This window comes from Leucopleurus acutus (assembly GCF_964270905.1).
Source record: "Leucopleurus acutus genome assembly, chromosome: 5".
NCBI lineage: Eukaryota > Metazoa > Chordata > Mammalia > Artiodactyla > Delphinidae > Leucopleurus > Leucopleurus acutus.
The window spans coordinates 67,486,663-67,558,020 of record NC_139147.1 but is presented as its reverse complement, the minus strand read 5'-3'; the positions used below and the strand labels follow the sequence as shown (position 1 = coordinate 67,558,020).

The 71,358-nt window shown below is 41.3% G+C and overlaps 3 protein-coding genes across 14 annotated transcripts in view; 2 read left to right on the top strand and 1 right to left on the bottom strand.

The window, feature by feature from the left end:
• Positions 1-21,148, top strand: part of GOLGB1 (golgin B1) — an 84,018-nt gene extending 62,870 nt beyond the window's left edge. For 6 of the 12 annotated variants that reach the window (XM_082839698.1, XM_082839705.1, XM_082839704.1 and 3 more), the window contains 8 exons: positions 3,694-3,872; positions 10,199-10,364; positions 10,566-10,703; positions 15,854-16,009; positions 17,128-17,225; positions 17,681-17,815; positions 19,184-19,289; positions 19,548-21,148. In XM_082839698.1, the coding sequence (XP_082695824.1) occupies positions 3,694-3,872; positions 10,199-10,364; positions 10,566-10,703; positions 15,854-16,009; positions 17,128-17,225; positions 17,681-17,815; positions 19,184-19,289; positions 19,548-19,682 (1,113 nt within the window). In that variant the 3' untranslated portion in view covers positions 19,683-21,148. Of the gene's footprint in view, positions 1-3,693; positions 3,873-10,198; positions 10,365-10,565; positions 10,704-15,853; positions 16,010-17,127; positions 17,226-17,680; positions 17,816-19,183; positions 19,290-19,547 lie in introns of those variants that run through there. The other 6 variants (XM_082839707.1, XM_082839706.1, XM_082839703.1 and 3 more) reach the window with 3 other exon arrangements.
• A 3,090-nt stretch (positions 21,149-24,238) lies between these two features.
• HCLS1 (hematopoietic cell-specific Lyn substrate 1) lies at positions 24,239-51,988 on the top strand. The gene is made up of 14 exons (XM_082840294.1): positions 24,239-24,321; positions 26,734-26,817; positions 27,388-27,461; positions 34,332-34,461; positions 36,399-36,509; positions 39,094-39,148; positions 46,069-46,179; positions 46,842-46,897; positions 47,690-47,759; positions 48,363-48,574; positions 48,997-49,101; positions 49,604-49,829; positions 49,967-50,035; positions 50,235-51,988. The coding sequence occupies exons 2-14, from the start codon at positions 26,734-26,736 to the stop codon at positions 50,369-50,371; spliced, it is 1,440 nt and encodes a 479-aa protein (XP_082696420.1). The 5' UTR covers positions 24,239-24,321; the 3' UTR covers positions 50,372-51,988.
• Positions 51,989-55,065: 3,077 nt separating this feature from the next.
• On the bottom strand, positions 55,066-60,580 carry FBXO40 (F-box protein 40; the record flags this gene model as incomplete). The annotated part of the gene is given in 4 exon segments (XM_082840572.1): positions 55,066-55,329; positions 57,739-59,634; positions 60,529-60,556; positions 60,558-60,580. Coding segments are annotated over 4 exon segments (2,163 nt in total), but the record flags the coding sequence as incomplete, so codon positions are not given.
• Between the last annotated feature and the right edge of the window lie 10,778 nt (positions 60,581-71,358).

Below are 71,358 nucleotides of genomic sequence, written 5' to 3'. Positions count from 1 at the left end.
AGCTGTTGACTTTCTTATATGCTAACAGGGTTTAGTTCTCTTTACTCCCTCTTTTTTTTTTTTTTTTTTTTTTTTTTTTTGCGGTGTGCGGGCCTCTCGCTGTTGTGGCCTCTCCCATTGCGGAGCACAGGCTCTGGACGCGCAGGCTCAGCGGCCTTGGCTCACGGGCCTAACCGCTCCGCGGCATGTGGGATCTTCCCGGACCGGGGCATGAACCCGTGTCCCCTGCATCGGCAGGCAGACTCTTAACCACTGCGCCACCAGGCAAGCCCACTCCCTCTGTTTTCACAGTATACACGTACATTTTCAATATACAACCCCTTCCCCATTGTCCTGATGTAATTTAATTTTAATTTTGATTAAATCAATATTCAATGTCTACATTTTTATGACTACAAATGCTATTAGACCTGAGACATGTGTTACTGTTAGTTTCCTCAACACCTTTGTTTTTCCTGGAGTGGATAACTGTGTTTTTGTTGTTGTTGCTTACTTAGTTTTCTTTGTACTTATCAATGTAATTAATGCCAGATTTACTGCCATTTAATCCACATTTTTCAAGATGTTTATTCCTATCTATTTAGTCTTCAGGAAGAAAATTCTCTTGGAATCTCTTTTTTGCTCTTAAATGAATCAGTTGCCCTGTACTCCTAGGACACAGTTTTCATCTTAGAATATCTCCCTCCAGGGCTTCCCTGGTGGCACAGTGGTTGAGAGTCCGCCTGCCGATGCAGGGGACACGGGTTCGTGCCCCGGTCCGGGAAGATCCCACATGCCGCGGAGTGGCTGGGCCTGTGGGCCATGGCCGCTGAGCCTGCGCGTCCGGAGCGGGAGAGGCCACAGCAGTGAGAGGCCCGCGTATGGAAAAAAAAAAAGAATATCTCCCTCCATTTCTCTCCTGTGTTAGAGTTCCTGTTTCTTGTATTCTGTGTTTTCCTCATCTTGGTTTTGTGCCATGATGTTGTTGGAATAAATCATTCAGCAGCTCTCTAAGTAAAGATACAGGGGAGGTAAATTTATTGAAAATGTCTTATCTCTTACACCTGATTGATAGTTTGGCTGAGTATAGAATTCTAGGCTGAAAATAATTTCCCTTCAAAATTGTGAAGACATTGGTCTGTTCCCTTTTAGCTTACATTGTGGTTCAGGAGTCTAAAGATATTCTGATCCTTGATCCTTTGTGAGATAGTTCTGTCTCTGTCTCTCTCCCTCTCTCCGTCATCTCTTATCTCTTTCTCTCTCTCTGGAAATACAGCTGGACCTTGAACAACATGGCTTTAAAATGCATGGGTTCACTTATACGTAGATTTTTTTCAGTAGTAAATACTACAGTACTACAGGATCAGTGGGTGGTTGGCTCTGTGGATGCAGAACAGCGGATATATTCAGTAGAAGAACCGCATATATGAAGGGCCAACAATAGTATACATGGATTTTTGACTTCACAGTGGGTGGGTACCCCCACTCCTTCCTTGTTCAAGGGTCAACTGTAAATGGAATCTTTTAGTCTTGTGTGTTCTGACATTTCATGATAATGTATTTTGGTGTGGGTCTATTTTTATCATTCTGTCTAGTCCTTTGAATCTAAGAAGTCATGCTCATCAATTTTGGGCAATTCTTTTGAATTCTATTTTACCATTTTCCCCCATCCTTTTTCTCTATTGCCTGTTTTTCCCTGGAAATCCTGTTGTTTAGGTGTAGGGCCTTCTGGATTGGCTCTATAATTTTCTTACCTTTTTTATTGTTTTTGCTTTACTTTGGGAAGATTTTCTCACGTTCATCATATGAATCCTATATTGAAGTTTTCATTTTTGCTATCATGTTCCTGATTTATAAAGATTTTTTTTTCTCATGGATATATATTATTAATTTATCTCTCCAAGAAGATTGGGGGTAGTTTTATTCTTTGAAATTTTTTCATAATAAGTTTTTCTTTATAATTTTAAAATTTCTACTATAATGTTTCTAATTTCCAATATTCTCTTAAGTCTTTGAGTACATGACATTCTTTCTTCTGCTGATGTCTTCTGAATTACTTTTCTTCTAGTTTCTTTTTATCCCTGCTTAATGTTAGCTGTTCTTCAGGTGAGGGTTAATCCTTGGTTTATTCTTCATGTTTGTGGGCAGAGTCTAAAATGTTTGTGGGTGGGACTTAACCAGCTGTGAGTTTCAGTGCATGGTGATCTTGCTGAGGTTTTTGAGGATAGTCCCCATGTTGATATTTTTAGTTCCTCTTGGGTTGGTCAGATTTTCTAGAGAAGACTTCTCAATTTCCCTTATCGACGGTAAAGGCCTGTGTGCCAGCACTCTTCAAGCTAAGAAGGGGAAAGGCTTCAAGCATTCAGAAAGCACACATTCACTTGATCACCCTTGTTTTGGAGCAGTACCCTTACCTTCTACTGTACCTAGTGTTCCATAGTCCAGAGACACTCTTTTAACTTTTTCTAGAGAATAAAATTCTAGTTGTCTGTCAGAGTAACAAAAAGTGTGGAACTGGGACGGTATTTAGGGATATAGTTGTTCTCAAGCAGTTTTCATCGAATCCTCCTTATTTCAGCTATCACCTCTTCCTCCCTACCCCCATCACCATCTTTTCCAGAGGTACTTGGTGCTGTTAATTCCTGAGCCTTTTGAAGAGTCTGCAGAGTAAATTCTATTGGTTCTTGGCTTTTCCTACTGCCAGCTTAAGACTTGCCTTTCCCAGATCTGTTAAGTCAGTTACCATTTATGCATCTCCTTTTCAGCTTCTAAAATTAATTTTGTTGCTGCTGACTCCTCTCTTGTTCTTCTTGTTTTTTATGCTTATAAAATGATGCCTTTATTGTAGCTTTAGTGATGTTTCCAGAGAGGGTGAAAGAGATGTGTGTTCAAGGCCTCTCTCTTTGCCCAGATGTCCTGACATTATTTCTTACTACCAAGCTTTTAAAGAATATTGGGGATAAAGAGTTAGAAGATATATCTGGAATGTAGATAGGCAGTTTTGCTAATTAAAGGCAAGTTCATCATCATCATCACCACCACTAACTTTTATGTGTGGAGTGCATTAATTTTCTCGTTGAATTCTCATAATCTTTATGAGGAGTACTGTAATTACATTCATTTTATAGGTGAAGGAAATTAAGGCTTAGAAGGTGTGTGGAACATGCATAGCATCACACACTATGTGGGCAGGACAGCTGACTCCAAATTCTAACTGCTCTTAACACTTGGCCTGGGCATCAATGCCTTCTTTATAATCAACATCAGCTAAGCTAGAACTAAGATTGATATTCATGTAAGAAAGTTTAGAAGCCTAGCCAGGGCATATGGCTAAATAGAAAGCCAATTTATCTTTACACTTCTTGTTCTAGGGAGTTACCACCCACCAAGAAGCTGTTAAGTCCTTTAAGTCTATCCTATCTCCGAGTTGTAGATCTAGTGTCAACTTAGAACCTCAGGGCCAGTGGGCTGGGGTTGAAGTTGCAGTAGTGGTCAGGCCCTATAGCCTTGATGGCCGCTCCATCAGGAGATTCCCACCAGCCTGGCTGCTTGTATTTCACCATTTTAGGAATTCATGCTGCCATTATGTCAGTGGACTGTTAGGTGCTGGTAGTCAGTTGTGCTGTTGACTGACTTAGCAGGGAGGTGCTGCTGACTTACAGCTGAATGAGTGAAATGTGATGAATCACCCTTTTACTTTCCTTTTGGTTAAAGCTGAAGGAATTGAAGAATCTGCAGCAGCAATACTTACAGATTAACCAAGAAATCACTGAGTTACGTCCACTGAAGGCTCAACTTCAGGAGTATCAAGATAAGACAAAAACATTTCAGATTATGCAAGAAGAGCTCAGGCAGGAAAACCTCTCCTGGCAGCATGAGCTGCATCAGCTCAGGTATGGTAATCCCTGCTATTTAACCCTTTTCTTTTAGTTTTTTTTAAATGAAATAATTATAGATTTATGGGAAATTGCAAAAATAGTACAAAGAGCTTTCATGTACCCTTCATCCAGTTTCCCATCACTATAGTACACTTTCAAAACTGGGAAATTGATATTGGTACAATTCAGAGATCTTATGCAGATTTCACACCAATTTGACATTCACTCAAGTATGTATATAGTTCTATGCAACTTTATAATATGTGTGGACTCATGTAACCACCACTACAACAAAGTATACAGCTGCCCTATCATCACAGATGTGTCCTTTGTGCTACTAGTTTATAGTCACACTTTTCCCCTCCCTCCCATCCCCATATCCCTAACTTTTGGCAACCACTAATCTGTTCTCCATTTCTATAATTTTGTCTCATTCTGAGAATTTTTTAAAGTATGCAACCTTTTGAAATTAGCTTTACTCATGCATAATGCCCTTGACATCCATTAACATCATTGTGTGTATCAATACTTCATTCTTTTTATTGATGAGTAGTATTTCATGGTATGAATGTACTGCTTTAACCATTCACTCATTGAAGGACATGTGTTGTTTCTAATTTTTAGCTCTTATAAATAAAGCTGCTATAAACATTTGTGTATTGGCTTTTATGTGGACAATAAGTTTTAATTTCTCTGAGATAATTGCCCAGGAGTGCAAATGCTAGGTCATATAATAAGTGGCGTTTAGTTTTTTAAGAAACTGCAAAACTGTATTCCAGAATGACTGTATCATTTTATACTCCTACCAGCAATATATGAGTGGTCCAGTTTCAATATCAAATGCTACATCCTTATCAGCATTTGATATTGTAACTAAATTTTAGTTTTTTACAGGTATGTAATGCTGTTCCACTGTGGTTTTAATTTGCATAATGGCTACTAATGTTGAACATTTTTTTACATGCTTATCTATAGGTCCTTTTTGATGAAATATTTGATCATGTGTTTTGTCTATTTTCTAAGTGGGTTGTTAATTTTTACTGTTGAGTTTTGAGAGTTCTTTATGTATTCCAGATACGGGTTTTTGTTTTTTTCGTTTGCTTTTTTTCTCTCTCTAGTTGTGGTGTGCAGGCTCCAGGGCATGTGGGCTCTGTAGTTTGCGGCACACGGGCTCTCTAGTTGAGGTGCGCGAGCTCAGTGGTTGTGGTGGGCAGGCTTAGTTGCCCCACGGCATGTGGGATCTTAGTTCCCTGACCAGGGATCAAACCTGCACCTCCTGCTTTGGGAGGTGGATTCGTTACTGCTGGACCACCAGAGAAGTCCCCAGACACAGGTTTTTTTGTCAGATACATGGCTTGCAAATATTTTCTTCCAGTCTGCAGTTTATTTTTTTCATCCTTCCATTGAGAAGGTCTTTTTAATTTTGATGAAATCAATTTATTGATTACTTTTCTCTTTATTCAAATTCAGTCATTTTTATTGTCTGTCTTCAAGTTCACTGATAATTTTTCTTTTTCCTTCATCACTTCCAATCTGCTATTGAGTCCATTGAGTTAGCTTTTTATTTTGGCTATTGTAGTTTTCCATTCTAAAATTTCCATTCAGGTCTTTGTATCTTGCTGAGGCTTTCTCTGTTTTCATTTATTTCCGGTGTGTTAGTAGTTGCTTGTTGAAGCATTTCTATGATGGCCACTTTAAAATACTTCTATAATTCCATATATATAGTTCCAACATCTCTGTTATCTCGGGTGTTATAATCTATTGATTTTCTTTTCTCAATCAAGTTGTGATTTCCCTGGTTTTTAGTATGGTTTTTAGTATGATGAGTGATTTTCAGTTGTAACCTGGACGTTTTGGAGTCCTATAAGTTTTAAGACTCAATCTTACTTAAATCTTTGGTAGGCTTCCACTGACACCATGCCAGCAGGGGAAGGGGAACACTGCCACTTTACTGCTAGAGGAGGGTGAAGTCCAGTGGGCTCCTTACTCAGCCTTCATTGATAACCCCTAGTGGGAGGCAGTGCCCTGATACTGCCAGAGGAAGTCCAGGCTCCCCACTTAGTACTCCACTGAGACTGCAGTTAGCAGGGAGCAGTGCCTCATTACTGTTAGGTGAGAGTAGAAGTCTAAGCTCCACACATGGCTTCCATTGATACCACTCAGGGGTGTGGAGGGCAGCACTTCATTGTCACTGGGCAGTGGTGAAAGTCCAGGCTCCCCACTTAATCTCCACTGACACTGCAGGAGGGTGATTGAGGAGGGGCACCTGTTGCCACTGGTTAGTGCCCACAGTTCAAACTTCCCTCTGGCCTCTTCTGTTACTACCTCTGCAGGAACAGGGGGGAACATTTTAGTCTGTTATGGGTGGAGGTGGATGTCCAGTCTCCACATGTTGTCTCCAATGACACTGTAGCGAGGGTGAGAGTGAGGGTGGTTAGAGAGAGGCACCTCTTTACCAGAGTGATGGACAGTCCAGTGTACACACTTGGCCTCTTCTTCTTCTTCTTCTTCTTCTTTTTAATATTTATTTATTTGGCTGCACTGGCTCTTAGTTGCAGCATGAGGGATCTTTATTGCCGCACGTGGAATCTTTAGTTGCAGCATGCAGGATACTTAGTTGCAGCATGCGGGATCTTTTAGTTGTAGCATGCGAGCTCTTAGTTGCAGCATGTGGGATCTAGTTCCCTGACCAGGGATCGAACCCAGGCCCCCTGCATTGGGAGCGCAGAGTCTTAACCACTGGCCCACCAGGAAAGTCCCCACTTGGTCTCTTCTGACACCACCTAGCATGGAGGGTGAGGTGCACCTAGTTACCTCCAGGCAAGAATGACACTAATCTGTTCACTAGGAGTTTGTTAATGGCGGTAGGGAGATACTGTAGTCTTTCCATGGCGTTCTGCTGCAGTTGGGTGGTTATTGTCATTAATGTTTCTGTCTTGCTAGTCCTCCCCTTCCTGGGCCTTTGGCAAAAGACAGCAAACTTTTCTTGGCACTCATTCGTGTTCTAAGTTGTTGGATCCTCCCTCACCCAGTTTGGGATATGTAGAATTCAAAAAGGAAAACCAGTGAAGTCACCACCATGTCATTCCTTAAGTCCTAGAGTCCTGAGCTTCTCTACCTTCTTCTCCATCTTTTCCAGTCGTCTTATGTTTGGTTTTATATATAATTTCCAAGGTTTTTTAATCTATACTTAGTGGGTGGAATAAGGAAAACTGCATCTACTCCATCTTGTCTGGATCTAGAAATCCAAGCCCTTTTCCTTTAAAGATGACTAACAGTGCTATATGTTCTACTAGAGGGAAAAAAATTATGATAGGAACTCAAATTTTGGATGGTTTTTTAATTCATTGTTTCAGATTTGATCTGAAAAGTAAAGGTAAAGAATAAGTGCTTAACAGTGTATAAAAACAGGTCCTGTTGTTGCAGCCTCATTGTTGGGACTTCATTACTGTTTAGTGTAAGATGGTGGTACATGCCACCTTAGTAAAATCAGACCCAAAGCTTTCAGAGTTTGATACTAAAAGGGGAATCTCCATGTTGGAAAGTGCTGCTGATCAAGCAGCACCTGCTTTGTCTCACCTGCTGCTACAGGACAAACATAGGCAAGTGAATACAGAGAATATGAGGTGGAATCTAGAGTCCCATCCAGGTTACATTATCTACCATGATGACAGATATCAATATAGTAAAATTATTATTGTAACATCCCTAAGAGAGCTCTTAATGTGTAGATAGAAGAGATTTGTTCCTTCACAGATCCTAGATGCCATGCACTTTACTAACGTGATATTTCAAAGTAAACCTTAAGCAAGGTTTATAGAGCAAAATGCTTTTTAGAATTTGGTCATTTAAATTTTATGGAGTGAAATTACGTCCAAAAGATTTTCATATTCAACATCTTTACAGACTTTTTTATAAGTGAAAATATATTAAACTTATTCCATGGAGTTGGCAACTTCCCCAGATAATACAAGAGCACATTTTTTTAATCAAAGGATGATTGCAGAGAAGGTAAAAATACTGAATTTTTGCTCTCTGGGAATACAAATTGCTTCTGTTTCTTCTTTCTGGAATTGAACCCTAGAAGAAAGATGCTCCATTTTAACCTCATCCTTTTTTCCGCCAGGGAATAGCTGCCCTAGCTTATTCTGTTAGAATCTCAATTCACCATCAAGAGATCATCTTCCCTCAGATGCACATTAATGTTGACCACTGAATTTAGGGCCCCCCAAAGGTGATTGGGAGCACATGGGAACATCACCTTGACATCTCCCATATTATCTCCAGATCACCTGGAACTAAAAAAAATATTGTGTCCATTTGCTAGTGTAAACGGAAGAAGGGCTGCAAGGCTCTAAAGGGTTATTTTCTGCAGCCACTTGTTCCTCTTTAAACTTCCTCACAGGGCATTCTGAAAGGATACTTTCCTTATAAAGTTGACCCTTAAGGGAAGAGAAAAAGAGGGAGAAAGAAAATGATTTCTGGCCTATTGATTTTTTTCCTCCCTCATTTTCTCCCTTTCCACCTTTCTCTTAGCCTTTCTCTCTTTACCTTCCACATTTGAGAAGTTTTGAAGAAAAGAAAAATTGTATATCAAGTGGATGTGAGTAAATTATGAGAAGGAAAGAAAGACATTTAACGTCACTTTTAGAAGAAGAAAATGAGGACACAGATTTGATTCACTGACTCTAGGACCAGTTTCTTTAGCCAAATATCTTTAAGATTCCCTGTTTTTGGCTCTTGAAATACTTGGGAGAAATGAGGTTTTCAAACATGAAAAAGCTGGAACATCTCATTCAGACTTCTATGGCACTGGGTTTGGCTTATGAGAAGAGCCTGGATTTATACAGTAACATTTCTCTTCCACTTGTAGCTACTGATTTGCTTATTCTGCTCTGGTTCCTGTGCTCTCTTACTTAAGGGGTAAGTGAGGTATAGCCCGTTTATGGCTGTGTTCTCTTAAGTAATCAGGTTTGTTCCTTAGTGCCTCTTCTCCATTGAGGGTCTCTCCACACCATAACTACTTGTCCATCTTTCTAAACAAAATGGCGGCTTAAAGCTTTATGGAAGAATTGTGATCTTTCTTGTACATTCTCAGTCTTACACTCCTCCTTTCTTATTCTCTCTCATTTTTCACAGACAAATATCAGAGAAAGTGTTTTAGAAAATTTCTGTGCCTTTTCCATATAGTGGCCTTGTAATAAAAATTTATTTTAGTTTCTAAGTTTTAGCTCTGCCTTTTTAAAAAAATCTGACTGTAATCCAAGTCACCTCTTGACATAGCAGGATTATTTCATAATTGGTGTATGTCCTTTAGAAAAGAAAGGACCATTTTACCTTACTTCTAGAGAGAAACAAAAAAGTCAGATGCAATTCAAATAAAATCTTATATTTTTAGGAAAAATTAGAGACATGGGTACTATTCAAAGTAAACAGATGCTGCAGAAATTTGATTACAATCCTAATGGTTTTTTTCAATCATAGTGTAGAAAGAAGTAGAACTAAAGAATATGGCAGAGAGGCAGTTTTTGATAGAACTATGAAAATTAGCTGGGGTCAAATAGAAGCTTCCCTCTTGGTCAAATTCAGGGGATAAATAAATATCAGCAGTTTATATTTGTTGAGTGATTGTGATATGCCAGGCTCTGTGTTTGGTACATGACATAAAGTATCTCATTTAATCCTCACAATAATCCTAAGGAATAGATCATTTATTTCCATTTTACCAGTGAGGCTCAGAGAGATTGTTACTTTTACCCAGAGTCTCATGCCTAGTGTATGATAGAGCCAGCATTTGAACCCAGATCCTTCAGACTCTACAGTTGCATTCTCATAACCCTGATAGTATACTGCATCATGGCATCGCCTTTCTGAAGAATTACAGTGGTTTCCCATTGCTTAGAGTAAGTTTTATTTAGCATGGTGTTCAATGCCCCACAGGGTCTGACTTCTTTCCTCTCCACCCTCATTTCCTGCCCTATCCACTCTACACACTACTACAACAATTCCAAAACTCACTATATATATTCATTCTTGTGCCTTTTGTTCTGTTTGCTCCCTGAACCTGGAATGCTTTTCCCTTTATGGAAACCTGCCTGACTCATTGTTCAGGATTCAGACCAAATGCCTGCTTTTCTTCCCCAATCCTGCCAGTTGCAATTCTTTTTTAAGTTCTACTCCATCATCTTGCTGCATAGTTCTGTTTATAACATAAATTTCTCTCTGGTTATGTATTTTCTTTACTACGTCTCTACAGCCCATAATACTGTTTTAAATATGCAATTATTAATCTTTGTCTCACAAGTATATTTTTGCCTGTGACTATTTCATGTGTTTTCTAGGATGGAGAAGAGTTCCTGGGAAATTCATGAGAGGAGGATGAAGGAGCAGTACCTTATGGCTATTGCAGATAAAGATCAGCAGCTCAGCCATCTGCAGAATCTTATGAGGGAACTGAGATCTTCTTCCTCCCCGACTGAGACCCACAAAATGCAGTATCAAAGACAGGTGAGTGATTTCAGCGCTGATTGCTACTCAGAGGTAACCACTACCCAGGAAACATCAGCTTCCTGCAAGCTAAGTGCCCATCTGCCACTATTAGGCAAACCATCTGATGACTTCCTATGAGGTGGGCAGGGTTTCTGGAAGGAAGGATTTAAGCATGAACAATGTTAAGAGAGAATTTCATCAGTGTTTGTATCCTGGCAGGCATCCCCAGAGACACCAGCTTCCCTAGATGGATCACAAAACCTAGTTTATGAGACAGAACGTCTTAGGACTCAGCTCAATGACAGCTTAAAGGAAATTCACCAAAAGGAGTTAAGAATTCAGCAACTGAACAGCAAGGTAGGTGTTTCCTGCTAGGGTGGAGTTCAATTTCTTGTTTCCATGACTAGAATCAAGAAGGTAAGTAGAATCTGGTTAAGCCTGGCTCTAGCTGTATTAGGGGACAGAAGCTTTACCTTTCTCAGAGCCTGGGTTGCTTACCCCAAAGCACTGCACACAGGGCCATTTCCTTTTCCTCACCCTTGGAGAGTCCTTGGGAGCGATTTGGAGAAACCCATTCAGTAAGAATAAAAAAGCCAACTCCTTAAGGGAGCCTTCCTCCCCAACATCATCTCCCCATCTGTATCACTTGTTAGTAATATTGAGTTAACTCCCCACAAATCCTCCAGCAAGTTTCTCTGTATTTCCCAATAGTGTGTAACAGGGAAGTCTCAGGAAAGAGGATTTTCATGTGTGATTAGATAACAGGGACAGAGGTGAGAGATCTGCTCTTCATTTCATTCCATTTGTAAGCTCCCTCATTGTGTATTTAATGTTCCGGAATTAAAGAAGCCAGCTTGCTTTTTCCCAAACCCCAGCCTTGCCACTCTAGACACTCTAGGGAAGCATGCTGAAGTAGAGGACCTCTTTCTATAGGGAAGAGCTGCTTTGCCATATGGTTCCTAGAGCAAAAGCCAAGGTAAGATAAAAAAAGATTATTCTTGGTGCCTTCACATCTCTGTCTTCTCCCCTCATCCATTCTCTGGCTTCGCTTCTTCCTTCATCTGCTTCCCTTCCACCACCCTCTTATGAATTATTATACTCCTGTTGCTCTCTGACTAGTCAAAGTATTCTCTAGTGGCACCTCCTCTAGTTCTGCCTTCTTCAGAGGAAGCCAGCTAGGTAGTGTATGTTAGCACTGGAAGGGATTTAAGTAATCATTGAGACTCTGGAATCCAAAAATTAGCTTTGAGGAGGGCTATAAATATCCAAAAAATATATGCACAATGGTGTGTGTGTGTGTGTGTGTGTGTGTAAATTTCTCATCACAAGAACTCAGGCATTCACCAAGGGATCTGTGATCCAAAAATGGTAAAGATCAGTAGGCTGTATCACAGATGAGGAAACTAAGGCCCAGAGGTATTAAGTAATTTGCCTGATGTGTTAGGAGGAGGTCAGTCTGAGGTAAATATGATAATGTACATGGAAAAGCACAGTGCCTGGTTTATGTAGAAGGTACTTACTAAATGTTGTTAAATTCAACCAATTGACACTGAAGTATCAGAGACTAATAACACTATTAATTTTGGCAGAGAAATTTGCATTTTTTTAAGTAGGTTTGTTGATCAAAATGAATTGGTAAAATTGCAGACCCTTTTTGGGGAGGTTGTCTGGGAGTTTTTAGGGGAGCAGTGGGGAGACTCCAGAGCAGATCCTACCCAGTTCCTCTTCTAGCCTAGTCAGTTGTTTCCAGAAAGTTCTGCCCTTCATAGCTCTGTAACACCTCCTCTTTCTAGAAACTATTCAATAGACCCCATCTCAACCTTTGTTATATTTGCCCTCCTGAACATTAGACTGTGAATCACTCTGGGCATTTGTCTTTTCCGGACAGTACTTTAAACTGCAATTCAGGGCTATTAGTAGATGATGAGGTCATTTTCGTGGACAGCAACTGAAACATTTTTCATGTAAATGTTTTACTGAAGTAAAACACCGAAAAGCACACAAATCACAAGTGCATCATGGTATATTTTCTGAAAGTGAAGACACCTGTATAAGCAGCACCCAGATCAAAAATCAGAACATACCAGAACCCCAGGAGTCCCTTGTGTCTTCTATTCACTACCACCACCTTAGAACTATGTATAAATGGATCATATCTTCTCTTTTGTTTGCTTCATTTATTTTGTGAGATTCATCCATGTTGTTATGTGTACTGTGATTTTTCTGTTCTCATGCTGTGTAGTATTTATTACATTGTAGGCATATAACAATTTCTCTATTCTGCTGTTAAAGAACTTTTGGGGTTTTCAGTTTTGAGCTATTACAAATAGTGCATATAGTTTTTTTTTATAAAACAAGTAAAAGAGATTGAAACTATGTATTATGTAATATATAATAAAGAATATAATTTGTTTTGAGAAACTTTAGTTTCAGTTACTTATATTTAAATACTGTGTTCTGGGTCATTATCAAAGTTATGTTTTCTTTAACAGCTTTATTGAGATATACTTCACATACCACTTAAAGTATGAGAAACACTGCATTAGATCACTTTCATTCTGGGTGAGAAAGAGTTCTTCCTTTAGAAATCAGCTGTAAGGAGGCATCTCCATCCCTAGGATTGGTTGTTCACTTATTCATCATTCATCAAAAACAAATAACTGTTATCTGCCTTCTATGAGCCTGGCCATACATTAGGTATTGAGGATACACAGTGACCCCTCATGGAGCTAATTGGTGATATTAAAGCCTCACTCTAAATGGGTCCCAGCTAGCTAGGAGGACTGCTTCTTAGGTCCTAGCATGGGATGGTAGTAGATGGGCTGTCAGCATAGAATGTCTCCTCTCCAAGCCACTGCCCTAATTCTTCCCATGGATGCTCAGATTTTATATGTATCTCTGCCAGCATTGTTGGATATTTGTATGTAATGCAAACTTAAAACATGAAACTTAAAACTTAAAAACATGAGGGGAATGATTATTGGTATCCTGTAGTCTCTATTCCCTACTATTCTGTTTTTACAAGTATAGATATGGTGAAATACAGTAGCTTATGAGTTAGAGCAGAGGTCAGCAAACTTTTTCTTAAAGACTCAGTAAATATTTTGGGTTTGTAGGCCATACCATTTCTGTTACAACTACTCAGCTCTGCAGTTGTAGCACGGAAGCAACCACAGATGACACGTAAACAAATGGGGTGGTTATGTTCCAATAAAACCTTATTTACAAAGAAAAGGCAGGGACTTCCCTGGTGGTGCAGTGGTTAAGAATCCGCCTGCCATTTTAGGGGACACGGGTTCGATCCCTGGTCTGGGAAGATCCCGCATGCCGCAGTGCAACTAAGCCCATGCACCACAACTACTGAGCCTGTGCTCTAGAGCCTGGGAGCCACAACTACTGAGCCCAAATGCCATGACTACTGAAGCCTCCATGCCCTAGAGCCCTCACGCCTCAACTACTAAGCCCACGGTCCACAACTATAGAAGCCTGTGCACCTAGAGCCCGTGCTCCTCAACAAGAGAAGCCACCACAATGAGAAGCCCTTGCAGTGCAACGAAGAGTAGCTCCTACTCATCATAACTAGTGAAAGCCCATGCGCAGCAATGAAGACCCAACACAGCCAAAAAAAAAAAAAAAAAAAGCAGTAGGCCCTGGCTCATAGTTTGCCAACCCCTAAACTACAGGGATCTACGTCTGTCCTAGACAGAACAGTGCAGACATTACAAAAGGTGGTTTGTATGAGGGTGGCTTAAAAGCAGTTAGACTTCTTAAGTTATGGGAATTTTTGCTTCCAGTGAGTTTTACTGGTCTACCCTTTCTCCTCTAGATCTTCCAAGAAAAATGTGTTGGATTTTTTCAACACTGAGTGATTGGGGGGGGGGGGGTTGTTTTTTCATTTATTTGTTTGGTTTTTCTTGGTATGGTTTGGGCTGCTTACTGTGGCCAGGAAAGTTTACTTTCTTCTATATTAGGAGAGGACCATATTACTCCCTGTCTCAGAACCCAGTAGTTGTCATTGTACCCAGCTACCTTTGTTTTCCAATTAGTATTGCTTCTTAAACATTTATATTCTTTCCTTTACTAACTGTTCCCACCCCTGAAAAACCCTACAACCTACTTAAGTTCCCTTGCTGAATTCTCAGATGGGACACCATCAGAAAGCAGATAGCGCTCCAGACTTGGAATCAAGAACCATACTTGAGTCCTGGCCTGCCATCTTTTAGCCACATAACATTGGACAAGTCACCACTCATCTCTTTTTTGTCATTTGTAAGTGAAGATAGTAGTTCTTCCTCTAACTCTCTCAAATAAGATAATACTTTTGAAAGTGCTTTGTAAACTGAAAATTGCTCTTTAGAGGTAAGGTTATTTGTTGTGTTTTTCATTCTGGCTATGCAAATATTTTTGTTATACCACATGGATTTCTTGTTCTAATTTTCCATATGCATTAAATGTCCTTCCCAGTCAGAGTATCTCTAAAAAACTGTTTGTCCTTTCTCCTGTAAATGTTGATTCAACTTTTTTACACAAATATTAACCCAGAATACTTACAAAAGAGACTACTTGAGAAAAGACTGAATGTGCAGCCAGGTACACCAATTTCCTTTCACATAATGTACGTTATCCAACAAAAAGGTGCTTCAGAGAGACATCTCTGTGGTTGTTAATGTATCTGGATGTTAATCATAACTAAAGCTTAAAATTTGACAGCCTGCAAGTGAGGAATTAGAATTATAGTTCCAGGAAAACCGAATTCAAGTCATTGGGTGGAAGCTACAATGGGTAAATTTTTTATTCAATATGAAAAAGAAAAATATCTGTTTTTGACGTAAAAAATGGCTTGGGCTGCTGGACACATTCAAGGGAAGACAGAATTACTACCTGTTACTCATGCAGTAGAGGAGAGCCCTGACTTGAGTGACTGAAATGCTTCCCCCTGTGAGAGCTGATGCTCCCAATATAGTTTCTTACATACATAGGCATAGTAGGATTTTTTCTGTTTCTCCCTCTTACCACCTGTTATCATTTTTACTTTCTCGGTAGCTTGTAACTGTCTACAGCATTGAAGAATCTGCCCAGGAATATTATTGTATGAATTTTTAGGTGATAGCTCTGTCTCCAGCCATATTGAGCTCTGAGGATTATAGTCATTTATTAGTAATCTCAACTTGGACCCAAGCTATTGCCTTTCTCCTTTTACAGGCCTTGGTTAGCCTATCCTGTTAGACTGCTTTTGGGTTTCTGCCTCCTAGTTATTCAGTTAATGTACTAGGCACCATAAGTAAAGTTTTTACCACTCTTCCAAAATTGTTTTCCTTTCTCAGTTGAAAAATTCTGAGTTTTCTCATGTTGGAGGAACACAGTGCTATTTTTGCTATTATTGAAAGAAAGGTCTTGCATAAAAAAATTTGATCCTTAAGACTCAGGACAGTTTGCCTACACACTGCTCGTAGTGAAACTAGTGAAACAGTCCTATGGGCTGGTGCTCATCCTCTCTCCTATTTCAGTTCTCTCAACTGCTGGAAGAGAAAAATACTCTTTCCATTCAGCTCTGTGACACCAGTCAGAGTCTCCGTGAGAACCAGCAGCACTACAGCGACCTTTTCAATCATTGTGCGGTTCTGGAGAAGCAGGTTCAAGAGCTGCAAGCGGTGAGTGAGAAGGTGAGAGGCTGGGAAGAGTGTTGGGAAATTGAGTGCAGATGATAAAGCGTAAAGCACAGCATCGAAGAGGTTGATGTCTTCAGGCTGAGGATTCATTAGGTGTGATAGAGACAGTGAGAGGAGAGGAGAGGAGGAATAAGGTCCAGGAAAAACTAAAGAGTGAACGGTAGGGGCTTCCCTGGTGGCACAGTGGTTAAGAATGCGCCTGCCAATGCAGAGGACACGGGTTCGAGCCCTGGTCCGGGAAGATCCCACATACTGCGGAACACCTAAGCCCATGCACCACAGCTACTGAGCCTGTGCTCTGGAGCCCGCAAGCCCCAACCACTGAAGCCTGCGCGCCTAGACCCCGTGCTCCGCAACAAGGGCAGCCACCACAATGAGAAGCCCGTGCACTGGAACGAAGAGTAGCCCCTGCTCGCCACAACTGGAGAAAGCCCGCGTGCAGCAACAAAGACCCAACGCAGCCAAAAATAAATAAATAAATAAATAAATAAATAAATAAATTAGTTTTTAAAAAGAGTGAATGGATTAGAAGGAAAAAGATGAGAGAGGTGGTGAGAGAGAAATCAAAAAGTGAGTGGGAAACAGTGATGACTGAGGCTTTTGGAAGGCTTTTTGCTTTAAGTAATAAGACAGCTGTAGGAACATTTGGACCTGAGAAACAAAACAGGCAGAGCTGTTGACAGCAGTGGAGAGGAGAGGTTGTTGAAGTTGGAGGAGACTGAGAGTTAGGGTGGAGGTGAATAGGACATGGAAGGAAGAGGAGGGGTTGGGGAGGAGTTGTTGAATAAGGGAAGGAGCAGAGTAGCTTCTGGAATGTACATGAACCTCCACTAGAAGAAAGCAGATTTCAGTGGTAAGCCTTTAAACTTTTAAGAGGAGAGATTCAAGAATGAGAATCTGAAGGAAAATCTAATAAAGAGTTTTATGTAGGAGATTAATCTATTAGAACAAAAGATTCTCACTTCTAAATCTGTACCTAAAGAGAGTGATAACAGAGGTATTCCTCTCCACATTTCTCTTTCTCTCCAATGCCTAAGTGAGTTCTCAGTTTGCCTAAGCACAGTTTCTTAACTGCTTTCATCACTGAATTACTAAACTTATTCTTCTTCTAGGGACCACTGAATATAGATGTTGCTCCAGGAGCTCCCCAGGAAAAGAATGGAGCTCACAGGAAGGGTGATCCTGAAGAACTGAGGGAGCCACAGCTAAGGTTGGGGAGGAGTTCTCAACCCCGGAGCGTGTGCTATGTCTGCAGAAATTGGGTGGTCATCGAGTTAGAACAGGAGTCCATTGTATGGATTTACTATGCCTTCTTATCTTACTGGCCTCACAGAACTAATGTGAGGATTAAAAGTGACAATTCTAATAACAAATTGTGTGTGAATAGTTTATACAGCAACCCCCCTGCCCCACACACACCTTACTAATGTTATGGTGTTCAAATGAAAGCTATTCAGTCAGTCCCTAAAATCTCTTAAAGCATTTCCTACAGCTTTAAGAGATTTTCCTACATCTCTTGACAGGTATGCTTTTAAAATATTCTTTGTGTTTGTACAGTTTTCTATAAATTTTCATGCTTTATAACCTTATGAAGACTTCGGATCCCTTGTGTCAGCAACTATGTCCTGCATCTAGTGATGCTGTTGTTCTCCTTTTGTCCTGAAGCTTTTCTGAAGCCCAGCAGCAGCTGTGCAACACTAAACAGGAGATGAATGAATTGAGGAAGCTGCTGGAAGAAGAACGTGACCAAAAAGTGGCTGCTGAGGCTGCCCTCTCCTTGGCCGAAGAGCAGATCAGGCGGTAAAGGGCTGAGGGACACAGCCTCTGTTCACTTCTGACCCTTTCTGATCATACTCATGTGCATTTCAGTGGCCAGACTTGGGAATAATTAGGATCTAATTCTCATCCTGAGGTGGGTGCTGTAGTGAGGGTAGGATCAAGACAAGCCACATTAATCCAAGCTCAGCCCCTCCGCAATTCCCTCTTTGGCCCTGATGCAGAATGGAAATTGAGGCAGCTAATCAAGCGCTGCCTCCCAGGCCTGGCGCTGCCGTTGTCGTGTTAGCACCTCATACGCACTCTGCAGTGCTTGTGGAACTCAGCAGACTTGCCATTTAAAAGCAGCTCACCAATACTTATAAACATCTCCTCCTTCCTCAGCCTAGCCTGCAGAAGGTGACAGACTGACCTACACGGTACCAGACCATTCTGTCTGCATCAAGGCTGCCCCTGAAAAGCTTATCTTATGGAGGAACAGACACAGAAGGGGTCCTGTGCAGCCAGCCTGGCTCTCATGAGGAGAACAGGCAGGATGGAGCTAGGCTGGGCATGTTCAGTTTCTCTTTCCAGGCTCACAAATCAGATTAAAGTGTTCCTTCTCTCCTGGAGAAAAGTGTGGGCCCTGCCAAGAAAGTCCAGGAGTTTTAGGCTAATGGTCATACCTTCACATGGAGGAAACATCAGGAGTAGAGTTCCATCCTCCCCACCACGATTAAAAAGTGCATCCCCCTAGGCAAATGCTTGATCAAGTGTGCGCTATGTTTACTCACAGCCCCTTGATACATTTCTCATTTTTGTGAGAAACCATTGAGTGGATAAAGGCAGCTTCTTCACTAAATGGAGAAGTTCCAGTATTAAATAAATAAGCAAATCAGCAAAAAATGAAGCAGAAAGCAGTAGAGGCTGCCAGTTCAGTTTAATTGTAAGAATCCCACAAAAATCTTTCTTGGATGCTTTTGCCTATTAGCTTTTAATAAATGGAAAAAAAATTAATGAGCTTCTCGGAGTCAGGTATGGTGTAGCAGAGGTTTAGAGACACACCTGGGTTTTGAATTCTAGCTCTGCATCTCACTAGCTGTGCCACCGTGGAAAAGTACTTTTACCTCCTTAAGCCTTACTTTGAAGATAATAGCACCAACCTCAAACCTGAGGATTAGATGTATGTAAAGCACGTGATCCAGCATCTGATCCACAGTAGGCAGTCAATTCCTGGTAATTATTACCATCTCTACTGCTGCTGAAAGAAATCTGTCTGCCCTTACACTCCTTGCATGGGGGTGGGGCCGTGGGAGCAGCCCTTGCTGCAAGTCCCTTACCCTGCATCACATGACAAGAAGGCCATCAGCCTCTCATGCCGTGGACCAATGCCTCTTTTTTTTCTCAACACAGGTTGGAGCATGGCGAATGGGACTCTGCCCGGTCTCCTATCATTGGCTCCTGTGGCTCCCAGGAGCAGGCACTGTTAATAGATCTTACAAGCAACAGTTGTCGAAGGGTAAGAAGGGGGAAGGATAAAGAGAGGGTACTGTACTCTCAGACAGGGCTGGCTGTGTTGAGGGCAAGGGGTCAGGAGGAGGAATGTGGGCCTGAGACTGGAAGGGTATGGAAGGTTGGAAGAAACTAGTGGAAGCTGCCAAGTCGTTGGCCCCGAGGGGCTTTCTCTCAGGTTACCTCTTTTCTACAGTGGGTGGAGAAGGGAAAGGGACAGATCTCTATAGGGCAAAACTCTCTGACTTTCAAATTTTCCTTTCAGACCCGGAGTGGTGCTGGATGGAAGCGGGTCCTGCGTTCGCTCTGTCATTCCCGGACACGGGTGCCACTGCTGGCAGCCATCTACTTTCTGATGGTTCATGTCCTACTTGTTCTATGTTTCACAGGCCATCTATAAACCTAGTTCTCACCTTTTGGATCACTCCCCTCAGAACTTGGAATTCCCTCACCTCTAGCATCAAAACCATCAATTCCAATGGAACAATCTTCCCACTTACAGGTCCTCTCTCCAACTCTCCACAGAAAGTGCCTGCAAAAAGAGGTGGATATGAGCACAGGTTAGAGCTTCAGGGACCAGTGAGTCTGCTTTCTTCTACTGTCCAGGACCTGACTCTTCTGCAAAATCTGAGGAGGCCCCACAGTTGGTTATTGAGCCCAATATTTGTTCAGATTTTGCAGGGCCCTGATCTTTTATGGTCCTATGAAAGATGCTGAGGAATGTCTTTCAGCCAGGAGGACGGTTCCAATAAACCTAATAATCAGAAGTCCAATATCATTTTGATTGATACTTTCTTTGTCTCATGTACCTTATATTTTGTCCTGCTTCAGAGGGAAGGTGAACCTGCCATAAACAATGGCAGGGGGAATGTTCTGGGGAACATTATCTCATAGGATATCTAATTAGGTCTCTGGCAAAATAGAGCCAGAATAGAAGAACTCCCCAGGGGTTTTAGCTGTTGGATCACAGGGGAGGACGGCATCACTTTCCCTGGCTGTTCAGGCATAATTGGAGTGAGAGTCATGGTCCTGGACTATAAGGTGAGGATCCCACTGCTTATCCCTTCATCACAAGTGTACTAAGGTATTAAGTGGCCTGTGCCTTTCCTTTCACTGAAAGGCAAGAGGAACTGGCTATGGACGGTAGGATTCAATTCTTGTCATCTGTGTGTTATCTGAATAAGCCTCGAATGTGGACCCTAAGACAGTACACTAGGAACCAGTCCTAGGTGAGGCACTGACTCCCAGCCAGGGAGGTCTGACTGCTGTGACAACCACTCCTAGCCGCTTGAAGTACGAAGCTGCTTTGCTGTTGGTGACAGTTATTCCAGTTTCTCATTGCGTCGTCCTCTGCCTTCTGCGGTAACAGAGAGCTAAAGAAAATGGAGGGAGATTATAGAGAAGACAAAATATTTAAATCCAAGCCTGAGAATGACAGCCGGGTTTGAATTCCGTTTGTGCCTATTCCCCAGCTCTCCTTTCTCCAACCCTTACCCGTTGGTTATTTTCTCATGTTGCACATGTTCCCTGCCTGCTCTCACCACCCAGAGAGGAGAGAAAACTGGTGGACGGACTGATCCGCTCTAATCCTTTGTTCTGTGGTGGCCAAATCATGGTCACAGCAACCCAGGAACTTTCCTGAACAACTGTAAAATAATAAAATTATTTTCAGAATGAAATACTGTGGTGGCGTGTAAATGCATGCATACACAGGTGCTTACATATATGTGTGTGCATGCTGAGGAGAGGAAGGTACATAGAGGAAGTAGGGATGGAGTAGCCAGGAATTACCATAGGAGTAGAAAGCTCTGCATATCCAGGCTTCATTCTCACTGGCCAGCGTCCAGCTGCTTGCGTCCTTCTAGCCTTAGCTACTAGACCCCAGGGTGGTGAAGCAGAGTGAGGAAATTCCATCCTAATACTGAAACAAACAAGCTGGGCCTTAGGGCATGAGATTCATGCAGGTTTTTGCCTGGGCCTGGGAGAACTGTCTGGTGCATATTGAAAACATTTTGTCCCTAGGGATCCCTCTGGGTAGAAGTGCGGGAAGGGAAGTCTCATAGGGGAAAAGCAGGATGGGCATTATGATGTGTTTACATCAAGTCACTGCTTGAGAAATGCTAGCTCACTTTCTCAAGGTACAATAAGTAAATTGAACCACGTCTATCTGGCTTTAAGGCCCATGCTTGCTATTGTCTCACTGCCTCTCATCAAGAGTGAACTTGGGGGACTTCCCTGGCAGTCCAACTGTTAAGACTTGTGCTCCCAATGCAGGGGGCACGGGTTCGATCCCTGGTCAGGGAACTAAGATCCCACATGCCACACAGTGCGGCCAAAAAAAAACACAAAAGAGTGAACTTGGGACATTTGCTAAGGAGAGGTGCACTTGATTGTTTGTTTGTTTGTTTTTGCGGTACGCGGGCCTCTCACTGTTGTGGGCCCTCCCGTTGCGGAGCACAGGCTCCAGACGCGCAGGCTCAGCGGCCATGGCTCACGGACCCAGCCGCTCCGCGGCATGTGGGATCTTCCCGGACCGGGGCACGAACTTGTGTCCCCTGCATTGGCAGGTGGACTCTCAACCACTACGCCACCAGGGAAGCCCTTGATTGTTTTTTAATTTAATTTTATTGAAGTGTAGTTGATTTACAATGTTGTGTTAATTTCTACTGTACAGCTAAGTGATTCAGTTATACATATTTTTCATATTCTTTTCCATTGTGGTTTATCACGGGATATTGAATATAGTTCTCTGCTATACAGTAGGAACTTTTTGTTTATCCATTCTTTATATAATAGTTTGTATCTTCTAATCCCAAGCTACCATCCCTCTCCCCCCCCCCACCCCCTTGGCAGCCACAAGTCTGGCCTTTATGTCTGTGAGTCTGTCTCTGTTTCGTAGATAAGTTCATTTGTGTCATATTTTAGATTCCACATATAAGTGATATCATATGGTATTTGGCTTTCTCTTTCTCACTTACTTCACTTAGTATGATAATCTCTATGTCCATCCATGTTGCTGCAAATGGCATTACTTCATTCTTTTTTATGGCTGAGTAGTATTCGATTGTATGTATGTATCACGTCTTGTTATCCAAGATGGGCTTTCTTGTCATCTATGATTAAATTCTATGATTTCTCTAAACATCTGTATCTGGATGGTGTGTCACAATATCTGGTCTGATCATTTCTATTTTTGACCCAAAATTAGGACTCAAAATGTTCTAAAAGATTTTTTTTCCTTCTACAAATTTACTCTTCCTTAAAATAATTTTGGTGCTGCCATAATAAATAGGTTATGAAGTAGGAGAAATAATCAGTTGATCTCCATGCTAGGTGTAGAATCCTTAGATTTGGAAGTGACTAAAGTCTTACGTTCCTAATGCAGAAATCCCCTCCTCTGTATCTTGGACAAATTTCATCCATTATCTGTTTGAATCCATTGGGGAGCCCACAACTGAGCAAATCAGGTCAGGACTCCATGTCAATCAAGATTAGGAGAGGCTTGGTCAGATACAGTAACAAACACCCCCAAATTCTCAGTAGCTAAAACAGTAATTAGTTTTTAGGATTATTTTTTAGTCAAAGACTCCAAGTCCCTCACACAATGGATGGAGCTCTACTTGTATTGTCATTCTTAGTTGGGGACCCTCTCACTCAGGGACCTAGCCTGCCAGAGGAGCCACTCTGGAGAGTTGCAGGTTGCCTTGTGTCTACTGTGAAAAAAATGCACAACCTAAAAGTTGAGAATTATGTTTTATTTGGCAGACAAAACTGAGGACTTAAACCCAGGATGCAGCCTCTCAGATGCTCTGAGGGACTGCTCTGAAGAGGTAAGGGAGGAGCCAGGATATATAGGAGTTTTTGCAAAGACCAGATAGTCGGAACTTCAAAAGATTATTGTTAATGAAAGAAAAACAGATATCTCAAGTTAATTTTCTGTGTATGGGAGGAGGTAAGAGTCTGGGCTCATTGATATGCACCTTAGCTATCTAGGGCCAGTGTCCTGTTCTTTCCCATCCTTAGTCCCCTCAGGCATCACCCGTGGCTTTATAGCTGCAGCATCCTTTATTTACTGATAATGATAGGCAACATTTTTTTCATTCACACTTGGTAAGCAGTGGACACAGGAGCATAGCAAAGCTTGAGCTGGTCTTGAAGTCTCACTTCAAGTCTCACTTGATGTTTCACTTCTTACATTTCACTGGTCAAAACAAAGTCACCTGAGCAAGTCTGACTTCAAGAGGGAAGGGAGGGGCAGCAAATCTTACAGAACAGTAATACAGAATACCACAAAGACCTTCCATCATCTGGTACCACTTAGCTTTTTCAGACTTCTTCCTACTACCTGGGACCAAATCTTTCTGAATTAGCTCACACTCCTCACTGCCCCCTAAACAATCTCTGAACTTTCCTCCCTCCATGTCTTGCCTTTCCCCTATGAGTTATGCCCTTCCATCATTTGATTGATCAATGTTTATTTGAACATCTACTGTATGCAAACCCCAGTTTTTAGTACTGTGCGTAATGTGGAAGTGACTTTCTTTTTAAATCTTATCTTTCAAAACCACATAAAAATCATTTTTTCCATTAAACCTTTCTTGATTCCTTCAGCCCATGCCAAATTCTCTAAATTTCTTCAATATAAACAGATACAATTGCCCACCTATTTGGGACACAAATAGTGTTGTACAGCATTCTTCTATGTGCTTTCTAGTTGAACGTTTTGCTCCCCTGACCAGATTATAGACTCTGAGAGTAAGAGCAGCACTTTTTTATGACCTCTGGAACCCTCAAAGCCTTGCAAAAGAGTAAGCACAGAGCATTTAATCCTTATTTATTTCAATGCCTCAGCAGAAGGAACTGACTCAAACTTCAGGAAGTAGCTGTGAAGACAGGGTAGCAGGAAATGACAGAAAACCTGAATACGGAACTGAAGCAGCAGCTCAGAGTTTCTTGCTCTGAAGTGGCAGCAGCTAGAGAGGAGCTGAGTGTCTACTTGAGGAGCCGAGAGCCTAGAGCAAACGCTTGCGCGGTTAAAGGTGGGTACTCCGGGCAGTGGGAAAGTTGGGGAGCATAGGACAAGAGTTGAAGTGAGAGGACTCTGGCTGACTTTTCGTCCTTGCTGAGCTGTGAAGTCCCTGCTAGTAAGCTGCTAACCTTTCATGGCCAGAAGGCCGGCCTGGGTGTGAGGTCTTGTGGATAACAAGCATCTGGGGATGGAAGCAGAAGGGAGACGCTGGAGCCCAGGGAATGCGATCCAGCAGCCATCCAGGACCCCTGGTTTCTGCCGACAATCTACAATCCTCTCTAAGGCCCGATGGTCCTAGGCACTGAGCTGGGAGGAGGACCACTGGAGATGAGCCAGTCTCTGCCCCTGGAGAGCTTATGGTCTAGCAGAGAGACAAAACCCACAGGAGACATTGCAACAGATCAGGAAGTAGTGGTAGCTAATGTACACCAGTGCTGAGAACCAGGTGCCAGATGAAGGTGTGGCGGTTCGATTAGGGCTAGTTTCTCTGATTGTAGGGTCACAGGATCCCAGAATGTCAGAAATGGAGGGGACTTGATGAATTAGCGAGGTTAACCTCTCCATTTATTTTCCCTTGGGAAAAACAGTATCAGAGAAGTTCAGTGATTTACCAAATTATTTAAGTTAATATTTGTAAATTGCCTAACCTGGTACCTGGCAAATAAGTACATACCCTCTCTACTTTGACTCCCTAACCCATATTCCCACAGAGCTGGATGATCTGACTCTCTGTCTGTGTACTTTACTCAGGCAGCCTTAAGAAGAGGCCCTCGATTGTGCCTGATATCCTGGCCACCAGGCCTCACCGACTTATTCTCTGGTCTCCCACCTCTAGATAGTACCTCTTGGCTTCCCTATTTCCGGCCAGTAGCTCAAGCATACTAAATTGTCTCTGTGTCAGAAACCCCTCCCTCTGTTTGAAAAAATACATGAGGATGGCAGGCTTATGGGAGAGTCAAGCTGAGACCTGGGAGGAACAGCAAGAAAGAGGACAGGACTATCGGTCCTCACTGCTTCCTTATTGCTCATGAATATTTCAGAAACTTCTCTTTTCCAGTTTTCTGTGTGAACTTTTGTTGCAGAGCAGCCCAGGAGCCAGGACCATAGGTCTTATCAACGTGCCCCCCATCATGCATTACTGTTGCCCCACAGGGGAAGGCAGAGCTGCTCTTGGCAGTGACTCATCCCACAGTCCAGCTGACTCGGTCCATACTTCCCCAGTGTCCTCTTTGCATCTTGTTAACCAATCTACCCCCAGATTTCCCTTGGACTGGTTTCCAAGGGGTTTTTCAAAGAGCTGGAGAAGGATGGAGTTTTCAAGTGGAAAGGAGAATTGGAGAGTCTGAGCACCTCTGGAGAGACTGGAGGGTCTTAGGAGTGGTTTTAAGATGGGCTTGTTTAAAAGACAGTAAACAGTGTGGGGAAGGAGTCTGAGCAGGGAAGGGTGGGCAGGGAGTTGCCAGCCAGCAAGTGGTACCAGGGTCAAGAAGTCTCAGCACCAGAACAGATGGGCATTGTCTGTTGTTTCCTCTCCACACCAAGATCCAGGATCCCACAGGTGCAGAGCACCTGTGCAGCTCCTCATGCAGGACTGGCAGGGCCAGCAGAAACACTGGGGATGCCCTAGTGGAATAACAATTTGGCACCCCCTCAAAGCGGTGTTCTCTAAATATTTCTTTAACATTTATTTAGTTAATAAAAGTCAAATAATTCTTAATGTTCAAAACAAGGGGCTTATTACACGCTCTTTTTTGAACCAGTTATCTACTTTCAAAGTATAATTAAACTGTTTTTAAAAATTGAACAATAAATGAATTATTCTCAGCAAATAATGCTTCCCCATGCATTGTTCAGTTGAGGAATTTCAGCTGAGTGCCCCTACTGACACACAGCTGTGCAGTGGCCAGTATTAGAGTGGAGGTTGGAAAAATTCTCAACAGCATTTAGCAGGTTGTAGAGGAGTGTAGATGTTCACATTATCAAGAGCTGGACAAATATATATCTCAAGAACTATGAAAGAAGTTATATGTAGATACGTGAGTGAAATGTTGCTGTAATTCCAGGGATGTTCTAGCAATCCTCATTGATTACCTCTTCAAGCCACTTGCTGGCTGGCCTCTTGACACAAGTGAAGGATCTCAGCCATTTTGACACATTTAGTATTACCTACATTCATGATGACTTCTGTCCAGACTAATGAGCCCAGGCCACATTAGTTTGTCTTAAATAAATCCACATCCCCCTTCCTCTAACTGAGAAAAAGTGCTTTCCTAAAACTTCCATCTGCTTTGCCTCAGATTCTATTTTCTTCTAAGAAAAAAATAGCATGAAACTTTGGCTGCTATATCATTGACTTCAGCGTTCTTGTTTTCCCTCTTCTTGATTTTTTCACCTAATCATTCCCATTTTCTGTCACCCTCAGATGTGGAAGTCTGTAGTAGGTCATGATGTATCTGTTTCCGTGGACACCCAGGGTGATGATTGGGACACAGACCCTGACTTTGTGGTGAGTGTGGAAATAGCTTTCCTTGGACAATGAAGGGCAGTGGGCAGGCGTGTGGGCCACTCTGTAACCCTTGAGGGGGCTTAGAAAAAGTCTGGGGCTAGGATAGCCCTCATGGTGGGACTGCCTGGCAGGACAGTTTGCTGTCATGAGTGGGGCCTGCATGATAGCCTGTGCTGAGGATGGAAGGAGACAGGTGTGGAGGAGTTTGACATTGTGATTGACAGGCTATGGCAGGCTATGCTGAGGGAACAGGTTAACTGGGTGTCCTTTGGCCTGTGAGCCAGGATTTGAGCTGAACATGTATAATTTGGGGGAATTCGGAAGTTGTAGGAGACCTAAAGAAGAAAGTTTGAGGGATGCAGAATAGAGAGGGAGGTTTCAGAGCTCACCCGCTTAATTTTAACATGGGGGCCTGGGTGGGATAAGCACAGAGAGGAGTCTGAGTAAAGTCCCTGAGTGCCGGAAGCAGCTAATGCAGGGGACGTGGGGGTTATGTGTGTCAGCTGTGTGGCCTCTCTCAGCCTGGCACATTTCTTGCCATCACTTATTGCTGAGTGTTGTCTTTTGTAGAATGACATCTCTGAGAAGGAACAACGGTGGGGAGCCAAGACCATTGAGGGGTCTGGACGCACAGAGCACATCAAGTAGGTACCAAAAGGACTGGGAGGAGGGAAAGAGGTATGGGAAGAACCCAAGGAAACCTTGGAGACTCAGGAGAAGGCGAGGGGGGAAGGAAAGAGGGAAATTCCTGTCTGTGTGTCTTTGCTTTTCCTTCAGTCTGTCCCCATGTGTCCCTTTGGGTGTCATTGTGTATTTGTTTCATGTCTCTCCTCTTATCCCCCCAACCCTATTATCTGTCTTTTATTTCTAACCACTCTGATATTTCCCCAACTGTGCCTATTATTATAACTGTTTCTCTTCCGTCAGTAAGGCATGAGGAATTCAGAGAGGGAAGTGCTGAGCTTGTATCATTTACTATCTATCTATTCACATAAATGTAAATGTGTGTCTGGACTGTAGGGTGACTTCTGATGGGCCAAGGGGGATTCAGTAAAATGTCAAGGTAAAGAACTCAGAATAAATGCTGTAAAACAAGGACAATATCAGGTCCCATACCTGGTCTAATTGCCTTTTAAAATAAAAATTTGTGTTTGGCTACTTAATAGAAGTAGGAAGCCATGAATGGTAATATGAAGAAATATGACACTTGGAAAACCTGTTGATGTATAGGGATCTTAAAGATTATAACCCAATATTTTACCAGAAAAAAAAAAGCAAAACAAACAATAAACTCTGATACCATAACAGAGAAGGAAGTTACTCACAGACAAATCCAGGGGTTTCTGTGGGATATGTTGTGTATTAGGATTGAGAGATTCTCTCTTCTTTAATAATCCATGGATTATTCGGGATCATCTAACCAGGGCTGTTTGCTTTGGATAGTGTCAGAATGTCCAATAGACGCAATAAATAGTATAACAGGAGCAAAATTTAAAAGTAAATAAATAGGCAAAATTAATCTTTTTTAAGCTCCATTTTAACTCCCCTCCCCCACAAACAGCAGTGTTTTTACCTCATTTTCTTCTAGATTTTAAAAAGTGTCAGTGGATTATCACATTGCACAAGAAACACACTATGAAAACCTGGCACATGTTTATACAATTTGATAATGTTCAGTACTCCACAGTGTTGTTTAAGCAGACATAAATGATTTATTTCAAGTAACTGTAATGAATATCATATTTAAAGAAAGTAGGCAATTCTGGAAGCAGTTGGAAAGCAAAAACATGGAATTGGGTCATGCAGGAAGCTTCTTTGATGCTCCTCTGTAGGCTAATCAATCCTACCCAAAGTAAGACGTCTTTCCTTTTCTGAGAAAAGGCCGCTCAGTCCTAGTATCCTGAAAACTGTTAAGATAAGCATACAAACTCTCCTTGTACCTTTCCCCTCCCAGTGCCTGTCTTATGCAGAGTAGGAGTAGAACATTTTAAAGAAGACTCCTAAATCCCTGCCATGATCTTATGGAAAGAGCTGGAGTTTGGATATCAGATAGATTCAGATTCAATTCACAGCTTTACCATTAATAGCAATGTGAGTTAGACATATAGCCTCTCTGAAACTCAGCTTATTTATTTATCAAATGAGGATAATAATAGCTACCTGGCAGGTGTATGGTTAGAATTCAATGAACTAGCATATAGCAAAATCTAGTGCAGTACTTAGCACCACTTAGCAGCTCAATAATGTTATTTCTTTTTCCTGTTAATATAGATTAGTTGAATCAGATTTTCTTCCTAAAAACCTAAAAGTAAACATGTAAACAGATGGCGATCTTCATTCTTCCTAAGTGGCGTTTACCTGGACTGTTGTGTTACACAGTCCAGTATATATATTACTCTGACTGGTGACCCCTAGAGTTGTAAAATGTGGTGACCCTGGGTGTTTCCTTATTAGCCTAACTGAATCTATATCTGATAGAATAAGTGGTGGAGACATTTACACAAAAACCCACTCCTCTCCCGTTTACCCAGGCTACTGAGGTATAAAAGCTCAGTCTCTGCTAGTAACTAACCAGGTGATCCTGGACAGGTCACTTCCCTCTCTGATTCCCAGTCTTGCCATTGGGATCAAAAAGACCTCTACAGGACCTTCCAATAGTAAGCCTCCAATACTCTGGGATTCTTTCTGGCTAGTGTGGGCTAGGACAACCTTTAAGGTCAGATGGGAATCACTAAAGTCCTTGGAAAGGAGGGGAAGTTGAACAGGAGAACAGTAGCTGCAGAGCTCAGATGACTTAAAGCAGGAAAAGGAAGTGATTGTGGTTCTCATTAATCTCACTACCATCCTCTACACCATGATCTTTCTTTTTTAAGTCTGCCTAAAATATATTTAGTCTGGGGAATGCTTTGGTAATTTGGTGAATAGTTCAAATGATCCTATCCATCCTTCATCTATTGTGTAGAGAAGTCCTGGGCCAGGCAGCTCCAAGCAGCCTAGTGCTTCCAGGAGCTGCCAGGTTTTCAAGGGCTCTTGCATTTTCTCCATCTTCTTCTCCCCACTTTTGCTCACTTGTGCCCATGTGCCTCTTTTTTTTTTTTTTTTTTTTCGGTACGCGGGCCTCTTACTGTTGTGGTCTCTCCCGTTGCGGAGCACAGGCTCCAGACGTGCAGGCTCAGCGGCCATGGCTCACGGGCCTAGCCGCTCCGCAGTATGTGGGATCTTCCCGGACCGGGGCACGAACCCGTGTCCCCTGCACCACCAGAGAAGCCCCCATGTGCCTCTTTACAGTCGATATACCCCTCCCCACCCCTGGCTGGATGTAAACACTGATCTGCTTCTTGTCACTACAGATTAGTTTTGCCTATCCTAGAATTTCATGTACGTGGAATAATATAGAAGGTATTCTTTTGTGTCTGTCTTCTTTCACTAAGCATAATATTTTTGAGATCTATTCATGGTCTTGTGTATATCAGTCTTTTGTTCCTTTTTAATGTCAAGTAATTTTGCATTGTACAGATATACCAGAGTTTGGTTTATTAGCCTGTTGATGGACATTTGGGTTGTTGACAATTTGGGACTATTACAAATAAAGCTGTCATGAACATTTTGATCCAAGTCTTTTTGTTAACATATATTTTTACTTCTCTTGGGAAACACCTAAATGTAGTAGAATTCCTGAATCATATAAAAAGTGTGTTTTAACTTTTTAAGAGACCAGTAAACTGTTTTCTGAAAGAAACGTTTTTTCACTCCTACAAATAATGTATGGTTTTCAATTGCTCCACATCTTTGTCTATACTTGTTATTGTTAATATTTTTAATTTTAACTATTTTTGTAAGTGTGTGGGGATTTCAATTTGTATTTTTCTGCTGACTAATTTTATTGAGCATCTTTTCTTGTGCCATTCATATATCTTCATTTATCTTCATTTTGAAGTGTCTATTCAAATCTCTTCCTCACTTTTAAAGTGGGATCTTTGTATTCTTATTGAGTTTTAAGAGTTCTTTATATATTCTGGATAAAAGTCTTTTGTGACATATGTGTTTTACAAATATTTTCTTCCAGACTGTAACTTGCCTTTTCATTTTATTAATGGCTTCTATTGAAGACCAGAAGATATTAATTCTGATGACGTCTAATTTATCAAAATTTTTTATGGTTAGTGCTTTATGTGTCTAAGAAATTTTTGCCTACCTCAAACTGTGAAGATTTTTCCTATGTTTTGTTCTAAAAGATTTATAGTTTTAGCTTTTACATTTAAGTCTATGATCTATTTCAAATTTGCTTTTGTGTACAGTGTGTTGTAAAGATTGAGGTTCATTTTATTTCCATAAGGATATCTCATTATTCCAACATCGTTAAAAGACTAATCTTTCCCCACTGACTTACCTGGCATCTTTGACCATATACATGAGGGTCTATTTCTAGACTATTTTATTGATTTATATGTCTGCTCTGACCCACACTGTACTGCACTGGTTGTTGTAGCTTTATTGTACTGCACTTTTTATTGCAGTCATGAAATCAGGTAGTCCTTCTCCCTTGCTCTCCTTTGAAAAAAAAAAAAAACACTTTTTACCATCCTAGAACTTTACATTTCCACATACATTTTATTTTATTTTATTTTTAACATCTTTATTGGAGTATAATTGCTTTACAATGGTGCGTTAGTTTCTGTTTTATAACAAAGTGAATCAGTTATACATATACATATGTTCCCATATCTCTTCCCTCTTGCGTCTCCCTCCCTCCCACCCTCCCTATCCCACCCCTCCAGGCGATCACAAAGCACCGAGCTGATCTCTCTGTGCTATGCAGCTGCTTCCCACTAGCTATCTACCTTACGTTTGGTAGTGTATCTATGTCCATGCTTCTCTCTCGCTTTGTTACAGTTTACCCTTCCCCCTCCCCATATCTTCAAGTCCATTCTCTAGTAGGTCTGTGTCTTTATTCCTATCTTACCCCTAGGTTCTTCATAACATTTTTTTTTCTTAAATTCCATATATATGTGTTAGCATACGGTATTTGTCTTTCTCTTTCCGACTTACTTCACTCTGTATGACATACATTTTAGAATTAGCTAGTCAATTCCTGCAAAAATGCCTGTTGATGTTTTGAATGGGATTGCACTGAATCTATAGATCATTTTAGAGAGAACTCATATCTTAATAGTCTTGAGTTTTCCAACCCATGAACATGGGATATGTCTCCATTTATTTAGGTCTTCTTTAATTTTTTCAGAAATGTCTGTGACTAGTATGTAGAAATAAAATTGCTTTTAATAGTGATCTTGTCTCCTGGGATCTTGCTAAATGTACCTAATAGTTCTAGTAGCACATTTATGTAGATTCTTTAGGATTTTCTATAACTATGATCATACTGTTTGTGAATAAAATCTTACAGTCTATCACTCACTTTTGTGTTTTTACTTTTGTAATAAAAACAAAAAAAGCTGTTCCTTCTCTTAGCTCATCTTTGAGGTCCTGGGTGTCACTTGGTTTCTATAAACTGTATTGCTTCATCAATTCCAAGGTATTTTAAACCTTAAAATAGACATCTGAGAGTTAATGTGTTAAAAGTTTCTTAGGTATGCCAATTAGGACATTGAATTACAATTTTTTTTTCCTTTCTGTATTTCCACCTGATCACTATTTTCATACATTAATTATCTTTGTATTGCCAGAGCCTAATGGTGCCTCACACTCAAAAAAGTTTAATATTTATTTAATAAAGGAATAATATAACTAACACATTTATAGTGCCTTAGCTATATTCTGATGAATTTGGTAAGAAGTTGGTCTTTGTTGGCCCCAACATTTTCATTCAGATTATATTATCTATTGTCATGATTCTCTGACTAACCTCATTGTCATTTATTAGGTGGATATTCCAGACTCTCATTTTCTAATCCCTTTTAAAAACTTGTTTCAACTATAATACAGTTATGATCCATGTAACAGTAATTGGATTTATTAAAACTTTGCTAATTTTTCCCATTTGAAAGTAATGTTTAGTCCCATTTTCTTCATTCTTCATCTGAACACTTTGGTTGGGAAATATTGGTCATTTACCTGTTCTTGGAACCAATAACTTTTCTGACACTGACAGTTCTAAAGTGTTGATGCTGTTGAAATAGCAACACAGGATCTCTGCCTTCACTGCTGCCAGAGGGTTTAGAGCAGGCACAGGAACAGAGGGTTCTTCCAGCTGTTAGCTTAATTTCATCTGGCTCAAAGCCAGTTTTCTAAAATTAACTTTGACTAAAGCTGAGAAGGCTTTTTAAAAAGACCTCTGTTGGGCTTATACTACAAGACCACAAGATGGATCTATTCTTCCACGAAAGAGGAGACTTTCTGATGTGAGATGGCCATTCTACCTGTAAGCAATATATCCGGTTTTTCTGAGCTAGCGAAGTCCCAGGAACATCACTATATCTCAGTTTCTTAAACGTCCATTTCTTGCTGCAGGAAGTCAAATTTTTTATTTAGGGTTCTCTTGACAAATATTTCTAAGAATCCCCAGTGGTCCTTATATGTGTCCAAGTATCAGTCCTGATTGTCACTTATTGGTGCTGGTGTTGGTGCTGGTGCTGAGCTGTCACTTCTTATCCTCAGCCCAAACAAATACAGAGAGGTATTCTCTACCCACATGGTAGAGATGAAAGTGAAGTAAGAAAGAGAATGCCTCCTTTTGGTGTTATGTTCTCTTAAGGACAGAAGTGTCCCAAATCAAGGTTATTTGAGCCTTAAAGTTTTGCAACAATTAGTGATGAGAGTGAAGTTTATTAGTGAGCCTTTTTTAGTTTTTAGTTCTCTCAGGAATTAGCAGATATATGGGCAGTGTGAAGGGCATTCATTTTTGACAAGAAGAGACACAGAATACTTAATGTATAGATAAATTTCCCAATGCTGCATTTTTCGTAATCATCGTTTTTAATGACTTCCTCATGTGCCATTGAAAAGTAATATTGCAGTTTACTTAACTATTCCCCATTTTTTCCATATAAATTGTCTCTTGGTTCTTGCTATTAAATACAATGTTTCAGTGAATATCATTAGACATTAAGCTCTGCCATATTTAAAACTATTTCCTTGGGGTAGACTTCTAGGACTAGAATGTGTGGGTAAAGGGTGCATGAATATCTTTGTGCTTCTTGAGGTAGAGTACCGAACTGTTAAACAACAAATCCATTCAGAGAGGAAAATAACTTTTCGGTTGCTAGACTATAGGTAACACTGTCCTCTAATATTTAGGAACATGAGACTAAATATCAGAAGGTTATTTAGTGAGCAAAATAACAGACTAGAGGAAATACTATTGGCTTATGGAGAGTTTATATCAGGCTGTATATGCAGACCACACTAACCTCCTACTCCCAGACCCAGCACAGGTACACTTTGGGGGCTATTGCTAAAAATGAACAGAACACACCACAAGATTTCAATTTTTCTGTGAAGGAGGGTTTGTTGACATCTCTGTGCTAGACGAGTCTCTGTGATGTGGTTACTTCCAGCATTCACCAGCTGAGGAACAAAGTGTCAGAGGAGCATGATGTTCTCAAGAAGAAGGAGATGGAATCAGGGCCCAAAGCATCCCACGGCTACGGAGGTCGGTTTGGGGTGGAAAGAGACCGAATGGACAAGGTGAGTTGAAAGGGGGATATTTGCTTTAAAAAAATAAATAAGTGAATTGATTCGTTTGTTGGTTTTATGGTTTAAAACTTATTCAAAAGTAAAATATTCATTTGGGTTTTAAAAGAGAATGTCCACATATTATTTGTGTCATTTTTCCCCTGATTTCAACACATAAAATATAGATGACGGAAAATGGGAGCCAAGAATTTAGAAGGGCTGGCCTAGTGTATGTAGACCCAGCCACACTGTAACTCCTAGACTAAGGAGACACACATAGAGAAGGGGAAAATATGTTTTAAAATCACTTACTGCTTTTAAATGGATGTGTCTCTTACTGGCTTCTTTACTGTATATTTAGTGTTCTTTTTGTACATATTTTATACATCACTTAATATGATTTGCACATAGATGTGAAAAATATTTATGTGAATTTATCTATTAGATGTCCTCAAATATATTATTATTTTTCCTTTATCCATTAGATACTATGAAAGTATGATAAAAAGAAAGCCTGTATGTTGAATTGTATTTTTCCATTGACTTTACTACTTCAAAGATAAAGATATAGGACTTCCCTAGTGGTGCAGTGGTTAAGAATCCGCCTGCCAATGCAGGGGACACAGGTTCGATCCTGGTCGGGGAAGATCCCACATGCTGCGGAGCAACTAAGCCCATGGGCCACAACTACTGAGCCTGCGCTCTTGAGCCCAAGAGCCACAACTACTGAAGCCCGCGCACCTAGAGCCCATGCTCTGCAACAAGAGAAGCCACTGCAATGAGAAGCCGGCACACCACAACAAAGAGTAGCCCCCGTTTGACGCAACTAGAGAAAGCCCGAATGCAGCAACGAAGACCCAATGCAGCCAAAAATAAATAAATTTTTTAAAAAGATAGAGATATATTCCTATAAGAAAAAAGAATTAATCTCCAAGGAGAAAAAGCAATTTAATGAAAGCTGTTATTTCACCCTTCTGTCATTGTATAAAGTGCAAAGTAGGCATTGTATTCTCCCACAGAATCTCTAGGAAAGAGTAAAATAGATAAGCAGTCATTCATTCCTGAATTCAGCAAACAAAGTTGACCTACACAGACCCAAAAACACTGCAAAATGAGCTCCCAGGAGCTCATATAGGGCAGTGTTTCACATCCATCTCTGTATTAATATTTATCCCAGCATGGAATCGGAAATTCAGGAGGAAGAAGAAACTTTCTAATTTCTTCTTAGTTGAGACTCTGCAAGGTATCACTATTTGGTTTGAAGTGTTATTCAATTCCAAGATTATTAAAGCATCCATATCCAAATATTAAAAGAGACATACCTTTCAAAACCAAGTAGAAAATGGTAGATGGAGAAAAAAGTGGAGGGGAATAAAAAACAGTTAAATTATATGCCATCTTGGACTACTCACGGTGTTGTCTACCAGCCCCCTTTGGTATAAAGAGTCAATCACTGTTAATATTAGGGCCCAGGCTGCACTTCTGAACTTTGATGGTTGTGTAGGAACAAAGATCCAGAACAAAAGCTCCTGGCTGTGTTAAATATTCAATCCGGCTATGGCATCTAGTCAGTCCCCTTAGGTGTCTCCCCAGTAACTACCCTCATTTCTATTTTGATGCACAAAGCCCGTGTTTCACCCTCTTTTTAAGCAGTGGTTTAAATACTTCCCTGTCTATGTAGTCTCTATCCTTCTGGTTCCCAACCCATCCTATGGGAGTTTCCTAAATGATGGGTTCCTAGTGGTATTAAAGAAGAGTCAGGATGTGCAAGGTTCCAGAAAAAGTCATCTTGCTCTCCCATCACACGTTCCTTGGCACTCCGTCAGGGATTATCTGTGTGACCTAGAGTGGAATTTCTTGTATTCTTACATCCCATCCTATCTCTGATCATTTTATTTTTTCATGGTCATTTTTATCTTCTCACTCATTCCGATCTTGATTTTTCTCAGAGTGCTGTGGGCCATGAGTATGTTGCTGAGGTGGAGAAGCACTCTTCCCAGACTGATGCTGCCAGAGGCTTTGGGGGCAAATACGGAGTGGAGAAGGACAGGGCAGACAAGGTAAGTGACAACTCTCTCCCTGTGCCACCCAACTCAGATCATGTGGGACTGACCAACAATCACCTTGAATGTAGGTCTGTGCTTCTCCTGTGGAAAGATGGGGCAGTGGCCTCACGGAGGGTCCATCATGAGGATGGCTCCCACATCTCCCTCAGCAAGTTCTTTGGTGCCGCTGTTGGAGGCCACATGCTGACCTGAAAGGTGTTAATTTAAAAGAGACAAAGACTCCCAAACTCTGAATAAGGAATCCCTAAGCCATTGTTTTATTGTTTTCCCCCTGCATTTTATTTTATTTATTTGTTTATTTTTTAAACATCTTTATTGGGGTATAATTGCTTTACAGTGGTGTGTTAGTTTCTGCTGTATAACAAAGTGAATCAGCTATACCATATATCCCCATATCCCCTCCCTCTTGCGTCTCCTTCCCACGCTCCCTATCCCACCCCTCTAGGTGGTCACAAAGCACCGAGCTGATCTCCCTGTGCTATGTTAAGCCATTGGTTTTATCATACCTGTACGCATGAAGGGAGAAGAGGAAATTCCAAAGCTCCTCCTTTGGTCTAATATGAAAGCCTTATAAATATTTATGCCTTTCAGGAAAACAGACATATCAGCTGAAATATTATTACAATAGTAGCAAATAATCAAGTAAAACAACTAATTAAGGTTACAATGTTTTTAGAAGGTGAAGGTTACTTTTCACAGGACTTAGTACTAACTCCTTGAAGTCCAGGTGTTTTAAAGACTCCTTTGTACAAAAAGTAGTGATAGTTTTAAAGAGAGAAAGAGAAAAAGGACAGCATGATTACAGACGATAGAGTGGTCCGGAGAATACGATTGATAACTCATTCATGTTCTCATTTTCACACCTTAGTAGATCAGATTCTTTGAGCTCATTCTTTATGGGGCAGAGTAGTGTCTCTGCCCTGCAGCAGCACACAGAGGGGACATTTCCTTCACAGCTAGCTGAGATTTTGTTTGTTTGTTTGTTTGTTTAACCTGCAGCTGTTAATAAGTAGGCCTGCATCCTTAAAGCTAAGTGTTAGAGTGTTATTTGAATTGTAGGGGTAAAAAAACCCAGAAAAGTTCAAAGCATACTGTAAGGTAAAGTAAAAGCACAGAGGATAATTTTTAAAAGCAGTAATGGAATATGGAGCACGTAATGGTCTCTAATCAGGGTGCAGTTTCTCTTCCTTCTTGGCTCCCCTACTGCCTTTGCCTAATCTTTCACTGTTCTTTTTTTCAATTCCTGCCTCACCAGCCACAAACCGAATCACCTTAACAATCAGTGTGTCTTGTAAATCAAGAAACAATACATACTAATAACTTTTTAAAAATAAATTTATTTATTTTAATTATTTATTGTTGGCTGCATTGGGTCTTCATTGCTGCCCACGGGCTTTCTCTAGTTGTGGCGAGCGGGGCCTACTCTTTGTTGTGGTGCGTGGGCTTCTCATGCAGTGGCTTCTCTTGTTGCAGAGCATGGGCTCTAGGCGCGTGGTCTTCAGTAGCTGTGGCACGAGGGCTCAGTAGTTGTGGTTCTTGGGCCCTAGAGCACAGGCTCAGTAGTTGTGTCCCACGGGCTTAGTTGCTCCGCAGCATGTGGGATCTTCCCGGACCAGGGCTCAAACCTGTGTCCCCCGCATTGGCAGGTGGATTCTTAACCACTGCACCACCAGGGAAGTCCCATACTAATAACTTTTAAAATGCAAAATCTAGACTTGCTTAGGGACCTATTACTGAGCCATATGGGGACATAGCTAGGTTAGATATTTACCAATATATCCTGTCCCAAAGCAGCTAGGATCCAGATTCTCCTGGTTGCCTCTCATCCCACCAAAATCTACATCCCTGCGTTTCCACTGTTGTGTAAGGAAAGAGAAGAGGCACAGTATAATCAGTCAGTATAGGATGATATCTCTTACATGTGCACAGTGGTGCTTTATAGTTTAAAGGGCAGTTTTCTAGCTATTATCTCATTTTAGTTTCATGAGACTTAGGAAGAAAAACACTAATTTACTGAGTGCCCACACTTTATGTATCTTGCCCCATTTAGTCCTCACAATATCCCAAATAAGTTGGAATCATTTTACAGTTGAGGTTAATAAGGCAGGTATACCTATTTTCATTTCATATTTAAAGGGCCCAAGGGGGACTTCCCTGGCAGTCCAATGGTTAAGACTCTGCACTTCCACTGCAGGGGGGCATGGGTTCCATCCCTGGTCAGGAAACTAAGATCCCACATGCCTCCGTATGGCCAAAAGAAAAACAAAACTAAAAAAAGAGGCCGAGGCTTAGTAATATTAAAGGACATACCTAAAGTTACACAACTACAAATAGGAAAGGTGGGGTTGGGGTTTGGATCTAGAACTATCTGTGTCCAGGGCCCATGGTCATTGGTTTGTAGCACACTGCCTTTATACCAGCCTGTCAGGGTACTGTCTGTTTCTACATTGAACCCCCATACTCAGCTCTGAGCCCCTATAACTAACCCCTGGGCTGAGCTATAGGTGTAAGGGTAAGTGAGAGTGGGAGGAAATGTTCATCTCTGACTCTAATCAATTCTCTCTCCTTTTCTCTGTAGTCAGCTGTTGGCTTTGATTACAAAGGAGAAGTGGAAAAACATGCATCTCAGAAAGGCAAGGACCCTGCATTTCAGCCTTAGCAACCTGACTACCCAGACTTCAACTACCAACAGCCATCGTCAACTCCCTTTAGTTCCATGGCCCAGTTCCCTGCTATTTTATTTTATTTTTAAATCCAAACATGTACTTGCTTCTTTTTTTCTCCTATATCGCTTTCTATGAGCTTGGTCAAGTTTTCTTTAGTCCCATTTCCCCTCTAATGGATCAAAAATAGGATATTATACTCCTTTATTTTAGGAAGTTATTCCTAAGTTTTAATGTGCATCTGCGGCTTAAGTTTTAAATTAATCACTATTTCTTCCTGAGTAACACAGGAAATGAAGAATAATTTAATTACATTTCTTCTACATTCTACAGTCTTTGTACCAACTGAACAATTGTTTAGTATATCGATTACATGTGTTTGTTTTTAAACCCCACAAAAATTAATCATTATTATTACTAGGTGAAGGCTTATTTAAATTGACCAACATATTTACCAGTTTACTAGCTCATCATTGTTTATAATATTTCATTGTTTCCTCCTTACTTCTTCTATTCCTTCTTGCTAGAGTATATCCTTTGATAATTCTTTCAGTGCGAGTCTATGAGAGAACTCCCAGGCTTTGTCTGAAAAAAAAATTTATTTTGCTCCATTCTTCATTGTTATTTTCCCTTCATCGTGGTGAAGATACTATTCCATCATCTATGGCATTTCTCTTGGGTTAGTCTGATCATCATTCCTTTGTACGTAACATGTCTTGTCTCTCTGTTTTTGTTTTGTCTCATGAAAATTTTTCTTTTTGTTTCTGATGTTCTGAAATATCATCAGGCTATATCTAGGTGTTGATCTATTTTTATTATTCTACATGAGACTTATTGCTCCTCTTCAACCTGAGAATTAACTTTCAACATGAAAAGTTCTCGGGCATTTTCTCTTTAGATAGTGTCTCTCCTCTCTTCTCTTTTATTCTTTCTTCTGGAACTCAGATGTATATTAGAACTTTTAATTCTCCATCTCTCTCTCTCTTTTAAAAAAGACTTTATGTTTTCAGAACTTTTTAGATTTAGGACAAAATTGAGAGGAAGTTACAGTCCTGCACCCATACATGCATAGCCTCCCCCATTATCAACATCACTGACCAGAATGGTGTGTGTGTGTGTATTTTTTTTTTCTTTCTTTTTTTTTTCTTACCAAGGATGATTCTACACTAACACATCAAAGTCAGCCAAAGTCCATAGTTTACTTTAGGGTTCGCTCTTGGTGTTGTGCTTTCTATGGGTTTGGACAAAAGTATACTGACATATATCCATCATTATACTGTCATACAAAGTACTTTCAGTGTCCTAAAAATCCTCTGTGCTCTGCCTATTCATCTCCCTCATCCCTCAGCAACCACTGATTTTTTTTTTTGTCTCTATAGTTTTGCCTTTTACAGAATATTTTATGGTTGGAATCATATACCATGTAGCCTTTCCAGATTGGCTTCTTTCATTTAGTAATATGCATTTAAGTTTCCTCCATGTCTTTTCGTAGCTTGATAACTCATTTTTTTTTTGCTGAATATTATTCCTTTGTCTTGATGTACCCCAGTTTATTTATCCGCTCACCTACTGAAGAACATAGTGGTTGCTTCCAAGTTTGGGCGATTATGAATAAAGCTGCTATAAACATCTGTGTGCAGGTTTTTGTGTGGACCTACATTTTCAGCTCCTTTGGGTAAATACTAAGGAGTGCAATTGCTGGATCCTATGGTAAGAGTATGTTAAGTTTTGTAAGAAACTGCCAAACTGTCACTCAAAGTGGCTGCACCATTTTGCATTCCCACCAACAATGTATGACAGTTCCTGTTGCTCCACATCCTCACCAGCATTCGGTGTTGTGAGTAGTCTGGATTTTGGCCATTCTAATTGGTGTGTAGTGTTATATTATTGTTTTAATTTGCATTTCCCTGATGATATATGATGTAGAGCATCTTTTCATATGCTTATTTGCTATCTGTATATCTTCTTTGGCAAGGCATCTATTAATATATTTGACCTATTTAAAAAGTTGGGTTGCTTGTTTTGTTATTGTTGTTATTGTTTTAAGAATTCTTTGTATATTTAGGGTAACAGTCCTTTATGACATGTGTCTTTTGCAAAGATTTTCTCCCAGTGTAAGGCTTGTCTTCTCATTTGCTTAACATTGTCTTTCACAGAGCAAAAGTTTTTAAAATTTTAGTGAAATCCAGCTTATCAATTATTTCTGTCATGTGTTGTGTCTTTGGTGTTGTATCTAAAAAGGCATCACCATACCTAAGGTCATCTAGGTTTTCTCCTATATTATCTTCTAGGAGTTTTATAGTTTTGCATTTTACATTTAGGTCTATGATCCATTTTGATTTAATTTTTGTGAAAAGAGAATTTTTGTAATGCATGTGTCTAGATTCATTGTTTTTTTAATCTGTGGATGTCCACTTGTTCCAGCACCATTTGTTGAAAAGACTATCTTGTCTTCATCGTGTTACCTTTGCTCCTTTGGCAAGCATCAGTTAACTATAATTATGGAGGTCTATTTCTGGGCTCTCTGTTCTGTTCCACTGATTTATTTGTCTATTTTTTCACCTCTACCACACTGTCTTCATTACTTTAGCTTCATAGTGAGTCTTAAAGTCTGGTAGTGTCAGTCTTCTAACTTTGTTCTCCTTCAATATTGTGTTGGCTATTCTGGGTCTTTTGCTTCTTCATATAAACTTTAGAAACTGTTGATCCAAAAAATAACTTGCTGGGGTTTTGATTGGGGTTGCACTGAGTTTATGGACCAAGTTGGGAAGAACTGACATCTTGACAACATTGAGACTTCCTATCTATGAACATGGAATATCTCTCCATTTACTTAGTTTTCTTTGATTTTGTTCATCAGAATTTCATAGTTTTCCTCATATAGATCTTATACATATTTTAAGTTTATACCTAAGCATTTCTTTGTTGGGGTAGTAATGTAAATGATACTGTATTTTTAATTTCAAAATCCACTTATTTGTTGCTTGTATATAGGAAAGCAATTGACTGTTGTATATTAACCTTGTATCCTGCAACCTTGCCATAATTGCTTATTAGTTTCAAGAATTTGTCAATTCTTTTGGATTTTCTACATAGACAGTCATGTCATCTGTGAACAAAGACAGTTGTGTATCTTCTTTTCTAGTCTACATACTTCTTTTCTTGCATTATTGCATTAGCAAAGACTTCAAGTACAATGTTGAAAAGGAGTGATGAGACAGGCCATAGTTGCCTTGTACCTGATCTTAGTGGGAAGGCTTTAAGTTTATCACCATTAAGTATGATACTAGCTGTAGAGTTTTTGTGGATAGTCTTTATCAAGTTGAGAAATTTCCCCTCTATTTCTAGTTTACTGAGAATTTTTATTGTGAGTTGTGTTGGATTTTGTCAAATGCTTTTTCTGCATCTATTGATATGATCATGTGATTTTTCTTTTTTTCTCGTTGATGTGATGGATTATCCTAATTTATTTTCAAATGTTGAACCATCATTGCATACTTAGGATGAATCCCACTTGGTCATGGTAGATAATTATTTTTATACATTGTTGGATTTGATTTGTTAATATGTTGTTGAGGATTTTTGAATCTGTGTTCATGAGAAATACTGGTCTCTAGTTTTCTTTTATTGTAATGTCTTTGTCTGGTCTGAGTATTAGAGTAATGCTGACCTTATAGAACAGTTGTGAAGTATTCCCTGTGCTTTTATCATCTGAAAGAGTGTGCAGAGGACTGGTATAATTTCTTCCTTAAATATTTGGTGGAATTCACCAGTGAACACATGTGGGCCTGGTGCTTCCTGTTTCGGAAGATTATTAATTATTGATTCAATTTCTTTAGTAGATATAGGCCTTTCAGGTCATCTGTTTCTTTTTGTGTAAGTTTTGGCAGTTATGTCTTTTCAAGGAACTGGTCCATTTCATCTTGGTCATCAAATTTATGGGAATAAAGTTGTTCATAGTATTATTTTATTACCTTTTAATTTCCTTGGAATCTGTTGTAATGTAGCCTCTTTCATTTCTGATATTATAGTAATTTATGTTCTCTCTTTTTTTCTTTGTTAGTCTGACTAGAGGCTTATCTATTTTATTGATCTTTTCAAAGAACCAGCTTTAGGTTTCCTTGATTTTCTCTATAGGCTTCTTGTTTTTAATTCCATTGATTTTTTTGCTCCAATTCTTATTTATTTTTTCTGCTTACTTTGTATTTAATTTGTTCTTCTTTTTCCAGTTTCCTAAGGTGGACACTTAAATTGTTGATTTTAGGTCTTTTTTCTTTTCTAATATATGCATTGCTTTTCCTTATGCACTGCTTTCACTGCATCCAAAAATTTTGATAAGTTGTGTTCTTGATGTCTCTTAATTTCTCTTGTCTATCTCCATCTCTTCATCTCCCTGTGTTGTATTCTGGGTAATTCCCTTGAATCTTTGTTAAGTTCTGTAACTCTCCCTTCAGCTGTATTTAATTATCATTTAAGTTGTCCACTAAATTTTTAACTTTATTTCATGTATTTTCATTTGTGCAAGTTCCCTTTGATTCTATAGAAAATCTGCTGATTCCTTTTCCATAATGCCCTATTGCTTTCCTTATGTTTTTCACCCTTCTGTAACTCTTTAATTATTTTCAAAGTATTCATTTTATAATTTCTTTCACATTGTTATATTATTTGCAGTTCTTGAGGGTGCTAATTCTTCTGTTCAGTTAATCTGTTTTCCCTCATGGTTATTTATTTTTTTGATGGTTTGTAATTTTTGTTTGCAAATTTATTTCAGTGGGGGGAAAGGGATATTTGTTTTATGAGAGTTTTATGTGCCCTGGGTTGAGAAGTTTCCCATCAGAGAAACTATGCCTTTATTTCTGTCTGAGTTCTAGGGGTTTTAATAGTAATAGACCATGTTTTCTTTATGATTTTTGTTTTCTATTATGAATTCAATTTCTTAAATAGATACAGGTCTATTCAGTCTTTCTTAAGTTATGGTATAGTGTGCTTTTCAAGGAATGTTTCCATTTTTATCTATATTTTCAAATATATTGGCATAACTTCATTTATAGTATTCCCTTATTTTCTTTTTAACCTCTGTAAGATCTATAGTGATATGTTCACTTTTACTTCTGATATTGTTAATTTGTGTTTTTTCTCTTTTTAATTATTTTTGCTAGAGATTCATCAGTATTATTTTTTATTAATTTCAAAGAAGTATCTTTTGGCTTTGCTCATTTTCTCTATTATTTACTTGTTTTTAAAATTTTATTGAATTCTGCTCTTATCTTCATTATTTTTCCTTTCATTTTAATGTGGGTTTAGTTTGTTCTTTCTGTAGCTTCTTAAGGTAAAAACTTAGATAATTGATTTTAAACCTTTGTTTACTGTATGGGCTTTTAAAACTATATATTTCCCTCTAAACACTGTTTTTGCTACATTCCACAGTCATGCATATTTTAATTTTCATTCAGTTCAAAACATTTTCTAATTTTCCCTTTCATTTCTTCTCTGACCCATGAGTTATTTAGAAGTGTGTTGCTTATTTTCTAGGTAGTGGGGAAATTTTCTAATTTTATTGTTATTAACTTCTAATTTAATTCTATTGTGATCAGAGGATATGTTATCTCATGTTCCAATCTTTTGAAATGTATTGAAACTTTTTATAAGGACAAGCATGTGGTCTATCTTGGTGAATGTTATATGTGCATGGAAAAAAATGTGTATTATGCAGTTTGGGGGTGCAATATTCTGTAAATGTCACTTAGGTCTTGATAATGTTATTTGGGCCTTCTATAATTTTAGATTCTTTTTGTCGAAATTTTCTACTAATAATGAGAAAAGAGTGTTAAAATTTTCAACTATGATCATAGATTTGTCTATTTTGCTTTCTGCTTTGCTTCATGAGTTTTGATTCTGATAATAGGTTTATACCAGCATATATATTCCTGATGAATGACAAGTTGCACTCTTATCATTGAGTTATGTCTCTCTTACCTTTTATAATGCATTTTGTCTTGGGGTCCATTTTGTCTCATATTCATGCCATCCTTCTGATGCTTACTGTTTCTGCAGTATATATTTTCCTACATTAGTATTCAATTAATTTCTCAGCTTAGAATTTCTGTATGATATAAGTAGCATGAAACTGGATATTTGTATCCCACACCTTCAGGTGTAGGCTGGGAGTTTCCAAGTCTCATAGGTAAAACTTCCTTCTCTAAATGCTAAAAAGAACCCTACAGTTCCTCTCACTATTTCCCTGGACAGGTAAGTAGGCTTTTTCTAGAATTCTTTTATAGGAGTGGGCAGAACCTGCTCTCCAGCCACCTGTTCTTATAGGAAGTAGAACCCCAGACCCTAGATCCTAATCCCTAGGCACTAAATTTGGGACTTAAAACAGGTTGGGTTTTCTATATCAGCTCATAATTACCATCATGTCAGCTGTTTTGATTCACCTGTTTGTTTCTGGAGCCGGGAATTTTTTTCTTCTTTTCTTTTGAGATTCACTATTTAAAAAAGAAAAAAAAGAGAGATTGCTCTATTTTTCTGACGTTGCTAAGTGTTTATATAAGATTAGGGAAAGGCATATATTTCATATGCATCTCTCTTTTTTTCTGGAAGTCTCTCCTCTATACTCTCTATACTTTCTCCTTCCTTGAAGAAGGGAGAAAATTCAAATGATCTTCTCATCTTGAAATGGAAGTAAGGGAGGAGAGGAAAAGAGTGAACATTGTTTAAAGCTTATAGAAGTTGCTTAGAATAACATTTCTCTTTCATTTCCCAGTATTCAAGCCCCGCTCTCTTCCTGAGCCCCTATCACCCTGCACCCATCCCTCCTGACTCTTCTCTTCCACAGCACTTCCCCGTGGGCTGAGAGTGAACTCTCATGACTGCTCCTTCCACCATAGATTACTCTCATGGCTTCGGTGGCCGTTATGGGATAGAGGAGGACAAACGGGACAAGGCAGCTCTGGGATATGACTACAAGGGAGAGACAGAGAAACACGAATCCCAAAGAGGTAAGTTGGGATTGGAGAGGAGGGAGGTCACAGGGTACATGGAGCCCTCCTTCTGTCCCTGAAGGCTGACATGGAGGACCCAGAATATGAGGGGCAGGTATGCAGGAAGTGGTGGGATGAAGAGTAAGTGTACGTATATAGGGGTAGCTGGGAGGAGACCAACAGGGGTGGAGGGGAAAACAGCAAGCTAAGGAGCAGGACAGAGGAGGATGACCAAAGAAAAGGGATCACTGAGAAAGGGATGAAGATAGACAGGCCGGGTGATGACAAGAGGGTGATTTGGCTGTGAGTCTTAGAGGCCCCTCTGCTTCACAGAGAGAAAGCCTTCTTCCCTGGGGCACATAGGGGATGGCTGGGGGGCGCTCTTCAATTTTTCCTGTTTCTTCCCGTATATTTTCCCCTTTTCTGTCACTTCTTTCTTTTTGTTTCTCTCTTCCCATCTCTCATCCCTCCATTCTCTCTCAAGTGTTTTTCTCCCCATCCTTTTTCATCTTTTCCCACCCATGCCTCTCTATCATCTGATTTTCACACTTTCTCATTGATCTTTCTCTTTTCCTCATTCCTGTCTTCTGGTCTTCCTTCTCACTGCTCCCACTCCCTCTTCCCATACATTTCTAGCATTTTAACTCCTCTTATGACTCTCAGACCTTTCCATCCTGCAGATTATGCCAAGGGCTTTGGTGGTCAGTATGGCATCCAAAAGGACCGAGTGGATAAGGTAAAGCACCAGAACACTAGTGTCTTGAGAATGGTTCCCTGAAGTACATGGAGAAGAGTGAGAGGCAAAGCTGGAAAAAGGATGGGCAAAGCTAGGTGCCCTGCACTGTCCTCCTGGTGTCCTGCTCTCCCCATTGACTGCCCTCAGCATCTAAAGGGCATGTCTTCTGAAGCCTGAGATTTTTTTTTTAATATTTATTTATTTTGGCTGTGCCGGGTCTTAGTTGTGGCACGCGGACTCTTAGTTGCGGCATGCGTGCAGGATCTAGTTCCCCAACCAGGGATCGAACCTTGGCCCGCTGCACTGGGAGCATGGAGTCTGACCCAATGGACCACCAGGGAAGTCCCAGAAGCCTGAGCTTTAACTAAGGAGAGTGGAGGGAGGCAGAGAGACAGAGAAACAGAAAAACTCCAGGAAAAGATATTCGAAATTTCATTGATTGCTTGGCATTGATTAACTCAATCAATAATTTCTTCCCACTCCATTCAGTCGTCCCCTACACCTCTTCATGTACTGGCCTGAGACCCTCCTGCATTCCAGGCAACTGGACTTAGAGATGTGAGATTCCAGGAACACTGAGCTTTTTAAAAGGAGAGCTAATCCCACCAGTCTAGAACTCCTTTACCCCTCTCTCTGCCACAAAACAACACTATTTGAATACCCTGTCTAACTATAAGCATCAAAAGGTTAGGGAGACCTCCTATAGTGACCCAATCATGACTACTGCCTTCTGGATTATTACCACTCCCTTCCCTGTCCCCACCACTACCTATAGTGTTCTCTTACCTGCAGAGCGCTGTTGGTTTCAATGAAATGGAGGCCCCAACCACAGCTTATAAGAAGACAACACCCATAGAGGCTGGTAAGTTTTAATTCCCTTTCTCTGTGCTCTTCAACCTCTTCTCCCTTCTCATTCTTTTTTCTTCTTAGACTACCTATTCCAAGCCTTTACCTACCTAGATTAGCTGAGGTAGACTTGACCCCTACCCTCATATTCCCAGATTCGCTCTCCTAGAAAAAATTAGGTTAAGTGGATATCTGAGTGACACTGGTGAAGAAACTGTATGCAGAGAACAGAGGGAGGAAGGGAGGGAGCCATTTGGGAAGAACACATAAGGAAAGGAGCTTTGGATGGGGGATAGAGGGTAGATGGTGGCCAGAGGGCATACAGCTTTAAGAAATGTGGGCAGAGAAGATGCAGGTTAGGAGAACAAGCCTTATGATTTAAAAAGGGCAAGAGTCTGAGATCACATGGCCTGGCTGTATGGAAATCTAGGCATCAGGGTTACCTTATCCTCCTATAACCCCCTTGTTCCTTCATTGATACCTCTTTGCCTCCCTTTCCATGAGTCCCCTCTCTACCTGCTCTTCTTTGGATATTTAACTGGTTCCTCTTCTTCATTCCAGTGCCACTCCCCTACCTCCAACCCAAGACAACCCTAATTTTTCTTGCCTGTGTCTGCAGCTTCCAGTGGCGCCCGTGGGCTGAAGGCAAAATTTGAATCCATGGCTGAGGAAAAGAGGAAGCAGGAGGAAGAGGAGAAGGCACAACAGAAAGCCAGGCAGCAACAGGAGAGAAAGGCCTTGGTAAAGATGAGCCATGAGGCTCAGCCACCAGTGGCCACTATGGAAGAGCCGGTGGTGTCAGCCCCATTGCCCAAGAAAATCTCCTCAGAGGTAAGTGTTTGGCCCTTCGGGATCCACATCAAGGATTCCTTGCCCAGACAAGAGCCTAAGGGGTCTGTATTCTTAGTGGAAAATAAAGCACAGGCCTCCCCTGTGTTAGGCAAAGTCTACAGTTGCTATCCCTGTCTTCAGGAAGATTTCAATCTGATTGTGTAATTAAGCTTCATATATACATATGAGAATGTTAGCTGAAAAAAACCAAGATTTACATAGTACAACAGAAGATAGGTCACCAGCCAGTGCAGTCAATTACTGCTGCAACAACAAGAGGAAGGAGCTGTCATTTCAGGTTGGAGCCCATCTTGAGGAATGGATGATTTGAACTGCCAGAGGTAGGAAGGGGTATTCCAGGTCAGTACAAGAGAAAAGATGGAAGTTTCTTGCTCACTGGAAAGTTGCTTCATCCTCCACAGGCCTGGCCTCCAGCAGGGAGCTGTCTGTCATCAGAGCGTGGGCCTGTGAGAACCAGTAGGGAACAACCAGTGCCTACCCAGCCCCCAAGGCAGAATCCCCCAGAGGTAAGCAGAGCCCCAAAGATTCTCTGCTCCTTCCCCATCTCCTCATGTCCTAGTAGGTGGACTGTACAGGGTGATCAACAATCCTGGTTTGTCTGGGACTATCCTGGTCTTAGCACTGAAAGTCCTATATTCTGGGAAATCACCCAGTCCTGGGAAGACTAGGATATTTAGTCATCCTAGCTGTCATCTTTCACCTTTTTTTTTTTTTTGCTTTTGCTTTTGCTTCAATGTTTTCTTGGTCTTCCAAGGATTCTGACTTGCTTTCTGCTTCCCTTCTATCATCTTTTGGTAGGTGCTTTGAGTGGATGGGTGTGGGAGGTTGATGAATGAAGAGGGATGAAAGGTTGTGTTCCCTAGGAGAGGTTGTTAGAAGGATGCAAGGATGGAGGGTAGAATGGAAGCATGGGGATGGGTGGGGTCTTAGCAGTCCTCCATTGGGAGATTTTGGAGAGGCAGCTCCTGGTGAACAGATGTCACCCTGCTTCACACTGTCTCTTCTCAGGACAACGAGGAGCCCCCAGCTCTGCCCCCCAGGACTCCAGAAGGCTTCCAGATGGAGGAAGAGCCAGTGTATGAAGAAGCACCTGAGCCTGAGCCCGAGCCTGAACCAGAGAATGACTATGAGGATGTTGGGGAAATGGACAGACATGAGCCAGATGAGGAACCAAAGGGCGACTATGAAGATGTGCTCGAGCCTGAGGATCCCTCTTTTCCCTCCACTCTGGCTGGTGAGTGGTGGGGCAGCTCCTGGATTTGGTCAGCTGTAGGGGAGAGGAAGAGGGAGAATTCCCCCATTACACAGAAGGACCTGTCTGTTTTCCTTTTCCATGTTGATGAGACCATATTCATATTTCTCATTATGCAGGATCATCAGGCTGCCCGGCTGGGGCTGGGGCTGGGATCTCAGCTGTAGCCCTGTATGATTACCAAGGAGGTAGGTTGGGAGTGGCCTGAGGGGTCTGGTGCCTGGAGGCCCTTGATACATGAGAACGGGGATGGATTCTGGGGGTCAGGATAGGGCCCAGACTTGGTATCAAGAACAGGCCTATTTCCCTTCCTGAGGTTTAAAGGGGACACAGGGGTGGAGGGATTCCTGCCTGACCACCCTAATATCCTGTCAATTTTCTCCCCAGAGGGAAGTGATGAGATTTCCTTTGATCCAGATGACATCATCACTGACATTGAGATGGTGGATGAGGGCTGGTGGCGGGGACGTTGCCACGGCCACTTTGGACTCTTCCCTGCAAATTATGTCACGCTCCTCCAGTAACTGTGGCTGTGTGTCTTCTGCACTGTGACTTCCCTTGTCCCAAGTGGCTCTGCCTCCACCCGCTTTCCATTTCTGCTGCAAGTGCCTGACAGGATGTCATGAGTTGCCTGAAGCTCTAGACAGACTGTCTCTCCCTCTCCATTAAGGTTTGGGGCAGAGACAGCATGAGGAAGGAGGTCTCCTTCCCCTCGGTGTCCTGTCTATCCTGGATACCCTAGATGATCTCAGGGATGTTTATCTTGTGTCCTGCCTCCTTCCCCATGAATCCCCCCTCTAACACCCACCCCCACCCCCACTCTACCTTCCTTTGTTTGTGAACTCTGAGCTTCCTGGTTTGCTTACCTGGGAAGGTATGTTTATATTTCCTGGTTGTGCTGTTTGCTCACTTTCCTTCTCTGCAGAAATATCTCTGAATCTTTTCTCTGCTCAGTCCTAAAGTGGAAATAAAGTGGGACCACAGCTCACCTCTATTCTGAGGTAAATAGTACTTTTTATGCAGCCCTCAATGGTCCTGACTCTCATGGCTCCAATTCTCCTCCCATCTTTTAGGGGTATCCAGAAAACTCCCTCCTCCACTGCCCATCACTCTGCACCCTGGATGTCAAGGGCCGTGCCCTTTCCTTAGACTCTACTGATACCCAGGCCAAAACAAGATGGGCCTGGGGAATGGCAGTAAGGTAGTGGAACAGGGGCCAGGAAGGGTCCATGATAAGACAGTTCAACTTCTGCTGGCTTCAGCAGTTGTGAGAGGCCAGCCACTTTCTGCCTGGGAGTAATGACTACACTCTTTTCATGCATAATGATTCTTGAGGCAAAAGCACAAATTAGGGGAAAGAAAGGAGGAAAGATTTAGCTAAGAGAAAAAGACTAAAACTAAAGAAACAATGAGGTGTTAAGAGGATTTAGAGTGAGAGTGGCCTCTGCTAGAGAAAGTCTAGGCTTCCTTGTAGCTGGATGAATGATGGTCATGTAAGAAGGTAGATTGAGGAAGCTCATAAAGTTTCTGTGTGGTCCAGAGCTGAGGCTGCTGATAGGAGAAGAAGTGAGGACCTTTGGACGGCCAGTGATAGGCAAAAAGCAAATCACCAAGCAAAGTATGGGGATGAGGGAGAATGAAAGGCCAGGACACGGTGAGTTTATTCTAACCCCCAGGCCATTGGGCTCGGCAAGGTCCAGAATAGGAGATCCTAGGCAAAACCAAAATCAAATCGAAATGAAAGTCAGGGATTTGGTATAGGGGATCTTTGATTGGTGGAAAATAGAAGTCTGTGCTATAACCAGTATCTGAAGTTGGATTCAGCTTTCAAAGATGGAGAAGACAGTGGGATCAAGGAAGAGCTAGGATTGGTGTCTGAGACCCATAGTTGCTGCAGGACTTTATAAAAGTCCTTAAAAGTTCAGTGGTGAGCTTGTCCATTTGCTTAGAGCACTGCATCCCTCAGGCTCATCCCTTGGCTTTTCTTCAAGACACACACTCCTTTGTTTCCACAGCGACTTCTATGCCAGTGAATCACGCATCTGTCTCTACACCTCACTTATAAGATTCACCCAGTTAGACTTTCAGAGTGAAAAGCAGCTTTTATTTCTGCCTGTAGAGACATTGGGGTTTCCAGTGTATAGAGGTAAGTCACACTAGATATACACAATCTCATTCTTCACTTCAGTTTGATCTGCCATCACACATAGATCAGACTTTTGCAGTGGTTTTATTCTTACATCCAAATTCCACCTTGCTTTTCACTTTTCCCTTCATTATAAGACAGAAACTTCTTTTCCAGATCCTTATATTGTTAAGGCAATAAAGTCCTTTCTGCCTCAGTTCTATAGACCTCGCCCTCCACAGTTGGCTGATCTCTACTTGGACTGACTTTCTTGGTGGTGATTCTCTTCAAGGGCTCTGCTCACAGACACCTGCCTGTCCAGGCTCCTATTCTTGGGTCCACAGTCCCCTTTCACTCTCCTTAGCTGCTTCTTAATCTGAAGCCGTGTCTAGCTGTCTTGCCTCTCTCAGGTGATGCTTGCTGCTCACGCTGCTCACTACAGCTTCATCCCACTAATCAAATCATCTGTCTAATCCACCATCTCTCTAAAAGGCTTCCCTTTTTCTCCAGTTGCCCTCTCACCATAAGATGTGCTTGATTGTGTAGGCCAGTGGATACCTGCAATACTCTGGTTTCCTGCAACATATACAATTAGATACCTTGTAAAATGTGTTTGATGATGTTGATCAGCTCAGTATTGTGCTGAAGGCAGCAGCTGGGAAAGTAAAGCGTGCCTGGAAGGGTGGGGCCCACAGAGCAGTGCAGTTAGTCTCCTGAATGCCCTCCTGCACCCTGGGCTGCCCAGAATGTCAAGGAAGAGCCCTCTGCTCTCTTCCTTTCTCTATACTTCTCTTGCAGCTCATGTTAGCCCCGGATTTTCACCTCCCTTAGTCTACAGCTCCCCTTGCTTTCTTTTTCTAATAAAATAAGAAACTCAAAATGGATTTTCAGAACTTTCTTCCTCCATATAGGAAGGACTAGATTCAAAACACATGGAACTGAACCCTGGATCAGTTCCTTTTCTCCCACTTCACTGCTTAGCTGTCGCAGTTATTCATCTTCACTGAATAAAATCTTAGCTCACATTCTAGTTATATTTTTTAGAAAATGGCGCCTTATATACAAATGTGAAATATAAACCAAACAATAAGGATTAGGAAAAATAGAGTTACGTTACTCAATAGTACCAAGTGGCACATTATAATGGAAGATGAGCGTACTTCTACTCTGGGATTTGCTTTAATGCCTTCTTGACTCTTCTCAGGGGTGTCATCTACTTCATCTATACCAGCTCTGAACCATGTTCAGAGGGGAACCCAGGCAATAACAAACATTCATATTGACTAGACTCTTTTTTGTTGTGGTTGGTTAAATTCTTTGTTCTCTGCTCCCCCACAATGCCCATCCTCCTTTTCCCTTCTTTCTCACTTGCTGAGGACTGCTAGAAAAATGGCATCAATTAAAGAGAGAGTGTTAGGGTTAGGGCTAGGGCTAGGGTGAGGGTTAGGGTTAGGGTTAAGATAAATAGCTCAGCCTTCCTGGCTTCAGCTATACCTAGAGAGCTGATAGGATATACTTTTTGCACTGTGACCCAGGGACGTGAAGCCACACCAAACAAACCATCTCCATTTGGTTCCCAACTTAAAATCATCATGTGTCTAAAACCTATTTGGTAAAGAAAGAAGAGCTGCATGAAATCATGACCATTGTAGATAACTATGTGAGATAAGAATTTGCTGTACTAAAAAGATTATCCTAATTTACTGCCATTGGCATGTCATTCTTTAGGGCAGTTGTTCTCAACCAGGAGCGATCTTGCTCCCAGAGGATTTTTAGCAATGTCTGGAGACATTTTTGGTTGTTATAGCTGTAGGGGTGCTACTGGTATCTATTGGATAGAGGTCAAGGGTGTTGCTAAACATCCTATAACACATAGGGCAGTCCCTTATGACAAAGAATTATCCAGTCTAAAATGTCAGTAGTTCCATGAAACCCTGCTTTAAGGGATGCCAGCTTCTATTGTGTAGTTTTATCTTACTTTTGTTCTCATAAGTTTTAACTATTTGTTACCAAAACCCAGAAGTGTCACGCACTTTTGACAGAATGCAGTCATGACCAGCAATAGGTAGGAGCAATTATAGGGAATCACTATGTTCAGATGTCTTCCTTCTCAAGAATCCCGATGGAGTACTCAAGTGATGTCTAGGACCTGGCGACTGGTACCACAGGAGCTGCAGTGGGCCTTGTCTGGACTTTTCCAAATGCGAGGTCTCCTTGGGCTACCCTGTGCATTCTGACATGACACTGAAGTTGGTGTTAGTGTCTCGTGATCATTTCACTTAGCTCAGGGTGGTGCTGGCCCGTGCCTGTGCTCTCCCTAATCCAGACGGAGAACATAATTTTCAGAGGAAAAGAACCTTGACTCTCAAGTCACTATTAAAATGTTTGAAAGTAGGCTCTGGCTTTTGGTCCTAATTTTCTCCATAAATATAATATCTCCTCTGGATTCTTCTTCATTTTTCAAGGCTGTCGTTCTATATGTTGCCAGGATTCTATACAACAATCTCATTCTAGGACCTCATTTCTACTTCTCATCCTTTGGCCTTTGGTGTCCTCGAGGCTGTTGTGCTTAGCCTAGGTCTCTATTCTTTCGGGCTGTTTGGACTGTCTGGGCTTAGAGGCAGTGGGGCAACTAAAAAAAGCCCTGGACTTGGCTGTCAGGACAACCCCAGCTCCAGAAATTTCAAACTGTGCCCTTCACCCTGGGTGCCCTGGGAGGCATGTCAGTCCCCATCCCTACATTGCCTGCTCCATATCATTACAAGTGCGTATAAACTGAAAAGCTCTCCACAAAAGCACAGGCCTGTGCTGGTTATGGAATTTCACGGCTCTCTCATCTCATCTTCCAAATGGCCTCAAGTCACCTATTTAAAATACTTCACAGACTGATTTATTTTAGAAAAAGAGTGTGGGGGGAGGGAGGAAATAAGTTATCAGTATGGCACTATAGCAGTTATACAAGCCATGGCTTAGGAAATTCTTCGGCCTTGTGCAGCTGCTCAGGTTTTGAAGGACATTTGCATGTTCCAAAACACCGAGATAAGCACATTTGCAGTTTACAGAAGGAAGTCCTCAAAACCAAACTCTGTCGAACTTTCAGTAACCCTGAGTGGGAATCCAAGAAGGGTGGCTTCTGAGCCTTTAGTAGGTGTGTCTTCCTCTTGGTCTGGCATTAAAGGTTGTGACTAAAGTCTCTGAGGCCTGCTTACGGGGCTGACACATGCTGGTCAAAAGAATCGGGTCAGTCTTGTGTTCTACAACGTTGAAAGGACAGGACTTCAGGTGCTCAGACATGGAGGCAACTTCATTAAACTCCCAGCCCTTGATTTTGGAGAAGAGGCTGCTGAATTGCCAGATCTATGAGGAAAGAGAGAAGTTCCAAAGTAAACACTGGGGTGTTACCCTCAGGCCAGCTTTGTTTGAACAGTGTGGGGAAATGCCTTTCTGTTCTTAGATTCCTGAGAGTATTTAGTGGCTGCAGCATACATTTGTTAGTCCTTTCTCCAGCATCCAATTCCTAGATCCCCCTTCCAACTGATAATCATCCCAGCCAGCCATGTGTTGTGTGGAAATGACTAACACCAATCTGCTTATTGACATATACCCTTCCCCCATCCCCCACCTCCCCAGGAACAGTGGTTAGTTCTAGAATAGACATATGGTTCAAATCAGGACAACCAGTGCCAATGAGACTCTACTCCAGAACTTTTGTTTGTGATACCAAGAAGCAGATTCTCTTTTCCCCTCTGTGCTTGAACTTGGAAGCTACTGTCTTAGGAGCTTCTGGCAGCCAGCAGGGACCACGAAGCGAGAACTGTGTCTTAGAGTGGAGCCACAAGCGAAGAAGTAGAGATAAGAAATAGAGAGTAAAAAGGTCATTTGGGGGCATTTTGAGCTGCTAGATCAAGCCATACCTGAAGCCATCACCTTTGCACTCTTCAGTTATATGGGCCAATAAATTCCCTTTATTGTTTGTCATGTTAAGTTGGTTTTCTATTACTTAAAACTAAAAGTATGTTAACTAATAAGAGTCTTAGTAGAACAGAAACCTTAGGAGAAATCTAGAAGTCTGGCACTCAAATCCCTGTGGGCCTTTCCACCTAGGATGTGGTGGCAAAGCCACTAGTTTTAAAATATGCCTATGAGGATAGGCATAATCTGATATCCTTCAACCTGATCATTTCACCCTCAGTTTCTTGTCATTGTTACTATATAAGAAAAGTGTATCCTGTGATCTATTAGTGTATCCTGTGATCTATAAGGAAATTAGTTTGTCCCAAATGATATTTAAGAGTAGTCAGCAGTCACTGAATTGGGAAAAAATGTGAGCCAAAAAATAATGAAATTTCTAGTATGTAACTTAAATTATTTGCATTTGATTTTACAGAGGAAGATATTAGGTAGTTCTAAATGATGCATTGTATCTTGGCAACACAATTCCCAAAGGCAGGGTCTTAGTCTCATTCATGTTTATGCCTAACACATGGCTGGTTGGCAGTCATTATCTAACACATGGATTGCAGGCATGGATTCAAGCATGGATTCATGAGGGAGAGTCTGATAATTATTTTTTGAAGAAGACTGCTCAGGGAATAAATAATAGAAAACATGCAAGGTGTTTTAGACATAATAAAAATAGATGTAAACATCTCCTAACTCCCCAATACCAGTTTGCATATACCCACATACTGGGAAGAGACTCAACAGTGAGATTTTGGAATTATTGACCTAAATGGGCATCATAAATTTGTGATTCACATTACCAATATATGTACCATAAGAGAGGATGCTATGGTGCTACGGCACCTTGGATATGACAAATTGGGAGTTTCACTTCTATAGAGTACAAGCCAATAGAACTTATACAGTTAAGCAAGCCTAACCTGATTGGGAAAAGGGGATGAGGTTTTTCCAAAGGGAAAGATTCTTTGATCTATACAGCAGAGTTTTTTAAAAAAAATTAAATAAGCATTTGAACCAGGGGAAATCAGTGGACCAAATTATTTTAGAATTTCAAAATGAATTCAACAGGGGCAAAACTTGTTTGTAAATAAATTAGTTGACATAGGGCTGAGGAGAATTTGTTGGCATATTGTATCAGTTGGAGTCCAGGCAGAAAACAGATGGCACACTCAAACTGGGTAATCTGAAGAGAAGTTTATAAAGGAATGATATACAAATGTGTGGGCAGGGTATAGAAAACCCAGGCTAGTAACAATCTAGAGTGTTACTACCCTAGGCCTGAAAGGGAGGAAGGAAGTCAATGGAACCCAGAATCGGTAACCTATCAGATATCAGATACAGTTGGAGGGACATGGCCAGTGCAAAATGTCATGGAGGGGAGAATGCATGCAGGAAGGAAGCCAGAAGAATAGCCATGTCAACCTCACTCTTCTCCCTCCTGACCATCTCCTGCTGATACACTCCCGTTAGATTAGCCCAACTGGAAACTGGAGGGCAGGGGAGCTGCTTAAGCTAGTCTGTAAAGATCAGCCTCCTGGGGGACAGATCACGATGGAGAATGGATCATGTGAGCAAACGGAAGACATGCAGGACACATACATAAATAGGCATTACCATTTGTATTGCCATTTTTATGTTTATGGGTCTGTCTCCTCTACTATGCTGACCTCCTTGAGTTCATAGACTGTGCTTTATTCCCGGTAACCTAGTACAATCTCAGCGCCTAGCACATGGCTTGGTGCACAGAAGGCCCTTAGTAAATACTTGTTGAATGAATGAATAAGTGAATGACTATTTACTTGCCTTTCTGTGAACTCTCCACGAGGTGCCTCCATGGGAATACCTCTTCTTCTTCCATTGCAGGAGGACCATCCCTCTCTCTTGTAACAAAGTGGCACAGATATTCCTCATCAGCACGGACACCTGGGAGAGCTGGGATAGGCTGATGCTGTCTAAGAACCCAGCAATGTACTGCAAAACCTCCAGGGGCAGGCTGGTTAGAGAATTCTGTTTTTTTCCTTCACGGCCTGAGAGATGGTTGTTCCCTCCCTCACTCAGCTCTGAAGCAACCTCCGGCTTGATGGCAAAGGTCTTGAGCTCCTGACTATAGATTACTTTTGCCTTTTTCCCTGGGGGACAGAAATGGTTTTGAATAAAGGTACATCCCAAGTAGGCAAGGGGGCATCGGTGCTGGAACCAACCATTGAGACATGACTGAATGTCTGTGTGGACATTCTTGAAATGTAGGGGAAATTCATCCCTCCTGAAGAATTTGTTGCAAGTGAAAGTAAAGGCAGAACTGCTCTTGTTGTGTCTCCTGGTCACACACTCACTGTGGAGCTCCATATGGAGCCCATTCAGATTGGCAGTGGTTAGAAGGTCAGCCAGCACCGTCCTGGAGGAAAATTGTTCTGGCTCAAAACTGTATGTCTGTGTAGCAAAATCCATGAACAGCCCATCAATGCTCCTGGATTCAGAGATGACATGACCTTTGAGTTCTCTTTCCAGAGCACACAGCAGGGTGGTCTTGATGAGATCTGATTTGGGGAGGTCCTCCACAGTGATCCCTAAATCCAAAGTATCTACTGCCTTGTGTTCACTTGGCCTACTACTCAACAAGGTGTCTCTGAGGTGAGCCCGCTTCCCGCAGTAGCTCTTGGGAACTTTGAAGGTGTAAACAGTCTTCACTTCCTGAGCCTCGAGTTTGCCATAAACAAAGTCTCTCTCTTTAGGTGTACAAGCAGGCATCTGACCAAAGTGAATAAGCATCCTCCCATTGTGCACCAGATACATATTATAGTCCTTTGCATCCATAGCTGTTTTCAGTCTTTCCAGAACACCATCCTGCCAAGGGGCAAGCCCTGACTTTTCTATGGCTTCATGAAAGTCCTGCTGCTTCTGGTCTTCCTGTGTTTCCTTCCCTTTGGCAGCGCTCTTTTCTACCATGTTGTTGCTGCTGGAAATCTGTTCTTTCTCTGGGCCATCCCTGCTCTTGCTCTCACTGCTCACTGATGAGCTCGTTAAAGCAGAGGCCGCCTGCTCTTTGCTGAACATATTTTCCCACTTGTCAAACTTGGCTAGGTCCATCCCTTCTCTGGTTTTGGCTAATACCTCTCGTTCTTCTTGACTCAGCTCTGCCACCTCTCCGTTGGTGGTTGTTACCAAACCAGCATCTGCCCCACCCACCGCTCCTTCCATTTCCTTCCAACTGGCTTCACCATTCATGGTAGGTTCCTCTTCCATGGGTTCTCTAGTTTCTGGGAAAAGTTCTACCATTTTCAGAGATCTAAAGAGGACCTTCTGGTCTTGGAGGGCCAGGGCTGTGTCCAAGCACTCCTCATTGGGGGTCTCTTTCATGATGTTCTCGTGAAGGGCTGTTTCAGAGTCCATGTTTGGCCAGCGGTTCCACTCCATGGAGCAGCAGACCACGCTGGCAGGGCACACTTGCAGGTGCTTGGCCAGCTTGTGACGGGAAATGGAAAGGGGGCAGCCATATTCGGAGTTGAGGCACGGAACCTGCTCCAAAGGGCACAGGAGCTCGTGCTCTGCCTCTTTGCACATGTGGAAGGTAGCACCGCAGGACAGGTGGCAGTTTATCACCAGGCAGGAGACACCAGGCTCCATAGGCATGTGGCAGTGACGGTTGAAGCATCTGTCACAGTGCCTGTGCTGCCCTGGTGGAGGCCTGCGCGCCCTACGCTGGAGACACCAAAGGCAAGGGGAAAGAGAAAACAAATGACTGCTGGAAGAGAAGCTCTATGCATGTCTGTGAGTGTTTAAGTTTTAATTGACTTATTTCCTGTTTATTCATGTTTATTGTAGGAATCTTGAAAATATAGAAAATCATAAGAAGAAAGCAAGAATACTCATAATCCCACACAACCTAGAAATAACAGCTATCAATACTCTTCTCTTTATTTCCCAATAGTTTATTCTATGTATTAGCTGTGTTGAGAATAGAAAAAAAACAAAGGTGAAAGTAATGGGCTACAAGGGTGACAATTGCTATTTTTGAGTTGTGGGTTGTGGAGGATTTATATGACACAGTTAATACTATGAATACAATTTTGCATTCTGCCTTAACTTGCTATTATGACATGTCTAGGCTGTTTTATTAATTTTTCTTTGCAAACTTTCTTCATAATGGCAGTGTAACACTCCAGAATGAGTGTTCTGTCATTCATTTAACCAACTACCACTAGGGGGTATGCTGGGAGGACATGGGACATGACTGGTTTTGTTCACATCTTGGTCCCCAGCACCTGTCACAGGGCCTGGACCATCGTAAGCACTCAGTAATATTTGCCGAATGAAGGAATTGTTAGCCATTTAGGTTATACCTGGATTTTTTGCTTTTTCATATGTAAAGTTTTACTAAAAATCTTTGCTCACAGATCTGTCTCAGGTCTATGATTTCCCCCTATTCTGTGTCGGTTTCTTCTAGGTTCTGCTCTAGCATCTATGGTTCGGCAAAAAGCCAATATATATCATCAGACCAAAAGGATAAATCTGCCAGATGCTTGGGCTACAGGCTAAATGAAGCCAGACCTGTACCTGTGAAAGGTAAAGTTCCAATAAGCACCTGGTACTTACCATAGCTTCCAAATTTCTTCTTGCTTTGTAACTCTAGGGGAAAATATAAATATACAAATATGAATGATTAGTAAGAAAAGTATTTTATCTGTTTTAAAAGGGGCCAAAGAGACTTCATGTATTCTTCCACCACCCTGGAGGTAAGTGTCCTGGCCCACATTTTGCAGTCAAATATACTCTACCTAGATACAACAATTGTTAACATTTTGCCCCTTTCACTTTCTCTCTCTCTCAACACACACACACCCACACACATTTTTTGCCAAACCACTTGAAGATAAGTTGCTGATGTCATGACCCTTCATCTGTAAGTACTTCAGCATGTATTTTCTAAGAATAAAGACATTTTTTTGTAACTACAGTAACATTATTTCACCTAAGAAAACTAAAAATAATTTTCTAATATCATGTAACATGCTGTCTATATTCAAAATTTCCCAATTATCTCCAAAATATCTTCTGTACTTTTTAAAAAACAACTCAGTTTTGAACCAGGATCCCTTTAAGGTTAATTTATTACATTTGTTTGTTAAATCTTTTTAGCCTCTTTTCCTCTGGAAAATCCCCCTCAACTTTTCTTTTTTAGAAGAGACAGCCTTAAATCTCAAGGGAATTGTATGCTAGTTCATTCATGTATTCATTTGTTCATCCATTCATTCAACAAACATTTTTGATTACCTACTATGTACCAGTAAGTGAGCATAAGGGTCACCCGGACTGCTTGTTAAAGTGGCTTTAAACACTATTGTTCATTATAATCAGCTGTGATTCTTATTAAATATATAGATCCCCACTGTTCAATGTGGTAGTCACTGGCCACATGTGGCTACTTAAATTTAAATTAATCAAAATGAACTAGAATTAATAATTCAGTTCCTCAAGTCATATTAGCGACACTTCAAGTGTTCAGTAGCTACTCTATTGGACAACACTGCTATAGATGCTGGCTGCACCCCTGACCTGAGCGAAGGGTGTATCCTGGAATTTACATTCTTAACACATTCCCCATCTGACTCATGCACTATAAGTGTGGAAGAGGGATCACGCCAGAATCCCTCTTAGGCTATAGAGGGATACCTCATACCCTAATAGTCAGCCTGACCATCAGTAGCTTCAGGGTTAACTAGAAGATTAATCAGACAGAGAGGGAGCTGAGCAGAGTGGAAAAGCTGTGAGGGTAGGACTGAGATGGAGCAGAATAGGATCAGGCAAAGAGCACATCTTTTGGATGCAAGAGTCTAGCTACTTGATATTTTAACATACAATTTAACATTCAGGTAGGCTCCTGCCATATTCCAGATCACTCCTGAGGGGGAAAAGCCCATTATGGACTTATAGAAATTCATAAATATTAGGCTCAAGCATCTAGAATTATTTGGTACTCAGTAAGGAACCATTTACCATTGTAATTGGGGTGTTAACCAGTAGTAGTGGAAGAATGGAGTGGAAAGACCTAGAGTTAGAAACTGCTATGTAGAGAACATGATGGAGGCTGAGATTGTGAGACTGATGACAGTAGAAATAGGCAAGATGAGACAGAGAGGAGACATTACAAGGGAGGATCAACGGGGGAAGAAGAAGAGTCAAAGGTGATGCCAAGAAGGTGAACTAAGAAGAGAGAATGTTGGGTGTAATTTTGAGAAAAATAGAGGTCTAAGGAGGGAACTGTTTTGGGAAGAAAAATGGGTCCAGCGAGTGTAATACAAGTTGCTTTAGGTGATGACAGATCATGTGGGTGGGAAGATGAGGGGTTAGAATATAGAGATTCAGACTTGAGAATTATCCACTTAAAAGTAAGAGGAAGCCATAACTGGGGAAGTGAGAACACAGAATAGAAATCTGAGCCATGAAGTACAAGGCTAAGTATGACCACTTTGGGGACAATAAGAAGAAGCAGAGCCAGAGAAGGAGAGACCAGTGAGCTAAGAGAGTCAGGACTATTGTTGCTAGATGTAAAGGAAAGGATGAGTGATGGCCTCCAATGCTGCTGTGAGGTTAAGAACAGGGATGACAATGCCACTGCTCATGGCAGTTCCCCAAAGAGCTCTTGCCAGAGCATTTGGATTTCAGCTGTGAGGTGGGACCCTTGGCCATTCAAAATCTAGCGTTTGTTTGGAGTAGAGGAGAAAGCTATTAAGCACACACTCCAATGTTGGCAGGGCCTGTGCCCTGGCTGGGAGAATGTGATCATCTGCTTTCTATTCATAATAGACATTCATCAAGAATGGACTCTGGATGACTCAGGGTCCCCTGTTGGTTTTTAGGTGGGGGAAGAGGCAGATCACAAATGGAGTAAGGTTATGTGAAAAAAGCTAATAGCACCAGGAATATCCAACTTCGTATTTGCCAACCGGGTTCTGTCACAAAGTTGAGCCCAGTTTCCAGCAAGGGCAAAGCAGCTCTGGCTAGTTCTGTGCACTCAGTGTATATAGTGAGAACTCTGCCCCTATCAGCAGGCATGTGTCTGGCTGGAGGGAAAATAGTGATGAACTCTAAGCCAAATCATTTCTTTTTCTCCCTCTTCTTCCTCTTCCTCTCCTTCTCCTTCTTCTCCTTCTTCTTTTTTTAATTGAAGAATAGTTGATTTACAATGTTGTGTTAGTTTCAGGTGTACAGAAAAGTGATTCAGTTATATATACATCTATATCAATTTTTTAAGATTATTTTCCCTTATAGGTTATTACAAAATATTGAGTATAATTCCCTGTGCTACACAGTAGGTCCTTGTTGCCAATCATTTCTTATCCTTCAGAATTATAAAGATGGTTCTTAGCAACAGCGTTATTGAAGCTGGGAACATTTGTGGTGGAGTCTTATTGCTCTCCATCTCTTTGAGGTTATTTGAAAATATACCTTTAAGAGAAAAGAAAAGCAATGAAGGCAGGCAACAAAGATGCTGTTGCTTTATGTTGCTATTTAAGGATCTTCTGCCAGGCTCTGGAGCTACCCCAGATGAGTGACTTTGAGAGAAGGCATGTGCTGAGCAGAAAGACACTGAGTGGAGATGACTTTTTGGAGACATTTGTCAGTGGAGGAAAGGAGAAAGACAAATATAGCCTAAGGGCATAAAAAAATCACATCTGAACCTTTTGTTGTATATCTGGGGGAAATCTTTCCCACTGAGATAAAGGACAATCCAAAATTGTTGATAGTCTAATTATTGCTGGAGAAACAGGGTAACCAATCATCCTGGTTTGCCTCGGTCTCTCCTGGTTTGAGCACTGAAAGTCCCAGGTCCCAGGAAACCTCTTATTCCCAGGCAAACTTAGACAGCTGATTGGTCACCTTAAGTTGGAGTCAGCTGGTATTGCCTCAATTTAATCAAATTAGATTTATCATTGGTTGTCTTGTGACATGAGATGCCCTGTTCTCCCAATTTCTGTTCCTGTGCAGTGACTGGATTCTTATCCTCCATGGGGTCTGTCTGAGTTTCCTAGATGGAGTGATTTCTCCATTTTGGATGTCATAGTGGAAGAGAAATAAAATATTAGTGCTTAACATGTGCATTTACATAACATCTCATTTAATCCTCACAATAATAATGTGAGGTGGGTATTACCATCTCCAGTTTACTGATAAGGACACTGAGGCACAAAGAAGCCTAAGTTTGTCTGGCTTCAAACTCTACTGTCTGCTACATCACACTGTGTCCATCAGAGACCCATAGAGACATTTGTGGTCCATCTCCATGGTTTGGGGAGAATGCAAGACCATGGCTAGAGTCTGTAAGGGGAAAGCCTTTTTTCCCCCAGTTGGGGCACAGAAAGGTGTCTACCTGTATAATCTTTCCAAATTGTAGAGAAGCTGGATGCTTCACATTAGGAAGATCCTCCATGCCTATGATGAATTTTTTTTCTTTTTTGGTCCTCCTCTGGACTACAACCCATACTGTGCCCTTCTGAATAGAGGAAACAAGAAGACTGCGCAGGTTCCATGCCTTTGCATTTCAGGGAATACAAATGTGGCAGGGAAGATTTTTAAGGTTAAAAATCTGCACTATAGGGACTTCCCTGGTGGCACAGTGGTTAAGAATCCTCCTGCCAATGCAGTGGACACGGGTTTGAGCCCTGGTCCAGGAAGGTCCCACATGCCGCAGAGCGACTAAGCCCGTGCGTCACAACTACTGAGCCTGTGCTCTAGGGCTCGCGAGCCACAACTACTGAAGCCTGCGTGACTAGAGCCTGTGCTCTGCAACAAGAGAAGCCACCGCAATGAGAAGCCCGCGCACCGCAACAAAGAGTAGCCCCTGCTCGCCGCAACTAGAGAAAGCCTGCCAGCAGCAATGAAGACCCAACACAGCCAAAAATAAATAAATTTATTTATTTAATAAATAAATAAATAAAAAGGAAGGTTTCAGTTGAGACTTGTCTCCTCTCGCGACTGACTCTGGGTGTTGATACAACCCGAGGGAAGTTGCTGTGATGGTGTGAGTGGTGAACGACCTGATGAAGGGCATAAACGGAATAGAAGTGCTGGGACCCATGGAATGTGTGTAGGCTGTGAAAGGAGCTCTGACTGGAATATCAGCAGAGGGTGGGAATGCCCCAGGAGGGATACAGGAATGATTTCTGAGGCCCTGAGAGTGAGTAGAGCTAACAGGGCTCCCAGCACTCCATCAGCCTTCAGTGAAGGATTGGATTGGATGGAGTTGAACAGGACCCTAAAGAAGGCAGCATTTGAAACACCTGTGAGAGCAATTTGAGACCTTTAGGAGGAAGGGGTAATGATGTCAGATATATGCTAATTTGTGTTTTGTTGTTGTTGTTGTTTTGTTTTAAAGGAAGAAAAATAAATGTTTTCAACTTTATTTGGTTAATGTTGCCTTAACTGAATGGAAAAGACTCCGTGGACTCCAGTTATAACAGATACTTGAATGCTGCCAGAATTGTTTGTAGGAGGTTACAACTTGTTCTCAACACTTACAGTCATAGAATCAGGAATCTGGCTCAGGTAGATAACCAGAAATCCTCTGCTCTGGAGCTTCTCAAACTTCAGTGTGCATAGGAATCACCTGGGCAATCTTTTTTGAAATGCAGCTTCTGATCTGGTAGAACAAATGGTCTAGGAAAGAGTCTAGGTTAAACTCTTCATTTTTTACAAGAGAAACTGAGGCCCAGAGAAGTAATGTGTCTTGCTTATGCTCCCACAGTCTCTGACTCTAATCACATGCTTTTCTTTTTTCTACTTCACCTTGATAGTTTACTGAGAAATTCTGTAGAAACCACAGTGCCACACAGAGCTACCTGCATGATGACGGCCAAGGGCATATGGGCAGCTTAGATGGTACCAAGGGCAAAGCAGGACAAGGCCTGGAAGAATGAGGAAGAGGTGGTGACCAAATGTCACTGGCCAACAAGGTCATGAGAAGGCATAAAGCAGGTATATTTAAATCACTGACTCAAGCAAAAGAGAATGCAATTAACAGAAAATAGTTTTAACATTCTTCACTATAAAGTTAGTAGGCAATCAGGGTTGGTGTCAGGGAGATATTTTTAGGCAAGGGGCCCTCCCAGCACCCCTCACATGATGCAGCGACTATTTTGCCTCCTCATGTGGCCAGCCCTGGCAATAATTATTTATTCCTGAGCTTTAACTTTAGTGGAAGTGACAAGGTCAAGAGTTAAAGGACAGAGATTAACTGTTAACCTATTAACCAGTCAATTAATCTGTTACTTTAATTATACATTGTTAATCTGTTTCCCTGCTATGGAGATACTTAATTCTATGGAAAGAAAATGTATAAAGTTAAATATTAAAGTAATCCCTTTGCATCTTAAGATTTTAACACAACCAGTTGGCTGAGGATAGTTCCCACATCTGGTCGCATAATCCTGGGCTTTCAGGCTATGATTTCAGCCTTTTCACTATACCCTAAAAATCATCCTCCCTCAAATCTATTCAACCTCACCATCTGCAGTTCTGTACCTACACTAGAAATCTCTCTACCTTTAAACTTTCTAGTTATTTAATTAGCTAGTTAATTCTCATATCTTGTACTTACATTATTAGTTTCAGTATTTTAAATTACTGTTTTGTATTGGCCAAGAAAGTGCAAACTAGATGGATTATTTAGCAGTAGCTCTGAGTCAGCTGGTCTGGTTGGTTACTGCTAAGCTAACATGCCCATCTTGCTAGGAAAGTACCCGGTATACCCCTTGAAGACCTTTGTGCCATGGAAACTCTGACAAAATTAAATGAAGTTAGGCAATTATACACAGTGCATTTGATTGTGCCTAGCAAACAGGCATAATTATAACCCAGACACCTATAGCAGAGTTATGGGATGCATCTGGAGGTTACAGAGGCAGGCAAGAAGGAAACAGGAGTTAAGGTGTCTGGTGGTAGGTCTCCTTTTACTTGACATTGGTGGCTTTAGCCTGTACAGTGCAAAGTTTAGAGTGTACAGAATCCCTTTTGCTGCACAGGCCACTTCCTAGGATGTCCTTAGCTGAACTTTTAACTGTATAACACTAAAGCGAGGTCCAGAGGAAAACAGGAAAATAAACACTGCTCCCTTATCCCTGCCAATTTGTATGTGCATGCAACACTATGCTGTTATTCCCAAAGCTAGAAATAACCTATCTACACTTTAAAGTGTTTGACTCCTCAAGTATCATTAATCATTTTACTTTTGTCCCCCTGGAGTTGCAAGTTTCAAATTTGTGATAATTTTTGGTTTGCATGTATATACCATTTTTCAACTTGTAAAATACTTTCACTTCTATTCCATAGATGCATTTGGATTCAAGAGAGCTGGGGAGGAGTGAGTCATGTTTAGGGAATATGGTTAAAGAAAAACAGGTTTTAAACTCTGCAGGCAGAATTTAAATAATATACGCAGTAAATACAACTGTGCTAAATTAACTGGTAGAGTGACACAGGTGATGGAATTTAAAGTACATGAGAATGACTTGCAGTTAACATAGAAAATGGTGATTGGGGAAAGATCACAACATTTGGACTTCAGAAAACAGAAATCCTGGGTTCTGGGCCTTCCACCTATTTCCTCACCACCTCCTCTCCCCCCACCATCCTGAACCCCCATCAATACTGTGTAACCTTAGAGATAGCACATAACCACTATGTGCTATCACTATGGTTGATTTTAGAAGAAAGAGCCTAAGCTGTTAGAAAGCGGGTCATCTCTTCCTGCTCTAAGATTTTAGATTCAAAGCAGGAGTTTACCTATGGCTGGGTCTCATTCTCAGTGCTAACCTTTTCACCCCCATATGTAACTTAATTTGCTTAACAACCCTCTTACTCAGAGCAAAAAGGTGATATGCCGCTCAGCCTCCGCCTCCATGTTCACCACTCTAAATTTCCCCTTGATGAACCTGCCCACATTTGAAAAGCTTACCTTAATGGCATGGGCTGAGTCAGCATCTGCTGCACTTGTGTCCCTTGATGGTGAGCAAGTAGGCTGCCGGAGGTGGCTCGGCGTGCATTGGCTGCAGCAGAGGACAGAGTTTCGTCGAGGAGGTAGGGAAAGGAGAAAAAAACTTCAACAGAAATAGTTCAAGTGTTTTGAAGTTAAAAATAAAACTATATCACAAGGGGCAATGTGACCAGGCTCAGCTTACGATTTTTTCTTTCTCCTGTATTTGTCCACACTCAGTCTCTGTTGGAGTGGCAGTTGGCAGGGGAAGCCGGAAGGCAAGTGGGGTTTTATATCAATGGGTTTTCTTTCCCTTGAGGAAGAAGGAAAATCCTTGTAAGAAGGATCATTTCAAGGCCCGAGCAGCCTCTCAGAGTCCTGTGCATGTGGTTGGCAGATCCAGCTGTGCCCACAGTGGCTGGTGGAGCAGTCAGGACAGGCTGCTGCTCTAATTATAACCGTGCTTTTCACCTAAACCTATCAGTGGCTGAGGCAGCAACTTGTGCAAGTGACATGTGGTCCTGTTTCTCCTATTTCTTGTCGTGACAAGTGGCTGTCCTCTCCTGGCCCTCTTCTTTCCCAGATGGTTGGGAAAGGAAGATTTTGTAATTCAGAAATCAGGCATAGAATAAGTCCAGTCTGAGAAAATTAGAGGTGGTAGGAGGCTTAGCTATCACTTAGTCCAACTCTCTCATTTTACAGATGAGAAGACGGAGAATAGAAAGTAAATTGATCGCCTAGATCTTCCAGCACTACATTGAAAAACGTAGTAAGTGGTCGGGACTTCCCTGGTGGCGCAGTGGTTGAGAATCCACCTGCCAATGCAGGGGACATGGGTTTGAGCCCTGGTCCGGGAAGATCCCACATGCCGCGGAGCAACTAAGCCCATGCACCACAACTACCGAGCCTGCACTCTAGAGCCCGCGAGCCACAACTATTGAGCCCACTTGCCACAACTACTGAAGCCCACGCGCCTAGGGCCCGAGCTCTGCAAAAAGAGAAGCCACCGCAATGAGAAGCCTGTGCACCACAACGAAGAGTAGCCCCTGCTCGCTGCAACTAGAGAAAGCCCGCGTGCAGCAACAAAGACCCAATGCAGCCAAATATAAACAAATAAATAAAGTAATTAATTAAAAAAAAAAGTAGTGAGTGGTCATCTCTAACTTGTTTTCTTTTTTTCTTTAACATCTTTATTGGAGTATAATTACTTTACAATGGTGTGCTAGTTTCTGCTTTATAACAAAGTGAATCAGTTATACATATACATATGTTCCCATATCTCTTCCCTCTTGCATCTCCCTCCCTCCCACCCTCCCTATCCTACCCCTCTAGGTGGTCACAAACCACCGAGCTGATCTCCCTGTGCTATGCGGCTGCTTCCCACTAGCTATCTGTTTTACATTTGGTAGTGTATATATGTCCATATACTACTCTCTCACTTTGTCACAGCTTACACTTCCCCCTCCCCATATCCTCAACTCCATTCTCTAGTTAGTCTGTGTCTTTATTCCCATCTTGCCCCTAGGTTCTTCATGACCTTTTTTTTTTTCTTTTTCTTAGATTCCATATATATGTGTTAGCATACGGTATTTGTTTTTCTCTTTCTGACTTACTTCACTCTGTATGACAGACTCTAGGTCCAACCACCTCACCACAAATAACTCAATTTCATTTCTTTTTATGGCTGAGTAATATTCCATTGTATATATGTGCCACATCTTCTTTATCCACTCATCTGTTGATGGACACTTAGGTTGCTTCCATGTCCTGCCTATTGTAAATAGAGCTGCAATGAACATTTTGATACATGACTGGTTTTGAATTATGGTTTTCTCAGGGTATATGCCCAGTAGTCAGATTGCTGGGTCGTATGGTAGTTCTATTTTTAGTTTTTTAAGGAACCTCCATACTGTTCTCCATAGTGGCTATACCAATTCACATTCCCACCAACAGTGCAAGAGGGTTTCCTTTTCTCCACACCCTCTTCAGCATTTATTATTTGTAGACTTTCTGATGATGGCCATTCTGACTGGTGCGAGGTGATACCTCATTGTAGTTTTGATTTGCATTTCTCTAATGGTCAGTGATGTTGAGCATCCTTTCATGTGTTTGTTGGCAATCTGTATGTCTTCTTTGGAGAAATGTCTATTTAGGTCTTCTGCCCATTTCTGGATTGGGTTGTTTACTTTTTGATATTGAGCTGCATGAGCTGCTTGTAAATTTTGGAGATTAATCCTTTGTCAGTTGCTTCATTTGCAAATATTTTCTCCCATTCTGCGGATTGTCTTTTGGTCTCGTTTATGGTTTCCTTTGCTGTGCTAAAGCTTTGAAGTTTCATTAGGTCCCATTTGTTTATTTTTTTTTTATTTCCATTTCTCTAGGATCTAACTTGTTTTCTAGCTATGTTCATTTATGTTATATTCCACATATAAGTGATATCATATGGTATTTGTCTTTCTCTTCTGACTTCACTTAGTATGGTAATCTCTAGGTCCATTCATGTTGCTGCAAATGGCAGTATTTCATTCTTTGTTATGGCTGAGTAATATTCCATTGTGTATATATACCACATCTTCTTAAGGCAGTTGTCTGTTGATGGGCACTTGGGTTGCTTCCATGTCTTGGCTATTGTAAATAGTGCTGCTATGAACATTGGAGTGCGTGTATCTTTTCAAATTAGTGTTTTTGTTTTTTCCAGATATGTACCCAGGAGTGGAATTGCTGGATAGTATGGTAGTTCTATTTTTAGTTTTTTGAGGAACCTCCATATTGTTTTCCATAGTGGCTGCACCAATTTACATTCCCACCAACAGTGTTCAAGGGTTCACTTTTCTCCACATCCTCTCCAACATTTGTTATTTGTAGACTTTTTGATGATAGTCATTCTGACAGGTGTGAGGTGATATCTCATTGTGGTTTTGATTTGCATTTCTCTGATAGTTAGCAGTGTTGAACGTCTTTTCATGTGCCTGTTAGTCAGCTGTATGTCTTCTTTGGAGAAATGTCTATCCAGGTCTTCTGACCAGTTTTCAGTAGGGTTGTTTGTTTTTTTGATATTGAGTTGTATAAGCTGTTTGTATATTTTGGATATTAACACCTTTTTGGTCACATCATTTGCAAATATTTTCTCCCATTCCATAGATTGTCTTTTTGTTTTGTTTATGGTTTCTTCTGCTGTGCAGCAGCTTTTAAGTTTAATTAGGTCCCATATGTTTATTTTTGCTCTTTTTTCTTTTGCCTTAGGACTGATCCAAGAAAATATTGCTATGATTTATGTCAAAGAGTGTTTTGCCTATGTTTGCTTCTAGGAGTTTTATGGTTTCATGTTTTACATTTAGGTCTTTAAAGCATTTTGAGTCTATCTTTGTATGTGGTGTGAGGGAATGTATTAATCTCATTGTTTACATATAGCTGTCCAGTTTTGGTATCAGGATAATACTGGTCTCAAAATGAGT

Coding starts and splice junctions, on each gene's coding strand:
- HCLS1 (XM_082840294.1), top strand. CDS start 26,734: ATGTGGAAGTCTGTAGTAGGTCATGATGTATCTGTTTCCGTGGACACC. Junction 27,462..34,331: donor GGACGCACAGAGCACATCAA/GTAGGTACCAAA, acceptor GGTTACTTCCAG/CATTCACCAGCTGAGGAACA. Junction 39,149..46,068: donor AAAACATGCATCTCAGAAAG/GCAAGGACCCTG, acceptor CTTCCACCATAG/ATTACTCTCATGGCTTCGGT.